This window comes from Coloeus monedula (assembly GCF_965178545.1).
Source record: "Coloeus monedula genome assembly, chromosome: 3".
NCBI lineage: Eukaryota > Metazoa > Chordata > Aves > Passeriformes > Corvidae > Coloeus > Coloeus monedula.
Window position 1 is genome coordinate 749,679 of NC_138783.1, and position 60,178 is coordinate 809,856.

At 53.7% G+C, this 60,178-nt stretch overlaps 1 protein-coding gene across 2 annotated transcripts; it reads left to right on the forward strand.

The window, feature by feature from the left end:
• The first annotated feature begins 709 nt into the window (after positions 1–709).
• SLCO2B1 (solute carrier organic anion transporter family member 2B1) lies at positions 710–35,527 on the forward strand. Of its 2 annotated transcripts, XM_082278768.1 has the most exons (15): positions 710–866; positions 9,331–9,420; positions 13,528–13,665; positions 13,755–13,917; positions 15,391–15,618; positions 16,639–16,737; positions 17,110–17,240; positions 23,875–23,983; positions 27,941–28,105; positions 29,269–29,461; positions 30,331–30,487; positions 32,433–32,593; positions 33,688–33,752; positions 34,261–34,381; positions 34,995–35,527. In XM_082278768.1, the coding sequence occupies exons 1-15, from the start codon at positions 789–791 to the stop codon at positions 35,161–35,163; spliced, it is 2,067 nt and encodes a 688-aa protein (XP_082134894.1). In that variant the 5' UTR covers positions 710–788; the 3' UTR covers positions 35,164–35,527. The 2 variants fall into 2 exon arrangements, with proteins under 2 accessions (XP_082134894.1, XP_082134895.1); XM_082278769.1 differs by lacking the exon at positions 9,331–9,420.
• The last annotated feature ends 24,651 nt before the right edge of the window (positions 35,528–60,178 follow it).

Below are 60,178 nucleotides of genomic sequence, written 5' to 3' on the forward strand. Positions count from 1 at the left end.
TCCAAGCTGCAGCTTTACGAAATCCAAACGTGCATTTGCCCTGGCAAAGCTCGCCTGTGTTTGTGCACCTGTCTGCTGGCACAGCTGGGAGTGCTCACCTGGAGAGGAGAAGGCTCCAGGGAGAGCTCAGAGCCCCTTGCAGGGCCTAAAGGGGCTCCAGGAGAGCTGCAGAGGGACTGGGGACAAGGCATGGAGGGACAGGACACAGGGAATGGCTTCCCAGTGCCAGAGGGCAGGGCTGGATGAGGCTGCCTGTTTGTTAACTTCTCCAGTTCTCCTCCGGAAAAGCCTCAGTGCTCAGAGCAAGAGAGTACTGGGGAGGCATTGAAAATAAATAGTCTGGGGTTAGACAAACAAAGTTTCCCTGTCCCAAATACCAGGATTACACTACAGCTTCAAAACTTACACACACAAAAAAAAAAAAAAAAAAAAAAAAAGCAGATAAAGCAAATTAAACAGGAAAATGAACGGAAGGAAACTGCCCTGGAGGAATGGGACCCTTGCAGGGAGGGGAGAGGAGGCTGGATCCGGGGGATGGAGGGAAAGCCAAGCCCAGTTTGGAGTGGGACAGGGACTGGAGAAGCAGCTCGCAAAGCCCTGGCTCAGCAAACCGCACGGGCAGCTCTGTCATTCTGGGATTGCAGCCTCAGGAGAAAGCAAAAACAAAAATAAAACAAATCCTATTGAAAGTGATTGCAAAAGTTTGGATTGAAACGTGCTCTGGGTTTTAGAAGTGCCGAAGCCCCACCTCCACACACCCACACCCATCCTGGGCAGGGAAAGAGCGAATGGCCCCAGCTCTGCGGACAGAGGAAAACTTTCGCTCCCAGCGCCAGTGGGATGAGGATCGGGAGAGCCCTGGAACTGTGAGTATGGCAGCACCTGCTCGCTGCCAGGGGATGCGGAGGATGGCTGTGGGGCCGGGCTCGGGGCCGGGACAGGTGACCTTTCTCACGCTGCTTTTCCCCGCTAGTTTTGCTCCTTGACCCGCTGAGGCTCAGGAGCAGCTTCAAAGGGGAAAAAATGAGGAGTGATTCCACGCCTGTCCCCTGTCAGCCTTCTGCACGTGTGTTCTGTCGCTTCCTCTCTGCTTGTGCTTATTTATTTGAGGAGGGGTTTTTTTTCCCCCGGTGAGGCAGCTCCCCTTAGTTCTCCCGTCACAGGGAATTTTCCCAGTTTTCCCAATGCCTGAGGCTGCCACGGTGGGTTTCTCTTATGCTTTCACTTCTCCTCTACTGGCAATGCCTCTTTGCAGCCCGGATCCTGGGAAGATGCCGAGCAGCCGTGGCTCTGACCTGTGCCTGCTGCCACAGGGAGAGCCTGACTGAGCCCAGCCTCCCCAGCAGGGCACTGCTTGGGAGGAGAACTGATCCGTACGGTCCTAGAGACATGCAAGGGTCTGGGGTCAGGGCTGAGCTGCTGCCTCTGCCAGCGCCCTGCTGAGCTTGCCCTTGGCTGCAGGGTCTGGGAGCAGCAGGCTGCTTGATTTCTGCCGGGTCCTGCAAATGGGGGAGCTGCTGTGTCCCTTAAAGCCTTTGGCGTGAGCATATCCCCCGGGAGTCAGCCCCGGGAACAGCCTGTCCTCCCTGGAACACAGATTTTAAGTTTGGGGTGAGATTGGCCACACTTGCTGCTGCTGTCAGGTGGCAGCTGTGGTGTCCCTGCTGGGCATGGGGACAGTGGGACCGGTCTGCAGGGATGGGGTGGGCACACGTCCGTCCCATCCTGTGTGCGGGCTGCTGCAGCCCTCTGATTCCAGCCCCTCTGGAGATGGGAATCCAGGGGCAAGGATAACCCTGGATGGGAATGACACTTCCCAGAAGGGAATGGCACTGCATGTCCTAAAAAGTGGTGGCTGCCCCTGGATCCCTGGCAGTGTCCCAGGCCGGGCTGGACGGGGCTTGGAGCAGCCTGGGCTAGTGGAAGGTGTCCCTGCCCACGGCAGGGGGTGGCACTGGATGGGCTTTAAGGTCCCTTTCAACCCAAACCCTTCCTTGGCTGTTCAGCCGTGCAGCCTGAGCGAGGTTCTCCCACCACCTTGGAAGCACAGACACATCCAAAGCTCCTCCCTGCTTTGGCCAATTCCCTCAGAAAGCTTCTGAAGGCTCCTGAGGAACCCCTGGCTGTGAGAGCCCCCCTGTCTGCCAGCCTCCTGCTCCTTATTGTTCTGCGCTTGTTTCACAGCCCGCTCTCGTTTCTCTGCGTCCCCTCCTACTTTCCCAGTTCCCCCTGTTTTCCAGCCGTCCTGCTGGGCACAGGTGGCATTTCCAGGCTCCGCAATGCCCCGTCCTGGCTCACCTGAGCGCCCGAGCCCTGCAGGGCTGCTTGGCCTCTTCCCTGCAGCAGCCCGGGGCTCTCTGGGGACCTTGCTCTGGTCACAATTAGATCGCAGCCTCCCTTCCTCTGTGGTTCCTGGCTCCCAGTCTTTTCCCAGTGGATCACTGGGGGTGCTGGTCTGCACTGTGCTCTACCCTGGACCTGCCACACGTGCCCTGGCTGCAGGTGGGTAAAATGTTCCGTGGCTTGAGCCACGATGTGGCTGAATGTGGATTTGAGGGATGGCTCGGGAGCTTCATTTCCCATCTCAGCACCTGTCACTGCCCCCCAGCTTTGGAAAAGGTGATTTTCTAAGGAAATGGAGGCAGTGTGGGAGGCTCAGCACGCGGTGAGGGGAATTCCTGGCTTGAAACATGATTTGAACACCGCAAGGCTCTGAGGTGTCATCCAGGGAAAATCAGGAGTGCATGGCTGGAGACACCCCCGGACAAGATCACGCCCAGGGACGCAGGAAAGGGCTTGTTGCTGTCAGGCAGCTTGGCTGGGGCCAGCTGTGGCTCCAGCTGTGGGTCGGGGCACTTCCAGAAAATAATCTCCACTTTCGGTGGACTTTGTGTTCCCTCTGAGTGTACAGATGCCAGTGCAGTCCAGTAACGTTAAATAATGGAAGGACATTGAGTAATTCCTCCTGCTGCCCAGAATACCAGCGTTTCCTCCTTTTCCCGTGCCAGCTCCAGCCCCCAGCAGCTGCTCTGGGCTGGGGCTTCACTCCAGCACTTGCTCCTTGTCCATCATCACCCAGAGATGTCACCAGGTCTCTCCCACCCACAGTGTTTCCTCTGCTGTTCACAGCCAGCTCCCCTCTTGCTGGCTAAGGAATTTTCTCACTTCTCCTAAGCTCTACTCAGTTCCCTTTCCTGGCAGCAGCATTTCCCTGCTCCTGCTCTTCCGTCCATCCCTTTTGCTTGCAGGTGGCTGGTGTTATTCACAGCTCCTGGTGAAGCAATTTTTAGTGGTCACCCCCAAAATTTGGGGATGCTCTGGTTGTTAATGCCTGGGTTAGTATGGAGGGAGAAAAGAGCTGCCCTTGAATGTCCCTTGGAAATAAATGTTTAGGATTAGGGTGTGGCTGCTCCTCATGGAATACTCAGCGTGGGGAGCCGGTCTGTGGTCCTGGGCAGGCCATGAGTGCAGATGGAGTTTGTTGGGACTGTTTTTTTAGAAGTTATAGATGATAAATAGCAAACAGCTCTGGATTGCTCCAGGAGGGCTCAGCTCCAGGGAACTGCTGAGGTTTCCACTCAAGATGTGTGTTCAAGGCATGGGGCTGTTGCAGGGGCTCCTGTTCCTTGTTTTGCCACAGCTTCCCCTTCAAAAAGTTCTCACCAGAGGTGTCTGTGTCCCTGGAGCCACTCTGGCTCTGCCTGTTTCCTCCAGCTGCTCCTTGCACTGCAAACTCTCACAGCTTTCAGGAGGACTCGGCACAAAACACGTGTTTTTCTCAGTCTTCGCTCCTGTCCAAGCAGCAGTGAAGTGCAGAGGGAAAAAAACATCAGGAAGGTATTTATGGTGTATGAAACCCCAAATCAGGAAAAGTGTGGTTTGGGATCACTTCCCTTCAGGCTTCTCTTGGCAGGTGTTTGTCCACAGAGCCAAGCACTGCCTGCAGCCTGTGGAGAGGCAGATCCCTGCTGGAATCGGGCTCTTCATCCTTCATTCAGCACTTTAACTCCTCTCCAGGGGTTGGAGCTGCCTGAAAAAGGTAGAGTTTCCCTGCCAAACACAGAGGAGGTGGTGCTAAAATAGAAAATCCCCACCGAGGACACAAGATGAGGCTTTTCTGCAGCACAGCCACATCTGCCCATCCCAGGGCAGGGGGGTGCATGTTCAGCATCTGGCTTGATCCTGAAGACAGGGGTGACTTTTGTACTCAAAATACCACATACAACCTTAGCAGGAAGGAGTAAAACTGGCAGAGCTGGGAGATCCTGGTTTGGCAAATGTCTTAGAAACCCCTGAGCCACTGCACAAACCCACAGGCCACGGGGCAGGAACGAGGGCAGGAGCAGTTAATGGGTGTTGCTGGTGCACGGAGGGGGAGGCACCCCAGAAGAGCCTGGGAAGCAGCAGGAGCAGAGGGTGAGGAGGGGTCTCAGGGTGGCTGCAGACCCCGACAGCTCCACAGCCCTGGGCAGCCTCTGAAAGCAAAGCCAAGTGAGTGATTCATGGAATTATGCAATGCCAGCCTCCCTGCTTATGTAACTGCAGAGCCATCTCCCACAGCCAGAGGCTCCGGGATTCCTTCCCTGCCCTCCCAGAGCCACGGCTGCTCCGGGGCGCTTTCCCCTTGGAAGGAAATGTCACCCCAGGTGCGATGGGTGCTGCTTCCTGCAGGGGTGGATGGATGGATGGATGGATGGATGGATGGATGGATGGATGGATGGATGCAGAACAGCCCTGCCAAGAAGGATTTGGGGCTGCTGGTGGCTGAGAGGCTGGACATGAACCAGCCCAGAAACCCTTAACCCTGGGCTGATCCCCCAGCGTGGGCAGCAGGGGAGGGGGGATTCTTCCCCTCTACCCCGCTCAGGTGAGACCCCACCTGCAGGGCTGCCCCAGCCCTGGGGCCAGCAGCACAAGGACCTGGAGCTGCTGGAGAGAGTCCAGAGGAGGCCCCGGAGCTGCTCCCAGGGCTGGAGCCCCTCTGCTCTGGAGCCAGCCTGGGAGAGCTGGGGGTGCTCAGCTGGAGAGGAGAAGGCTCCAGGGAGAGCTCAGAGCCCCTTGCAGGGCCTAAAGGGGCTCCAGGAGAGCTGCAGAGGGACTGGGGACAAGGGCTGGAGCAACAGGACACAGGGAATGGCAGAATTAGATGGAATATTGGGAGGGAATTGTTCCCTGTGAGGGTGGTAAGGCCCTGGCACAGGGTGCCCGGAGAAGCTGTGGCTGCCCCATGCCCAGGGGGTGGGGTGAGAGCTCCCATCTCTGGTTTGATGCTGCCAGGTGAGCTCCAATGCCTTCCCCACATCCTGCACTGCTGGAGCAGGTGAGGATCCGTCCAGGAAGGGCTCCAGCCCTGGCAGGGGGTGCCAGGGAGGGCAGGGAGCTCCGGGAAACCTCAGCACACACACAGGGAGCAGGGTTTCATCCTTCCCGAGGCAGAGGGGTACCAGGACAGGGCTGGAGCTTCTCCTTCATTGCCTGTGCTTGCAGGTCCTGTGTTTCAACACCAGTTTTCCTTTTTCATCTAATTTTTAACCTCCAGTAACATTTTCCTGTTTGTCTAACTTCGTGTAAGATTTCTGGGATGTGTCATCTGTGGCCCATTTCTCATTACACAGAGTCACTGAGCTGGGCCAATCTCATTTTTGCTTTCTTTTTGCCTCTTGGTGCAAGATAGAAACAGCTCTTGGGTACGTCTCTGCATCCCTTTTTATTCCCTCTGTCTTTCTCCAGGAGGGGATGATGTGTATCCACTGTCTTTTCCTTCTGTTGTATTATAAAGCATCTCTGCACCCAGATTTTCACGAGCCAGCTCCCCCTTTACCCCAGGCACACCCATAAATACACACCCTGACACCGTCCCAGCTTCGCTGCCAGTGAGGGAAAATTATTCAGCAGAAGGAAGGAAGACAGATTACGGAATATTTGCTGGCATTTTGAGTCCCTGCTGGGGTTTAATTTGCTGTGTTACATCGGCTGTTATTTGCTCATGCTCTGCTGAGCCCAGCGTGTGCCTCTCCGTGCTCAGCTAACGGGAGCAGCTGCTAATAAAGGTGTTGGAGGGATTCATGTCCTCGGGAAGGGGACAGGGTGCTGGCACCCAGCCCAGACCCCTGCTCTCACAGCCAGGACCATGGTGCAGGTCCCACACGGGGTTTGGGGCATTTCTGCTGCCCTGGTGTCAAAGAAAGGGTGGTGTGGGGACAAGTGGAGCATCTTAATCAGTGCTGCAAAGGTTTGTGGGGTTAGCCCGGGTATAGGCAGTGACAGGACACAGGGAATGGCTTCCCACTGCCAGAGGGCAGGGACAGGTGGGCTATGGGGAAGGAATTGTTCCCTGGGAGGGTGGTGAGGCCCTGGCACAGGGTGCCCAGAGCAGCTGTGGCTGCCCCTGGATCCCTGGCAGTGTCCAAGGTCAGGCTGGACATTGGGGCTTGGAGCAGCCTGGGACAGTGGAAGGTGTCCCTGCCCATGGCAGGAGTGGGACTGGGTGAGTTTTAAGGTCCCTCCCATCCCAAAGCAGCCAGGTTATTCCCCAGCCTGCAGCTCTCTGCAGTCTCCCGGGAGCAGGGAGGAGCTGTCAGGCAGGCGAGGCTGGATCCACAGCACTATTTTAGTGCCAGCAGTTGGTGTGGGACTGAGCTCAGCTCCCCGTGCCCACTGCACCCAGGGTTTGCCATGCCAGGCCTTGCTGAGGGATGCAGTGACCCAGGACAGCACTGGGAAGAAGACTGGGCTTTGAGGACAAATCCTGCACCTGTAGCTGAAGGAATAGCAGCAGCTGATGGATCTGCAGCACCTCTGCCCTCTGAACAGCCATCCATCCATCCATCCATCCATCCATCCATCCATCCATCCATCCATCCATCACCTTCCCTGGAGTGAAACCTGTGGCTGTGTGGGAGCTGCTGCTTGGGGTCCCCTGCAGTGCCCACATCAGAGGTGACCCTCGGGAAGCCTGGCCGCCTGTGCACCTCCCCGGACTCCCAAGCACGCCTGTGGGCACCTCTGGGGGGATGGGAGAAGCAGTTTCCCCGGAGGGCTCACTTGCAGGCGCACAAGGACGCGGCGTTCTGCTTCCTGAGGGCGCAGTGCTGCTTTCCAGGGTCCGTGTCAGGGTCCGTGACGCCGCTCCCTGTCACACCCTGCCGCCCCTGCTGGCACCCGGAGTGCCGGCCCCACCAGCCGCTCAGGTCAGGTCTCCCTAACAAAGGGATTTCACACCCCTGGAACTGGGGGGGAGAAGGCGAAGGGCATCCCTGAGAGCTCCAAGAGAGCGGCACTCTCTTGGCACCAGGAATTCCTTCTCTCCATCCGGAGTTGTCCAGGATGGAAAACCTGGCTCGTGCCAAGCCAGTGCCACTCGCAGGGGATACTGCCACGGCTGGCCTCCATCCAGCCGAAGGCAACAAGAACCAGACTGACCTTAACCTGCTGCTGTCTCCGTGTTTGGGGGTTTTTAAATCAGTTAAGCCTTATCTGTGTTTTTATTTGATGTGTTCCTTGTCCTTTGCGCTGGATCAAAGTACTTTTCTGTTTCATTTTGTTCCTGAAGGAGAGCTGTGGATGGCTGGGATCTGAGGGCAATGGGTTTATCCTCAGTTTGATCTGCTGGCAAACCCTGCCGCGTTTCAGATCTCTGCTGAGCGTTGCCTCGGGGGTCAGCCACCCTCCGCCTTCCACACATGGAAAGGAGAGCTGGAAAGGATGGGCAGGAGGACCGGAGCACTCCGGCACACCACTGGGTTTGATTGACAAAGGCATTAACACAGCTAACCAGGGCATCCAGCCTGCCGTGGCTTCCAGCTCCATGAGCATTCCCGTCCCTGGATATCTAGGCTCGGGCTCCTTTGGGTTTCCTGCCTTTGGTTTTCCACCCTTTTTCTCCTGCCTGTGAACCCCTGAGCTTCTGAGGGGCTGTCAATAATTCATCAGGGCGCCGTGGGCTGCAGCCAGGCAGGTGCCTCTGCCCCAGCACTGCCGAACCCTCCAGGGGCCAGGGGAGCTTTTGTTGCTGCTTTCATTTACGATCAAATTCACTTTATTGATCCCATCCTGGATTTGTTGTAGCAATATCTCTTGGAATGGGGCTGAGGGCAGCAACTGCTTTTTGCAGAGGCTGCAGCGGAGCTCGTAACTCGTGCTGGTCCCCTCTGGAATTCGCCTCTCCTGTGCTCCGTGCTGAAGGGTTTATAAACACCGCGGTTAAGGCAGTCTCCTCCTGCTCGAAGTTACATCAACCCCTGCATTTGTTAATTTGTTCGAGGCTGCGGGTCCTCGCTCCTTTGCTTCTCATCATGGGGGAAATAGAATTACACAAAATAATAACGGGAAGCCTTTCACCCCATTTGCTGCGGAGATGAAAACATCTATTAGAGTGTGCTGAACAACAAGTTAAAGCCTAATGGGTTTAACGTGCCTCCAAACAATGCAGCTTCCTGAGCAGGAAGCCTGGGTACTGAACCCGACAAAGGCACCAGCGGTCCCTCGGGGAGGAGAGGCTGAGCGGCCACAGAGGAGGGAAGGAGATGTGCGGGCAGGGAGCGGCGTGCTGGCTTCCCACGGGTTGGAACCGCTTTGCGTGGCTCCGGTTAGGTGGTGCCTGGGAAAGCGAGCGTGGAGGGGTTCTTCCGGGGAGATGCAGAAACGCCATGGGTGAAAATGGGATGCAGGAAAGGAGGGCTTCAATCCACCAGAGCCCAGCACATGGCAGGGATGAGCCCCCTTGTGCAGGCAGGAGCTGCTGCCTCTGAGCCTGCAGGGAATCCCTCCTGAGGGATGCAGAGGCTGGGTCCTGGTCATGGCAGGGACAGGACTTTGCACTGCGTCCACTTGAGCTTCGTGGGGTTCTGCAGCCCACTGGGATCCCTCTCAGAGCCCATTTCTGCAGCCCACTGGGATCCCCCAGTGCCCATTTCTCCGGGCAGCTGAGGTACCTCTGGATGGCAGCACAGCCATCAGCTTTGCCAGCTGCTCTCCCAGTCTCGTGTCTGCTGCCAGCTGACTGAGGGTGCCCTGTGCCCCATCACCGAGGCCATTGATAAGGACGTCACACCGACCCCAGTGATGTTTGCACAACATTGTCCTTGGCTCTGCTGAGCAGCGTTCCACCTCCCGCACCTCTGGGGTTTAACATTTTGCAGGCTGCTCTGCGGCTTTGCAGAGTTAAAGTGCTTGGAGCAAAGGAAACCCAGGAATAATTAGTGATTGCTTGGGAGACCGTGTGCCTGCTGTGGGGGTGTTGGCAGAGCACAACAGGATTTTTTGCCTGCTGAGCACAGGGAATCCGGGCCCAGCAACTGAGCATTGTGCTGAATGATTTGTTTTTGACAGGCTGACAGAATGGCAAGTACGGCTCCAAGGAGCAGCTGCCCAGACGTGGCCCGGAAAACACTCTGCAGGAGCCCCTTTCTCAGTATCAAGGTAAACACCTCCTGCTTTCTCCTCGGATCACTGGCCTGGGAAAGAGGAGTTCAGCTTCCTGCAGGAGGCATTGAGAGGATTTCTGGGTACCAAGTGTATTTGGGAAATGCTCCCTGTGTTTCTCATGGCAAAAGCACCTTTGGCGTGGAGCTGTCTCCATCCCAAAGCCAGTGGTGGGGCAAGGATGTTTCAATGCAGGTTTAACTCCCAGCTCCTGCAGGATTTAACTCCAGGGAATCACAGCATGGGATGGGTTGCAGTGACCTCAAAGCCCATCCAGTCCCACCCCCTGCAATGGGCAGGACCCCTTCCACTAGCCCAGGCTGCTACAAGCCCTGTCCAGCCTGGCCTTGGACACTTCCAGGGATCCAGGGGCAGCCACAGCTTCTCTGGGCACCCTGTGCCAGGGCCTGCCCACCCTCACAGGGAACAACTCCTTCCCAATATCCCATCCAGCCCTGGCTTTGTCAGTGGGAAGCCTTTCTTCAAAGTCTTACATCCTCCTGGATTTGGTGCAACCTCCAGCCCTCCAGGTGAGTGTTTGAGGAGCTCTGCAGAACCACAGGCTGCACCTGGAGTGGCTCCCTCTGTCTTGCAACATCTACTTCATTCCTTTCTGGCTCAATAATTCCTTTTTATTAGTAGTGGCAGCCTTAACATCAGTTTATAACTACACTCAGTGTAGTTGGAAGCCAATTACCTGGCTTGTTAGAGAATGTCACCAGGCCAGAGAGCAAAAGATGACAGTCAGTCTTAAAAGCTTAAGATTTCTCTGTCACTTTTGTGGGGAAGTTTTGGGGTTTTGAGGATTTTTCTACAAGTGCTGGTGGAGATAATCACCCTCATCCCATGTGGCAGGAGGAAAGTGAGTCACTGAGGCAGAGGCCACCAGAGCACAGAGGTTGGAGGCACAGTGGCGTGTCCTGAGGCTTCTTCCCCAATCCTCTCTTCAGCCCGTTCAGCTGTTTTTATCTGGTGCTTTTTGTTGTTTTTTCTTGACTTGCCAGCAACATTATCCATAAAGATATAAACCCATTGATTTTTCCTTCAGGAGATATTTTAAAGGGGTTCAAAGGTTAAACCACTGAGGGGGCAAAGTCGGCTCTGTGAGCAGATTCAAGTTGTATTTTGCTCTGCCTGTGAAGGTAGATCCTAAAATCTACCTCAGACTGGTTTGGGCTGGAGGGGACCTTAAAGACCCTCCTGTTGCAACCCCCAGCCCCGGGCAGATGTAGAGGAAGCTCTTGTCACCAAGACCACAATTATCCTCAGCACAGGATGTTTTCCCCTCATCTCTTGGGGATTTTTTTCAAGAAGTTAGGCCTCCCTGTCCGGTTTCTAAATGACTTCCTCAGAAAACAAAACCCTCCAGCCCAGGGTTCGGATGGTTCTTGCAGAAACACAGAGCCATTGCACAATGTGGTTGGATGTGTTCGAAGTGGCCGAAGGACCAAAAATCACAGCACTGCAGTTTTTGTGTGTATTTATATCTCCAGAGAGTGTGTCACAAAAACCACCTACCACATGGCAAAATGCAGCGAAGGGGCATAGCTAACAACTGCCCTGTTTGGCTTCAAGGAGCATTATGATTTAAATGGGATATTGGGAAAGAATTCCTCCCTGTGAGGATGGTGAGGCCCTGGCACAGGGTGCCCAGAGCAGCTGGGGCTGCCCCTGGATCCCTGGCAGTGTCCAAGGCCGGGTTGGACGGGGCTTGGAGCAGCCTGGGCTACTGGAAGGTGTCCCTGCACATGGCAGGGGGGACTGAATGAACTTTAAGCTCCTTTCCAAGTACAGGCCCAGCCAAACTGGTTTGGATTAAACTGGAAGGAGCCGATTCCTCCCAGACCCATTTGCCCAGCACAGCCCAGTGCACAGGGTTTTGTCAGGTGCTAAGGCACAACCCCCTCTCTTAAAATACCCTGCAGAGTCCCCAGACAGGTGGAAAGAGTGTGGTGGGGACTGCCTGGTGTGGGCTGGGCAGGATGCTGTGTGGGGCTCTCAGAGCCTCCCGGGGAGGCTTTGCTGCCAAGCTGCACCATCAGCGCTACAAACAATAGGAGCCTTTGGAAGAAGCTTTGTTCCAGACCACCAGGAGAGGAAATGTTGTTGTTTAATTCCCAGGTCTGTGATTTACTGGCTGTGTGGGATGCAGTGTGTTTCTCTATTCTCCTGCACGTGCGGGGTGGGAGCAGCCATACCTTGCCGGTGCTTGGATTCTCTGAGTTGCTTTAGTTCCATGGATGTAGAGGGAAGGATTAGGAGCACAGCTCAGCCCTTCAGGGAAAAGGTGCTGGGCTGTGAGCTGGGGCTCCCTTCCAGGACCACCCAGCCCTGGGGCTGCTCCTGGTTCTCCATGGTCTGTCCTGCTGTCAGTGAAAAGGTCTTGGGAAAGGCTGGTGTCTACCAGTCCGGGTCACCTGTTGGGGCAGTCCATCAGTTCCAGCAGTCCAGAAGATCCAAAGGCCAGAAAAGGTCTGCTCTTTCTTTTCCTGACAGAACACTGATGGCTGAGAGCAAAGAGCCCCTGGAGGCAGAACTGGGGTCCTTGCCCAACCCACTGCAGGTCCTGTGCAGGGCCATCTTTCCTTTCTGTGCTTTACTCTGCCCAGACAGGGCAGAATAAAATAGCAGATTCCCAACCCCTTTTGAGCTGAAGAGGATGCGGGGCAGTGCTGGGCAGCTGCTGAGCTGCTGTAAACCCATGAAGGTCCTGGATTGGATGCTGTAAGCCCATTCCAGTGGGCTGTGTGCTGTGGATGCCTGGAATAAACAGATCTGGTTCCAGCCTTTGCATCTGATGTGTTCAGGAAGCAGAGCCTGAACACAGCCAGCGACTTGTAGGAATGTAGGAGTTTTAGCAAAGCTGACTCTGGGGACGCTTTCCTCTGGCTGGGTGACATTTCCCCAGTCCAGGCACGTTGCATCCATCAGTGGTGACATGAGCCTGGGACGGGGATGGTCCTGGATGGTGGCCTGGTGTGCATTGTGCCAGCCCATCCCCTTGGGAGGTGGTGACCATATCCCAGCCCCACAGTTCTCAGGGACCCCAGGGGTTTGGCCTTCCCCTTGCCCCCTTCTGTGCTGTGGATATTCCCTGGGCTTACAGAGCAGGCCAGTTTGGCAGTGACCTCCCTTCAGGCCTGGATCAGAACGAGACAGAGCAGAAATCCAGGCCAGGCTGAGCAGCTTCTCTGTGGTGGGAGCTGGTGCAAAACACACAGAGCAGGAGTGGTGCCCTCAGGGTCTGGGCATCATCCAAGGCTGAGGGCAGCAGCTCTGGAAGGAGCCTGGGGCATGCAGCCTGTCCTGCAGGGAAATGGGTGGGCTGTGGCTGTTCAGGCTGGTTATTTGAACTCCTCTGGGGGTTGGAAGGATGCCTGGGAGAGCCACAAGGCAGCAGGGAAGGAGATGGGCTCACCTGGAGGAGGGAGGGTGGAGATGAGGCCAAATTATTTTCTGGGAGATGGTGGACTTTGAAAAGGTTTTCTTCTGGAAGTGGAAGAGAACCTTCACATTTTCCAAAGGAGGAGTCTTTTACATCTAGGGCTTTGTGGGAAGGGAAAGGAAGGGAAAGGAAAGGAAGGAAAGGAAGGGAAGGAAAGCAGTCTGAATTCTTCTCGCTGACCTTCTCCTGACTTTGCCTCAAGGAGTTGTTTGTTGCTGTGTTGGGAAGGGCTCATTCCTGTCCCAGAAGAAGCTCCCAGCACTGGGGATGGCTGCCTGCCTCTGGCTGAATGGGAGCAGGAACGTTGCGCAAGCTCTCTTCTGCTCTGCATCCTAGGGACAAGGCCAACACAAACAGGCGCCATCCCAACTGAAGGAATGTGTTTGTCCAAAGCCACTTCTCAGCTGAAGGAATTACAGCCTCCCTGAAGATGCTGACCCTGTTGTTTTTTTTTGGCAGAGGGCTATTTCATGGCTCTGACCTAATTTCAGAAGAGTTCACTGGTGGCAGAGCAGGGGTGATATTTCCAAGCCTTGTGGTCAGAGGTTTATGTTGGATAACGGTGCCTTTCTGAGGGGGATGCAGTTTTTCGTGCTGCAGCTCTCAGTGACCCTCAGCTCTCGGTGACCCTGCTGGGGGCTCTCTTTTTGTGTTGGCAGTTCTTTGTGTTCTGCCACGGGCTGCTGCAGCTCTCCCAGCTCCTGGTCTCTGGCTACCTGAAGAGCTCCATCTCCACCATCGAGAGACGCTACGGCCTCTCCAGCCAGACCTCAGGGCTGCTCGCTTCCTTCAACGAGGTGAGTGCTGCCAGCCCCCTGTCCCTGCTGAGCGCTGTCCCGTGCTCTTCCCGTTCCCTGGGAGACATTCCCGCTCTCTGTCCCTGCAGGTTGGGAACACGCTGCTGATTGTCTTCATCAGCTACTTCGGCAGCCGCGTGCACCGGCCGCGCCTCATCGGCTGCGGGGCCATCCTCGTGTCCCTGGCCGGCTTCCTCATGTCCCTGCCCCACTTCATTACAGGGCCCTACGAGTACGACCAGTCTGTGGCCAGTAAGTGCTCCAGAAACTTGGTTTAGGCCTTTTGGGGCAGAAGGAGGAAATAATAGGATGACACGATGGTTTGGGTTGAAAAGGACCTTAAAAACCATCGTGTTCCACCTCTGCCATGGGCAGGGACACCTTCCACTGTCCCAGGTTGCTCCAACGTGGCCTTGGACACTGCCAGGGATCCAGGGGCGCCACAGCTGCTCTGGGCACCCTGTGCCAGGGCCTGCCCACCCTCCCAGGGAACAATTCCTTCCCAATATCGCATCTACCCCTGCCCCCTGGCAGTGGGGAGCCATTGTGAAATGACCTTCCCTCCAGGCACTGTGAGCTGCGAGCTGCAAGCTGTTGGCTTCTCCTCAAGAAATCTTATTTTTCTAAGAATGAAATCATCTCAGCCTTGAGAGACAACAGCTACTTGGTGGAAAGCAGAGCCAGGGGACATGAGAATCATGAAGCCACGGCAAAGGGCAGGAAAACAATCAAAATACAGGCTGTGCCTCTGATTCCCCTTGTTTGCTGCACATCCAACCTCACCTGCCTTCCCTGGTCTAGCTGGGCTGCCTTTGAGGTTTTAGACCCCACCAGATAATCAGCCTCCCTTGAGAAACATGCAGGTCTAAATCACTTGTGGAGGGAATGAGACACGGTGGGTTTGGGATTTTCTTTCTGAAGGAAAGTGAAGGGATGAGAAAAGAAAGAAAGGAGAAAACCAGTTTTTTGCCACCTTCCCAATTCCTGCCACAGAGCTCCAGCAAGTCTTTAGAGGCCTCCACTGAGGAGCTTTTGTTTGGCTCATCAGAAGAAGTGCAGCTGTTTCAGGCAACTGCAGACACCAAAGGAAGGCTGAAAAGGTGAATAACTGCTGGCTGCACATAGGGGCCAGCTGCAAACCCCAGTTTGGAAACAATGAGTTGGTGTTTCAGCAGTGCTGGTGCAGGATTTGGGGCACAATCATGGAAATCCTGCTATGAGCACCCCCACCCCCTTGCCCGGGGTTCCAAGGAAGATGAGGGTGCTAGAATCAGCACTTTCACTTAGGCAGTAAAATGTGAAATTAGTTCTCATTTCCTGGGTAGCCACTCACAAAATCTGCAGGTTTGCTCATTTACCTGTATTAGAAGGTCAGTCAAAGGTCCTGGGAGTGACCTCAGCTCCCCTTCCTTGATGAAGGTGGCTTTTCATGGCACGTGAACCCATCTCTGTGAACATCAGTGGAGTGCTCTTTGCACCTTCTTTGTATTTTCTTTCACCTAAGGATAAGATAAGGACATGGAGTTGCTGGAGCAAATCCAGAGGCGGCCCTGGAGCTGCTCCAGGGCTGGAGCCCCTCTGCTCTGGAGCCAGGCTGGGAGAGCTGGGGGTGCTCACCTGGAGAGGAGAAGGCTCCAGGGAGAGCTCAGAGCCCCTTGCAGGGCCTAAAGGAAGAAGTTCTTTCTCCAGACCGAGCTCCTCAGACCTTTCCCCTTGCCACTGCAGGCACCTTCAGCAACACCACGGACCTGTGCCAGCCCGGGGCCCCGGGGGCCTGGGCCAACCTGAGTGCTGCCAGCTGCACCCCCCACGCCTCCAGGGAGAACCACGAGGTTCTCCTGGTCATGTTCATGGCCCAGGCACTGCTGGGCATCGGTGGCGTGCCCATCCAGCCCTTCGGCATCTCCTACATCGACGACTTCGCCAGTGAGAGGAACTCCCCCCTCTACCTGGGTAAGGCTGGGCTGCTTGGGAGGGGGAGAAGCCAGGGTGGAGGTGACAGCAAGGCCAGCCAGGACTAATTTGCATGAATGAGAGCAGGGCTCGTTACAGCCCTTGTGCTCTGCCCAGAGCCAGGAAAGTTTCTGCAAAAAGAGTTTACCTGCTTCAGGCTTGGAGACCAGGAGAGCTGGGAAGCACCACTTGGGGCAGATGCTGGGGTTTTTGGCCTGAGAGATAACTTGGAGATGGAGTTAGTAACCATATCCTCCTCCAAAAAGGCTTCAGGAAGGACAAGAGGGACAATCTGATCTCTGTGGCAGCTGTGGGCTTAAGGGGCAGCAACGAGGACTCTGTTTAGATGTTAGGAAAGTGATACAACCCAAAGGAAAGCAGGTTCAACCACCCAGGAGATGGGAGAGTATCCTTCAGAACAGCTTGGGCACAGGCCCAAAAGGGGTGTCCCAGAGTGGTGGGATGGACAAGGTGGTCCTTGCAGGTCCTTCTAGTCCTCTCCCAGCTGTTGCCTGTGACAGCCTTTTGAACTGAATGGAACAGCAAAGGTAGATCAGAAACAGGTCATTACTGTTAAAAAACAGAAGCACAGCATCAAATTTTGCTCTGGTATATGATCCAAACCAGGTAGGAGTTGAATCTTACATGTGGGGATTTCTTTTATCAGTAATTCATGGAGGAGAGTTCACTGATAACTTTTATCTCCTTAACCTTGTAACAAACCTTGGTGTTTCCTGGATTACTGATGCCAAGGGGCACATCTTGTTCCTGGGAGTATTGCAGTCCTTCTAGGAGGCTGCAGACAAGCGTCAGGAAAGGTCTGAGCCGTGCCAAAGGGAATTCCGTGTGTGAAGGGAGTATAGGGAGCATGGGGCTGTGCCTCTTGGGGATTAGAAAGCTGCTGGGGAAGTGGGCTGTGCTGGAGGCAGGCACAGCAGAGCCTCGTCCCACCCTGAGCCCCCTCTGTCCCCGTGGTCCCTTCCCCCAGGCTGAGCCCCTCCCCGCTCTCGTACCTCGCAGGAATCCTGTTCTCCGTGACGGTCATCGGCCCGGGGGTGGCCTTCATGCTGGGCTCTGCCATGCTGAGGTTCTACGTGGACATCGACAAAGTCGGCGCAGGTGAGGGAGCAGGTCCTGGGAGAGCTCCTAAAGCAGAGGGGCTCCCAGCCTCCTGTGGGTTCTGCACCCTGTGCTGGTGGGGCAGAGGGCCATCCAGGACATCCCTGTCCCAGCTGTCTCCATCCAAAGGGCTGAGTGGCTCTTTGGACGTCCTGGGGACAGCAGTGAAATAGGAAAGAGACAATGAAATGTGATTTAGTGCTGGGATGATCACCGGCAAACACTGCTCAGACCCCAGATGGTCCCTGGGTTGGGAGCCACCACCTTGGGGCTGATTGATGTCGGGGGTGACTGGGGCCACCCTTCGGTGCTCTGGGCTCCCTCCCTTGTCCCAGCATTGGTCTGATGCCCCTCTCCCCACTTGTGTTGCAGCTGAGGTGCAGCTCACCAACAAGGACCCGCGCTGGGTCGGGGCCTGGTGGCTCGGGTTCCTGGTGGCCGCCAGCCTGGTGGCCGTGTCTGCCCTGCCCTACTTCTTCTTCCCACGGGAAATGCCGAAGGAGGTAGGAGAGGTTCTGCACACACACACACACACCTCGGTGGAGCCAGAATGTCAGCCACAGGGACTGGAACCAGGATCTGTTCCTTAGGAAGGGAAGGGTGCAGTCTCAGATTTTCATGTTTCCATGAGAGGGTTGCAGGGGAGGTAAAGGGCAGCCAGCTTTGTCTGTGCTGGCAGCTGAGAATTCCTGAATTTTGGAGGTAGAATTGAAATTCCATCACTGGGCTCCTGGAAGACAAGGACACCCTTTTCCATAGGAGAAAAGGACTTAGCCCCGTGTTTCAGGTGCCAATGAGAGGCTGCTTGGGCAGGTAAAGGCAGCCAGACCTGTCTATCCTGGCAGGATTTTTCAGGAGCAGTCCTTGGACGTTTTAAATTACTGTGACATTTCTGAAATTCGAGCAGTGGGCTCCTGGAAGATGCTGGGAGCTCTTCTTCAGCAGCCGCTGGGGAGCAGGGCCAGGGAGTGGCCGTGCATGCCTGGAGTGCACAACTTGGGAGCTTCCCCAGCGCTTCCCTGGCTGCGCGTCCCGGCGTGTTGGCAGCAGCGAAGAGAACAGGCTGTGCTTGCAGAGGAGGCACTTTCTGTGGGTTGGGATGCTGCTGAAACTGCTGGGACATGCTCAGGAGGTGAAGCTGTGCTCATCTCGGTGTCTCGGCCACGCTCTGAGTGGTATCATTGCCTTGCACTTGTGCTTTGAGGCAGCATCAAAACCTTCCTGCCCAAACAAGTCTGTGCACCGCTGCAGAGTAATTCTTCACTTCTCCTGACACTGCCTGAATTTCCACAGGAGTGAGTGGAGATTTGGGGTTCCCCGACCTGTTTTACCAGTTCAGCTTGGGGATGCAGTGATTTACTCCTGGCTAACACGAGCTGTGAGGTGATGGGCTGGGAACTGCTCCGCGCCTGGCAGAGTAAAGGTGATCCCAAATGCACTGTGCCTGACTGATCCTCCTGCAGCCTGGGTTGCTCTGAAGCCTTGGGGATGGTCTGTGTTGGCAGGGCCTGCTCAGTATGCCAGGGTGCAACGCTCCATCGTAGGGAAAAGTTCTTCATTAGGGCTGATGGGAATATTAATTTCATAAGCAGCTCTTGAGAGAAAATAATGCACTTCCAACTAAAACAGCTGCACTTTCTGGCAAGTGCTGCACTCTGAGCAGTTTGGAAGAGTTGAATGGGTGGATATTGGTTTAAGAAAGAGCAGGAGAATTTCACCCTGCTCTGCTGGCTGGGATCTGTGGGAACGCTCCCACATGGCCGAGCACCCACGTATCCATCTGCAGCACGTGAGTTTCTTGAATTCTTGGATTTCTCCCCATTTTGCCATCCCCCTCAGAAAGCTCTTGGAATCTGCTGAAAGTTAAAAATAAGAATAGGAAAATACACTAAATGATTGCCAAATTCTGCCCTCCTTGCAGAATGGGAGGCACCGGGGCCAGCCACACCTGTCCCATGGGGGTATCAGCACCAGCAGCAGCAGCAAGGGGCCCTGCTTTAAAAATTCAGATAAAAGCCTGTGTAGAAAGTTTGCCAGGTGCTGTTGTGGGTAACACATGTGGGCTGCAGGAGCACTCCAAGATTTGTTGGAAATCCGCGGTGTCGTGGATGTTTTTCTGTATGTGTATATATAAATTGATATACATGTATGTATGTATGTATATCTAAAGATGTACATATGCATATATATGTATATAAGACCCTTTCTCTGGCTTGCCCTTGGAGTAAATCAGTGTTTGGCTAAGGACACAAAAGTGATGGGTTTTCCATCACAAAGGGCTGTGGATTCAGGCTGGGGTTGCTGGTGGTGTTAGTCTGGAGAATGGAGATCTTCCTGTGCCTAAAGGGGCTCCAGGAGAGCTGGACAGGGACTGGGGACAAGGGATGGAGGGACAGGACACAGGGAATGGCTTCCCACTGCCAGAGGGCAGGGATGGATGGGATACTGGGAAGGAATTGTTCCCTGTGAGGGTGGGCAGGCTCTGGCACAGGGTGCCCAGCGAGGCTGTGGCTGCCCCTGGATCCCTGGAAGTGTTCCAGGATTTCTGACTGTCCAAAGCAGGAGCAAATCTACCAGCAGAGCAACCACAAGCTGCAAGTACTTGAAGAAATCAACTGAGCTTTTCCACGCAGCTTGTAGAGCCCCAAAAATTTGTCTTACCCACAGCAGATGCCTTCAGGCTCGGCATGGGAACAGCCCATGCAAAAAGCTCTGCTCCGCTCTGCCCAGAGGCAGCTGAGGTGTTCCTGCACCAGCAGCTTGGATTCCATTTCTGGCCACCCTCCTCAGTGGGCATCACGCAGCGAACACCAGGTATCATCCAGCCCTCTGTGTCTTCGGAGACTTATCTGCCTCCTCCCACCAGCCAGGACACATCTACATCTTTCATTCCACAGCCACATTTCAGCTTCACCTTTTCTTGATGAATTCTTCCTTTGAAGTTCCTGCAAGGGCTCGTGTTAACATTAATGATAATGTAGGGCTGCTCTTCTGATCTTTTTTTTGTAAATTAGTCACTCCAAGCCCAGAACATCTTTATTTCTCTACTTTGCTGCCTGTCGGTAGGTTTCTAGCACCAGAGTATCCTGAATAATCCTGTTTGGGGGCTGATCACAGCAAAGCCATGGAGTTGTCATGAACTCAAGAAGGGGATGAGGGGATGAGGCTTTTATACTGGAAAAACTATTTTCAGTCAAGAACAGCTTTTTTTCCCAGTAATTCCAGTTTAATCCTGCCTCCATGAGCCTGGACCATTTCTTGCAGTTGTGTCCTGGATTGTGAGGAGCTTGAAGCACTTTCCAGTTGCTGTGTAGCCAAAGTTTAGCTCATGCTTTGCCATCTGCTGGTGTTGCTGCATCCCAAGCCAGGCAGCTGTATTGTCACAATATTCCAGTATTCCTGGGCCTGTGTCTGTCCTGCAGCTCTGAGGGTGACACGGAGAGGGACTGAAAGGGGGAAAGCTGCTCTCAGCAACGCCTCAGACAGAAACAGGAGCGCTGTCCTTGCTCAGCATTTCTCGTGTGCAGGACCTGTCTTGGCCACCCAGATCCCTCCTGCTGCAGGTTTGCTTTGGGACACTCCAAACACAGAACCCAATGTCTCCCAAATGCCAGAGGGGCTGAGTGACACTGAGTGACACTGAGGGACTCTTCCTCCTGGCTGGGACAAACCTCCCTGCCGTGTCAGCACTCGGCATCCACTGACAGATGCCTCAAGACAAAGCCCCCATGGATTTCATGGGAAGCAGGTCTGCGTGTCCCGCTCGTATCCAAGCTCCCATGGATTTCATGGGAAGCAGGTCTGCGTGTCCCGCTCCTGTCCAAGCCCTGGTGGCTCCAGTTCGCTGTCACACAACCCCTCTGGACACCAAGTCACTCCTCAGTGCTCTCCTCCTGAGCCTCACTGGCAGGAGGTTTCAAAAACTTATTTGCCTCCGTGTTGCAGGGACACCTTTCACTATCCCAGGTTACTCCAGCCTGGCCTTGCACACTGCCAGGGATCCAGGGGCAGCCACAGCTGCTCTGGGCACCCTGTGCCAGGGCCTCCCCACCCTCCCAGGGAACAATTCCTTCCCAATATCCCATCTGTCCCTGCCCTCCTTCTTCTTAAAGGCATTCCCCCCCCTGTCCTGTCCCTCCCTGCCCTTGCAGAAGTCCCTGTCCAGCTGTCCTGTGGGCCCCCACTGGGTGCTGGAGATGGAGCTCTTTCTCTGGGAAAAGGTGCTGTGATGCTCTGGGTGCCTCATTAAAGCTCCTAAAGCACCACCAAAGGCAGCCTAGGAGTACAGGGCATGATCTGAGGAGCAAAGAGGGCAAAGTGGAAGGACAGGCTTCAGGAGTGGGCTGGGCTCTACATGTGGATTTTCCCCAGGGAGCTTTAAAGTCAGGCACAAACAGCAGCTAAAAATAATCCTCCCATTCAGTGGGAGCAAGGTGCCCCTCCGCTGGTGATGTTAACACTCCTGGAAATAGGGTCCCTGGAGGGACCCGCACGTGCTGCAAGAGGCAGAATGAAGTGTTTGTGGGGAGCGTGACCTTGTCAAAAGGAAAGTAATCCTTTTGCAAGCTGTGAGGTTTTACACTTTGTTTGTCTAATATGAAAATAACTTCTCTGACTTTACTGAGCTGGGAGTGCCAGGTCCTGTTCACAGCCAGAGGGAAACTCTGCAGACACCTCAAAATAAGCAAAGAAAACCTCTCTGTCACAGAGCAGGTCATTTATCCCTGTTTCCAGGGGTGTATTTGGATAAGCCCAGGCTGCTGGCACCTCTGGCTGCCCTTCTCACAGGTGCAGTAGCAGGTGGGGAGAGCAGGAGCTGGCAGCAAAAGCTGCTTTCATTTTCCTTTCCTGCAGAGCCCTGCTCAGCCATCCCTGGATTTATTCGTGTCTGTGCAGGGAAACTGGGGATTTCCCCAGGCCAAGGTCAGGCTGGGGATGCTCTTCCTGGTGCAAAGTGTGTGGGAGCTTCATTCTCCTTCCTCAGAAGCCTGTCTGCCTCCTCCATCCCTGGAAGACTGGAAGTGATGCTAGTGGACTCAGGGAATCACGGCATGAGTTAGGTTGCAGGGACCTTAAAGCCCATCCAGTTCCACCCCTGCCATGGGCAGGGACACCTTCCACTGTCCCAGGCTGCTCCAAGCCCCATCCAACCTGGCCTTGGACACTGCCAGGGATCCAGGGGCAGCCACAGCTTCTGTGGGCAAAATCTTCCACACAGATAAAATCTCATTGCAAAAATGTGAGATGCAACGAGTGGCACCAAGAAACGGAGTCCTTTAAGGAATCATCCAAGAAAACCCAAGTATAGGGGCATTTTGCAAGCTTGGTTTGTTTCTCCTTGGCACGATGCTGGGGCAGGGCTGAGCAGCCAGCCCATGCTACTGCACCTTCCAGCTCCAGCTTCACAAATCCCTGCTGTAAGAGTGCCAAAATCCCCCGTGGCAGGAGCACAGCATCCTCCTCAGGGCTTGGGCATCGCTGATGGTGCAGCCAGCAGCATTCCAGCACCATTCCAGTATCATCTGCAGCAAGCAGGCAGGATTCCTGCTTTTCCTTTTGCCCCTGCTTTCCTTCATCCCAGAGGAATGTATTTCCTGATCCTTTCAGGCAGCAAAAAAATATACCAGGGCCAAGGCAGCACGGGGAGAGGAGCTTTCCTCCTCTGTGAGGGCTTTGCTCCCTGTGCAGGCAGCTGCTGCTCCTGAGCCAGCACGGAAATGTCCCTCGCAAGGGTCACCGGCAGGGACAACTCAGACTGGGGAATTTGGGGGGAGTTGCGTTTTGTCTGGACGTGCCGGCTGTTGACTCTCAGAAGTACAAACAGCTGGAAGCTGAGGAAGCCACAGTCAGGAACAGCTTGAATGTATTTTTGGAAAGTGCTGCAGTTTCAGAGCAGAGAGAAGAGCCCCTGTAACGCAGTTGAAAAGTGAAAGGGAGCCGGATTTTATCTTTGCATTTGAAAAACGTATGAAAGCCTGAGCTCCAGCCATAAAAAACAGGAAAGGAGTTTCATTGCTTTTGCCCTTAAAAAAGGGCACGTGGCACCCGCAGCACAGACACTGTGACCTCGCTGTGGTTTAATGACCACTCTCAGTTTCAGAGCACAGGAGGTGATTTTCGCCCAAGAGCTGCCTGTTTCTCTGTGTCCATTACAAGTCTCTAATTGCTGTTGAATGAACTCGTTTGTCCAGCCCAGACTGGTGCCAGGAGCTGCAGCAGAGCTGCTGAGCTGAGGGGGGTGGCAGAGCCGGGCTGTTGGCTCTGGCTGTAAGCACTCCGTGGTTTCCCCTGAGCCCTGCCCTGCCACCCCACAGGCACAGCCCCACAGCTCCTCTAATTAATGCCCTTTGCTCCTGTGATTCCCCTAAAAGCAGAGCAGGGGACCCGAAGCACATCCCAGAAATCCTCTGCTCCTTTGGCTTCCCAGTGCCGTGGGGTGTTGGACACTCGGCCAAGTGGGGCTGCAATGGACCTTCCACACTCTGAGCCCTCCAGGGCTGGGGGCTCCACCACTGCCCTGGGCAGCCTCTTGGCTCAGGAGGTGACAAATGTTTTGCCTCCATCCCAGACCTCCTGCTTGCCTGGATACACTTTCCTCTTAAAATTGCTGCCTCTTTCCTGCCCAGCAGCTTTTAGGGAACACAGAGACACAGGGAACTGCTCATCCTCCATCCAAACCGGTGCCCAAAGCTGTGCTGGTGGGGATCCAGCTGTATCCCTCTTGGGTGCCTGTGCCTGTCCCCACACACAGAGGTACAAGAACTTCTGGGGCAGAAAACTATCCCTCTAAGGGTATCCAGCTTTCCCTGCAAAGGTTTGCACCTCCTGAATTTGTGTGAGCTGAGCACACGGTGTGCTGTGCCTGGGGAACGGCACAGCTTGATATTGATGAAGTGTGATCCACTGCTGTCAGGAAAGGTGGGAAAACTTCCCTGCAGCATGGATATATGTCTGGATGCTCTCAGCCCCATTGGAAACCCGGTGGTGTGGGCAGGGAGCAGCAGCTGGACACGGACAGGGATGGCCAAGGCCAAAAACATCATGGGCTGCTGTGTGTCATGGTTTGGGAGAGAAAAGGCGAGAACAGGGGAAGCTCTGTCATGATGTGTGCAGTGACAGCCTCTGGTGTGTCCCCAGGTGGTGAGAGGGAAGGACAGTGGCAGCAAGAAGAGGGAGGACATGCTGAGCCAGCTCAGGTCGAGATCCAAGCACATGGAGAACCTCTCCCTACCGGAGTTCATCAGACGTAAGTGTGGAATGTCCCGATCCCACGCGGATGGCGACTCCCTGCTGGCACAGACAGCTGAGCTGGGGCCGTGCCGGGGCTGCAGTGCTGCCAAGGAACAGGGATGTTCCCACCTACGCTCAGCCCAGCTCATGGATGGGCCCTCGAGATGCACCTTAGGCTCAGTGTTGGGTTTAACCCCTCTGCTCCTAGCAGATGTGGTTCACCTCACCCAGACTGCCCTGCTGCACCTCATGCCAGCCAAAGCACCTGGGCTTGGTCACTCTGAGTGTCACATGTCTTCCCTGGAAGTGCCCAAGGCCAGGTTGGACAGGGCTTGGAGCAACCTAGGCTAGTGGGAGGTGTCCCTGCCCATGGCAGGGGTGGGACTGGGTGGGCTTTAAGGTTCCTTCCAGCCCAAATCCTTCTGTGACTCTGTGATTTATGGCTCAGGTGGGCAGTAGGAAACAGGCCAAGATCTCGCCAGAGCCCAAATCCAGGCAGGGAAGAGGGGTGCAAGCTGTGAGCCTGGAGCAGGGCCATGGCAAGGGAGAGACCCCCTTCAGTCAGAGGGGCTAGGGTGCATCCAGCTGCTCTTGCTCAGTCCTCAGGCCATGGCAGGAATCAGACCCACAGCAGCACTGGCAACTTTCATCCCCAAAAACCCTCTTCAGACCCGCTCCTCCAAGGCTGGAGACAATATCCAAGCCAGGCTGACCTCCTGTCCCACTGAGGATGGCCGGCACTGCCTGGGGCCAGGGTCTGAGCAGCTAAAATCAGAGACTGGGATTTGAATCCAGTGCAATTAAGTTGTTTGGAAATGAGTGGGCTCTTTGTGCTGAAGGGGATCAGCTGGGCTTTAGTCTGTGGAGGCATCTGCTAATGGTTGGGATGTTTGGGGTTTTTAAATACGCTGCACTTTGGCAACTACTTATGAAAAGTGGCCCTCTGAAGTCACTCCGTGTCAGCTTCCACCATATTTCCCAGCTATTATCCCGTTAACTTATTGGAAATCCTCTGTGTTCTGAAGGTCAGTGCAGGGCAGGCACAGCCAGGGAGGCGTGGGCAGGTTTTCCTCCCGCTGGTGGCAGCGTTTGCTCGTCAGCCTAATGCTCAATTAGAGGAGGCGGTCGGGGGTTTCTTCCCCCCCCGACCTTGTTGCACTGTCATTTAGAATCCTGTGTGATGGCAGCGGCTGCGTGGGAACAGATTGATAGTGCTCAGATGGGATTTTCACACCAACACTCTGCTCTGTGCCTCTGAAACACGAATGAAAATGAGCTCCCCGCTCCCGGGAGGAGAGAGGAGGAAATATCTTACCCTGCTCCAGCTGCAGCTTTGGTTCGGGGCTTGCATCAGTGTTGCTGTGTCAGGGCTGTGGTATTAAATTCATTATTTCAGAGAATTTATCCCCCAAAGCCCAGTTCTGAAATAAATGAAGCATCTGGTTTTTGTCAGGAGAGCAATCTTGCTGAAATCACCAGGATCTCCAGTACAAAACCCTGTTTAGAGCCAGGAGCAGGGTGACAGGTAGTGTGTGATGGTTAGATGGGACAGTTTGGGTGAAGCCTAAAGACTGCAGGGCTGGCTCATCCACGAGTCACTGGAAAGAGAATTTTCTTCCCATTCCATCACTCTCCTGCTTGTTTTGTTTCCTCTCTCAGTTTCTATTTTTACTATTATTTTCTACACGATAATTTATGAAAGCAGCATTTGGAGATTGTCCAGCCTGAATCACCTTGGAAGTGTCCAAGGCCAGGTTGGATGGGGCTGGGAACAACCTGGGATAGTGGAAGGTGTCGCTGCCCATGGCATGGGACTGGATGGGCTTTGAGGTCCCTTCCAACCCAAACCTTTCCACGATTATGGAGAAGGAAACGCCTTTTGCCACATGTGTTCTGTTGCTTTGGGGATAACCAGAGAGCAAAATCAGGCTTGTGGGAAGTTTTGCCATGTCCTGCAAGCAGAACAAGGCTGGGCTGGAGCCCATGCCATGAGGTGCTCCTGGGGGCTCTGGGCCTCTCTGGGGCAGGGTGTGAGGGCAGCACGCTGAGCCCTGGAGGCTCTCCCTTGGGCAGGAAGGGCCTTTCCAGCCCCGTCAGCGATAACAGGATGGAGCTGTGTGCAGGATAAGGGCCTCTGGGGACGTTCCAAGCACTGAGGTCAGTCACCCCAGGAGGGAGCAGCTCTGCTGGCTGAGTCCCTCAGCGCCGGGGACATCAGGCCTCCATGGGGAATGATCTTGGCTCTCGCACAGATGCTCTCTCCGTGGGACACTGGCTTGCACCCCCCCCACCACCAATTCCTCCTTCTGCAGGCATAGGATCTTCCTGCAGAAATAAAAATTGTAGGATTTAGCTTGCCTGAAGTAATTTCCATTGCTAATTTCCAGGCTTCTGTTGAAAACAGCTGGGAGGATGTGCCGATTCTGCTGCACATACTGGGAATTAGCCCATTAAAGGTGATCTTCAAAGCAATTGGAACGCTGCACTCGTGACTCGTTTGTTTCCCTTATGGTCCCTAGAGGCAGTTTCAAGGATATTTTTTGTTTATTATTTTGAAGTTTCCACTTGTTTTTCCTGTCTGCCCAGCTTCCTCTCTGGAGCTGTGAGGAAGATCCAATTAGTGCTGAGGTGGGGATTGCAAAGGATGGAAGTCTTGCTGCTCCCACCATGAAGTGGGGACCTGCTCAGCTTTCTACCTCTGAGTGGTAAAAAGAGTTGCAGCTTTTTACCTCTGATCTGGTGAGGCAGAGGGGGTGTGGTTTGACTGAAAAGACCAAAGGCCTACAAGGAAAAGAACTTTTTGGTGGAAGATTCCCACAAAAATCAGATTTTTCAGCAAGCAATCTGAGGTTTCCTATCTGTAATATGGCTCAGAAATTCCAGGAATATGCTTTGAAGATCAGGACCTGTAGTGGTACTTGAAAGCAAAACCATCTCCCCTCTTGGGTTCACATTGGTGTAATGCAGCTCCTTCCCTCTCCACTGACTGCCAGCCTCCACAAGGTCAAAATTCCAGGGTCCCTGACCATACCCAGTATGCTTGGACCTGCTTTTGCAACTCCCTAAAATTTTGGACTGCTTGCCTGACCTGAGGGCAGAGTGCTGAGCAGGAGAGGCAATGCTGCCATGAGTTTGGGGAGTTTTGCCTTTGCACATGGAGGACCCTACTGCACCCACAGAGGATCCTTTTGCCCTCCACAGAACATTTAGGACAGCCAAAATCCGTCCCCATCTGGGGACAGCTCCCAGACTAGCCCCAGGGAGGCCTCCCCACCGCAGTGCCCTGGTGCCGCTGGGCTGGAGCCGATAGAAAGATTGTCCCAGTTGTTTGTCAGCTGCCGAGAATTAACACCATTAATTTATGGCAGTCCTTTGCATTAATCCTCCCTGTTAATTCCTTATCTCTGCTCCAGCATATTGGCTGCCCGAGCCCTCATCTGGGAAACTCACCAGCAGTTCGTTCGGAAGTTGCCCTTTGTGTGCCAGCCAGAGCAGGGGAAGGCAGCGGGAGAGCAGCAGCAGGAGCAGAAAGTGGGGTTGGGATGTGCAGGAAGGGGAGATCACTCCAGGATGGACAGCTGCAGCTCCCAGCTGGCAGCACCGGGCACCCCGTTCCCTGGCAGCTGGGGCTGCCTGTGCTGAGCTCCGTGGAGACCTCTCCTGCTCAAGGGTTCAGCCCTAGAGCAGCTTGCTGGAGCGTTTCTTGCCTGTAATCAAAAAATGCATTTTTCATTATTGAAACAAAAAGGACACTGAAATTGCAAGGGCAGCAAACAAATAAATTAACTTTCAGTGACTTCCCATGTACTTTTGTGTTTGTTTTAGCAGAAGCCCTGCCAGAAAGCTTCAAGGAAAGGGATGGAATGAGATGAGCTTTGCAGTCCCTTCCAACCCAAACCCTTCTGTGATTCCCTGATTAATATTTTGGTGTACCCCTGCTCTCCATGGTACAGGTGCCCCCTTGTCCTTTCAGGTTTCCCTGTGGTGCTGCTGAGGAACCTGCGGCATCCCGTGTACCTGCTGGTGGTGCTGGCTCAGGTCAACATCTCTGCCATGGTTGCTGGGTTAGCAACGTTCATGGGCAAGTTCCTGGAGAGACAATTCTCCCTCACAGCATCCTTGGCCAACATGATCATTGGTAAGTGTTGCTGAGCTTTTGACTCTTTAAAAAATAATCTAGAAATTAGGAAGAGCTCCTCTGGAATAAAGCCCCCCTCTCAGAATCAGTCGGAGAGTTCAGAGATCCTGCCCACAGTTCCTCAGGGAAAGAGGCCTCTGAGGTCTGCAAGAGATAAATCAGAATAAAGTGAGCAGAGCAGACTGGCAAAGCCCAGGGCTGAATGCAGGCGGGAAGGTTAAATGCTGAAGCAGTGCTCTCCTGCCCCGATGTGAGCTGAGCTGCTCCCAGCTCAGATTTACCCTCTGCATTCAAGTCAGCCCTGTGCTCAGTGGATGAATTTCTCTAGCCTTTGTTCTCACCACTGAGTCTTGCTTTGCCTTTTTCCCTCAGATCAAAAAGCTTTCTGTAGCTGGAAATTCCTTCCTTGCGTGGGTATTTATGGGCTGAAAGCAACCTCCCTGTTGATCCTCAGCTGAATTAATCAGTTTGCACGTCTGTAGCTGAACTTTGGTCTCCCCCAAAAATGGGGGGTTTTAGATAAATGGGGTTTTACAAGGGTGACCACAGAAATGGGCACAGTCCTGTGCTGCACAGAAATTAAACATCCTCCCCAGGTTTACTTGGTGCTTCCTCCTGTCCACACTGAAAAATCACATTTCGCTGGGTGAAGCATGGCTTTCCACTGCTCCTGGCATCTTCCATCCATGGATACATAAGGCAGCCGGTTTGCCCTGGCTTTGAAAAGCAGCTTTTTCGTAGCATTATTCCACCAGTTCCTGCAAAAACCTTGGTCCCTTCTGAATCCCCTGTGCTGAAAAACAGGAACCCAACAGCAAATCCCCTGGGCCTTTGCTGTGAGAAGGGACTGATGCAGCTCAGAGGATGGAAAGCAAGGTACAGTGATAGGACAAGGGGGAATGGCTTTAGGTAGGGTTTTAGGAGGGAATCCTTCCCTGTGAGGGAGCTGAGGCTCAGGGTGCCCAGAGCAGCTGTGGCTGCCCCTGGATCCCTGGAGGACATGGAGGACCCTACTGCACCCACAGAGGGTGGAAGTGTCCAAGGCCAGGCTGGATGGGACTTGGAGCAGCATGGGACAGTGGAAGGGCTGGAACTGGGTGATGTTTAGGATCCCTCCCAACCCACTCTCTGATTCCCTGATTCCATGCCCTGCCTTTCCCCAGGTGCCGTGAACATCCCCGGGGCCATGGTGGGGATTGTGGTGGGCGGTGCCATCCTGAAGCGGTTCCAGATGTCTCTGAGGCAGTGCAGTGCCCTGTGTGTGCTGGGCATGCTGCTCTGCCTGCTCGGGGCCTTTCCCCTGCTCTTCCTGGGCTGCCCCACGCAGAAGGTGGCCGGTGTCACCTACTGGGACAGGTACCACTGCTCCGCGGGCTGGGCACGGGGCGGGGGGGCATTCCCAGGGTGGGCACACCCCAGCCACGGGCACATTCCTCGGGGTGGGGGTGGGAGCCAAGCAGAATCCCCAGAAATTGATTCATTTCCTCAGGAGAAGCAGCTGATGGAGATAAAGTAAGAAATTCTTGTGGATAAGCACCGAGTCTGCCGTGTCCTCAGGTTTAGGGCAGAAAAGATACAGATACCCTTCGTGATTTATCCCACACACAGTGGAGTCAGTTCAGCTTTATCTCCTTTGGGTTAAAACCTTTTTAACATGAGATTTTTAGGAGCAGGGTTATACGAGTTCCACCAGTGAGATTTCCCACTGAGGAGCAGGTGTGGAACCCGAAGTAAACATGTTTTTGGCACAAACAGCACAAGACTTACATTTCATCTTGGAAAGTTTTGGGCCAGCCCTGAGATCACACCTTCCAAGCTATGGCAGCTAAACGTGGGCAGGATTTTCTTGTGTGCCCTCAAGGCTTGATCCAGGTCTCTGTGAATTGCCTGGTCAGTGTCCTGTGGTCCCGGCCCTCAGGGGAATCTCCCTCCCTCCCTCCTTCCCTCCCACAGTGGGGTGTTGCAAGAACCCCAAAGCCCGGGCTTGGGACCAAGTATGAAGGAAGTGGGAGGCTCCTGGGACCATTTGTGGCTGGGATGCTTTGCCCAGGCAGAGCCGAGGCCCGGGGTGATGGTGGAATTCCCGTGGCTCCTCACTCACACGTGGGGAAGGGTTTGTTGAGCAGTCAAGTGGGTTTTTACTGATCTCAGCACACAGGCAGTTTGTTTTCTCTGTAAGATGCACATTGATCAGTACCTGGCACTAACACTTTCCTCGTGCTCAGCTCTGGGTTTGGGCACCACGACATGGAGTGCAACGCGCATTGTCACTGCCCCGAGAAGGGCTTCAACCCCGTCTGTGGCTCCAACGGCGTGGAATACACCTCCCCCTGCTCTGCTGGCTGCAGGAATGTGAACATCGACACAAACAACTCAGTCCTGGTGAGTCAGGCCTGGGGCATGGCTGCTGAGGGGTGACCACTGTCCTGCTCCAGACTGGCAGATGGATTTTCTGATGTTCATTGGTGTTGGGCAAGCGCTGCGTGATCTGTGTGGGATGAGCAGGGGGAGGCTGGGAACATCCCTTGGCCAAGGCAACAGGCAGGAACCTCTTAGGATCCAGTGTTTTAGGATGTACAGGTGTCCCTCCCCATCCCCTGACCCCCAGGTCAGGCTGTGCTCCCCAAACCGTGGCTTCTCCAGATTCATTGCTACCCAGCAGCTTGAGGGGCCGCCCCAGGACCACAGAATGGTTCGGATTGGAAGGAACTTCCAAGCTCTCCCAGGCCACCCCCTGGATGGGCAGGGACACCTCCCAGGTGCCCAGGTTGCTCCCAGCACTGGCATTTGGCAGAGCTGTGGTAAGTGCTCTGGGAGAGCCTCGTCAGAGGGGTGTTACTCCACCTTTCAGCTCCCAGGTTTGCAGGGTGGAAATTCCCATCTGGTTGCAGAGTGCACACCCTCTCCATGGGCACAGGCTGCCCAGCCAAGTGTCTGCATGAGAGGGGGACTGAGTGGAGAGTCCAGTGCAGGGGCTGGAACAGTGGGGTTTGCTCCTGGCTTTCCTTTGGTGGGGTCTTTCTGCTGCCCTGTGCTTGTCTCTGCTGTGCTGCTCCCGGCCTGCCACCGACACCCCGACAGCTCTGAGCTCTCCCAGCTGCTCTGTGGGTCTGCAGACAGCGCAGTTCAACAGATAACCCGCACGGAAATCTTTGCCATTCCAACCTCTCTGCAGTCTGTGTAGGATGAGTGGCTTTCCGCTTGGCACAGGCTGTAATGGCAGCGTGGGACTGTCTGGGCAGTTTTCAGCAGCGTTTTGTTAATTAACAGCACTTCATTTTAATAACAATTATGCTTTCTGCCAGAGCTTAGTCCCAAATGTGCTTTCCTGCACCCCCACGCCTGCCTTTTGTATGGCAGATCCTTTCCAACTGCTTTCTTCCTCCTCGAAGTTGCCTCCCTCTTCCAGCCCTTGCTTTCTCGGAAATTTTACACTTTTCTTACAATTTTCAGCATCTCTGCCAGTACAGGGACCTGTGGCACTCATTGCCTACTGCCTTCCCTGTCCCGGGGTTTCCAAAAACCTCCCAGCCTGCAGAAAGCCCTGCAGCTGTGTGCCCAGCTCTGCTGCAGCCTTTCCAGAGGGCACCGTGCAAACTTGGATGTAGGAATGAGGTTTTGGGAGACCCTGAGCTGCTCCTACCTCTGGGATCACCCTTCTGCGAACTGCCACCCCCTCTGGCAACCAAAAGATGATGCTCATTATTAATTTAAAGGTCTCTTCAAAAAAACACCCAGAGGTTTCTTGTTTAAAAAAAAAAAAAAAAAAAAAAAAGAAAGAAAATTGTGGCTAAAAAATAGAGAAAAGGAAAAATTCCTCATCCATCACCCCAGGGCATCTTTTCTTTGCTATAATTCTCTGCCAGTTATTTATGAGCCTCTCTCAAAGGTGAGGTTTTACGTTTTTGATTTAACGCTGCCCTGAGGTTGGGCTCTGGCTGCAGCTGGGCCCTGCACACAGCCCTGGATGAAGAGGCTCACAGCAGGACAGCGCCTGGGCACGGATGGCAGAGCCCAGGCACCCTGTGCCAGGGCCTCAGCACCCTCACAGCCAGGAATTCCTTCCCAATATCCCATCCATCCCTGCCCTCTGGCAGTGGGAAGCCATTCCCTGTGTCCTGTCCCTCCAGCCCTTGTTCCCAGTCACTCTCCAGCTCTCCTGGAGCCCTGAACCGGGCTCTGACGTCTCCCCGAAGTACTGAGTGCTAATTACTGCTAATTATTTCCAGACAAATCCTACTGCCCTCCTTCACTCTGGCAGCGTTCCCTTCCATCTGCGCATCCCTGGGCACGTGAGCAGCCCCTGGACGTTCTCCTCTCTTTGCAGAACTACACCGAGTGCAGCTGCATCCCGGGACCGGGGCTCGCCAGGCCGGGCACCTGCGGCACCGGCTGCTCCCACCTCTTCGTGCCCTTCGTGGTCCTGTCCTGCCTGGCAGGGATCCTCGCCAGCACATCCCACACGCCGTCCTTCATGCTCATCCTCAGGTGGGGACGCCTTGGGCACGGTCCTGGGCAGCCACAAAGGGCTTCCAGAGGGGATGTTTGGTTCCGGAGGAAGGATTTCTGCAGCTGGGGGTTAAACCAGCCCTGTAGGGGTTAAACCAGCCCTGTTTTGCACCTCCTGCCTGTTCCTGCCGGGATTTTTACCTCAGCACAAGATGCACCATTAACTCAGCAGTAATTCAGCACACGGCACTTGGGCTCTTTTTAAGGCAGCTCTGTGTGAAGTTAAGAAGTTTAATTACCTTCCTTTGCTTGCAAGCGGCCTCCCTCCCAGTGCAGAGAGGCAATTAGGGCTGCACCTTCCCACATCCTTGGAAAGGTGCCTGTGGGGCAGAGAAGGATGGAGCCGCCTAGACGTGAGCCCAGGCTGGTGGGGCTGGACCCCAGCATGGGCAAAGCTGAGGGAGAGAGGAAAGCCATGGGGAAGTCTCTGTCTTAGTCTATAAATGGTACTTCCGAGCACATTTCCATGGCCAAAATACTCTAAAGAGTTGCTTTTTAGGGAAAAATCTGTTGTTAAAAACCCCTTTTTACCTCCCAGAGCTCCGTGCACTCCAGGCAGTCAGAGAGGAGAGGGAAGCTGAGTCCCCTGAGGGTGCTGGCCTGGGGGTCCTCTGCCAACCAGTCCTTTTCCACGTGTGAGCCCAGCAGGAACCACAGCCAGAAATACAGATTCCAGAAAACTGGGCTGCCACCAGAATGGACACTGGGGCTTCTCACCTCAGGAAAGCCGCTGCCTCCACGTGCAAAGCACTTGCTCAGTTACAAAAAGCATCCCTTTCATTGCCTCTGTTTCACTCACCCAGATTCTTTGACTCAAAAGCAAAAGTGCTCCTTAGCCAAGCCCTCTCCATGTCTTCCTGGGTCTGGCAGGATTTTCAGGCCAAGGGAAGGCCGTGGTCAGTGTTCAGCCCTAATGAATGAACCCTCATCAGCTTTGCTGATGTAAATGGGAACTCCCTGGGTGCTTGGTGGCTGGGTTGAAGGACCATGTGTGGGTGAGGTGCTGTGCCAGGGAGGGAAGCATCCATCCTGGTGGGATTGCCAGAGGACATGTTTTCCACTTTGTTTTTCAGGAGCATCCAGCCTGAAGACAAATCATTTGCTGTTGGGATACAGTTCATGCTGCTGAGAGTTTTAGGTAAATTGTGTTAAAATATCATCCTGGAAAATAATGGCAGCTCTTGGAGAGGGCTTTCCCAAGGCAGGGAAAGATGCTGCCTTGTGGGGTCTGGGGGTGCTCGCGGTGGGGATAAGACAGGGCAGCTCCAAGGGCTCCATCTCCATGTGCAAAGGAGGGACGGGAATACTTCAGGTCCAGGAGCTCAGGCTGTGTGCAGACACTGCTCTGCTCGCCTCCAGTGCATCAGGGGGGCTCCAAACCCTATCCTGGGACCCCACCAGTTACTTCTCCAAAGGGGAAAGTTCATGTGACCCTGGAGGCCCCCAGGCTGTGCCACAGCAGCCGTGGGAAGGAGCAGTAAGTGCTCAGTGTATAGAGGAGGGGAGCTGGAATGGGCTGCCCAGGGGCTGGTGGGGTCACCGTCACTGAAGCGTTCCGGAGGCACCTGGCTGGGACACGTGGGGACGTGGATTTGGGGTGACTTTGGTGGGGGGGATGGCTGGGCCCGGCTGACCCTGTGTTGCAGCTTGGATGCCGGGCCCGGTGCTGTACGGCAGCGCCATCGACACCACCTGCATCCTGTGGGAGAGCAGGTGTGACCGGAGGGCAGCCTGCAGGTACTACGACAACACCCTCTTCAGGCAGAGGTAGGGATGGAGACCGGGATCAGGGACTGCAGGGGCACGTGGCATCGGGATAATGGGGGTCAGGGACTGCGGGGACACGTGGCATCGGGATAATGGGGGTCAGGGACTGCGGGGACACGTGGCATCGGGATAATGGGGGTCAGGGACTGCGGGGACACGTGGCATCGGGATAATGGGGGTCAGGGACTGCGGGGACACGTGGCATCGGGATAATGGGGGTCAGGGACTGCGGGGACACGTGGCATCGAGATAATGGGGGTCAGGGACTGCGGGGACACGTGGCATCGAGATAATGGGGGTCAGGGACTGCGGGGACACGTGGCATCGGGATAATGGGGGTCAGGGACTGCAGGGGGATGTGGCATCAGGATAATGGGGGTCAGGGACTGCAGGGGGATGTGGCATCAGGATAATGGGGGTCAGGGACTCCAGGGGGACACGGCAAATCATTGTGCAAAGCACTGTGAACACACAGGGACACTCACCCCCCAGGCCCTGCCAGCTCTCTGCACTGTGGCAGAGGCAGTCCCTGGAAGAACCTCCCCAGAGTCTCAGGTGCTTGGAGCACTCAGGAATATCCCCACTCCCCTGATCCTCCGTTTGCACCCCACAGGTATCTGGGGCTGCAGTTTTTCTTCGAGGTGGGTGCTTTCCTGTGCTTCGGGGCTGTGTATCTGATCCTCAGCAAGCAGGAGGCCAGCCAGGCACAGGAGACAAAGGCGGAGCCAGAAAAGGAGAAACTGTCAGGAGACTCCATAAAGACCCCGGAATCCAAAGTGTGACACACCGCAAAGGTGAATTGTGATCATGTCTGGGGAGGTGGAGCCACGTGAATCAGCCCACACCCGAGCTGTGGAGGGTGGATGCCCGGAGTGATGCACCCTGGGGCTGCCTCCTGATCTCCCAGGCGGGATGAACTCTTCCTGCAGTGCTGGGGATCCATCCATGCGTTGTTCTCCACCTCAGGGGTGCAGCTTCTTCCTTCCCATGGATTAGTCCGCACACTTCAACCCTTGGACTCTGCAGCCTCCAGGATTTGTGTCCTTCAAAGCATTTTTTCCTGCTGAGCGTCTCGGTGATGCCAGCACTGAGCATTAACCATAAACCTGAAGGGTTTTGTGGGTTGTATTTTTTTAAATAAATCATTTTTAAGAAATGGTTTTGTACTGAACCCATAGATCTCTGTGACTGATGGTCTGTCCTTGCCTCCAGAATGTCAGCTGTGCTTGTTCCCTTTCCTCTCCTGGTGTCAGATGCCCTCTCCTCCTGGGACATTTCATCCAGCTCCAGCTGACACTGCTGGGATTTTTGTCACCACTTTTGTCAGAAGGACCAACCTGCACATCTGCAGGGATGAGGATCCTGGGGAGGGGAGGACACCAAAAGGACCTGGAGGTCCAGCCCAGGGGAGAAACTCCCATTCCTGCTTTGGCAGCAGGGACACAAAATAATAATAATAGTAGTAGTAATAATAATAGTAATAATAATAACAATAACAATAATAACAATAATAATAATAATAATTCCTATTTTTTGTGTTATCAGCACTTACTTTCTGATGGTCAGTGCTTATCACAGGAGCTCACTGAAGCACGTGGGAGTTCAGGTGCATTCCTGGTTTGCAGCTTGAGAAGGGAAGAACTTTTCCCAGGGACGCAGGATCAGAGGGGGAGGTTGGAGTCCTCTCCAGACTGGGCAGAGATTGTGGCTGAACCATCTGAGCCCAGAGCCAGCCAGCCCTGGGCTCCCTGAAGGGGGTTCTGTCTGTAATTACGGGGTGGAAGTGCAGCCTGGTTTTATTTTGGTTCAGCTGCCTCTATTTCCTGCACTCTGCCCGTGCTGGGGCTCCTTCCCACCCAGGAGTGAATTGTGCTTCTCCCACCACCAGCAAGCAGCCACAGCCGCGGGGTGGCTTTGTCATTTTTGGCGCCAGGATGGAATTTAGTAGAGAAAACAAAACTGGTAAGTTCAACCCAAAAATGCAGAAAAGAACTACACAGAGGGGAGAATTCATTCCCTCCTCCCCCCCGGCAAATATCCTCTGGAAAGGGCTGGGTGTGCAGAGAAGTGGAGGGGGGAAGGCCTGTGGGGAAGTGACTGAATTTAGCTATTTCCCCACACTGTTTGCCCAGCCATTCTGAAGGACCCAGTTACCTCAGAGCAGCCTGAGAGGTCAACTGGAATTTTCAGGGGTTTGGGTTGGGTTCTTTTCCTATTTTTGTGCAGTGCCTTGTGTTCACTGGGTTCGGAGTTTACAGCCGTGTTCAGGGTACCAAGAAGTGACGTCTGTCTTCAGAGAAGGTTCTGGAAGGCAGAGGTGTGCATGGATGCTGAAGGGATGTAGGAGGACCCATCCGAGGAAGGACAAGTAGCATTTGCTGACCAGGAGCTTTGGAAAGCCGAAGCTGGGAGAGTTTTGCACTGTCCTCTTTTTCCGAGCCTTGGCCAGGCAGCATCTGTTGCTAAAGCAGCAGGAGAGGAGTGGGAATGGGGTTCTCCGGGCAGCAGTAGGGCAGAGACAGCTCACAATGCCCACAGTGGTCGTTCCAGCTCCCGGCAGCCCAGGAATTTGCTGCATCCACAGAGAAGAAGGTTCTTTCCTGGCTGAGCACAAGCCTTGGCTCACAGGCAGTTCCTGCCATGCTCAGCTCAATCCCAAGTCGCTCCAAGGTACTTTCCACACCACAACAAACAAACAACAGCACAATTTGCTCCATATGGCGTGAAAAGTGGGGAGCTGCAGTGTGCTGTGCCAGGAATCTGCCAGGGATTCGATTCTTTGCCCAGGGAAGTGTCCAAGGCCAGGTTGGCCAGGGCTTGGAGCAACCTGGCGTAGTGGAAGGTGTCCCTGCCCATGGCAGGGGGTGGAATCGGATGAGCTTTAAGGCCCTTCCAACCAAAACCATTCTGTGATTCCATGGTTCTCTCCCCCATCCCACTGGAGCCCCTCCAGAGCCTTTCTGAGAGCCCCTCAAGCCACTGGAAGCGGTGGTTCCACTTGCAGAAAGGAGGGGAGAATGGGAAAATGAAACCCTTTCCCAAAATAAACAGTGAGTTTAATTGCCTGTGCTGCTGCTGCAGGTGGCAGACAGGCTGCACATCCCTCTCCTGCCTGGCTGGGATCCTGATGGATGCACCAGGGACCTGCAGGATGGCCTGGCCAGCTCACTCCCAGCCCATTCCCACTGCTGGGCTCGGGGATCCACATTCATTTTCCACTTGGAAAACTCCTATCACATCGTGGAAAGGCTTGGCTGAGACAATGCACAAGCTGGTACAGCCTGAATTCTTCCTTCCCTTGTTACCCCTCCAGCAGAGGACAGATCCCTGTGGATAAGCACCCAAGGCACTTGCAAATAGTGGCTCTTAGCTCTAGGCCTGTTATTCTGCTTTTGCTCTGGTAATTTCCATCAATTTGGGCTGGAGCTTCTACAAAGAGCAATAAACCCCCATTTCCCCGTCCCTTCCTCTGGGCTCTTTCAGAACGCAGTTGAAAGGGACTGCCTTGCCAGGGAAGATTAAAGAGAGGCAGCTTGGAAAGGCTGCTCCCAGCTCCCGTCAGCAGAGAGGAGATAAAACCAGGGAATATGAAAGGGTTGGCAGCAGCGAGGGAGCAGCAGAAGGAGTGTTTGATGCAGAGCAAGGGGCAGGCAGGTGCGAGGGCTGCAAAGAAAGGAAGCAAAGGAAGGGGTAGCAGCAGCAAAATGCACCCTGTGCCGGCTGCCAGGTTCTCCCCAGAGCAGGCATTCCCTGGAGACAGCCTGAAACAGAGTTTACAGAGCACCGAGGGGTGCAGCTGGGCCACCAGCCATGGACTGCGTTGGGGAGGTTAACAGGAGTGAATCCAGCTGGGCCAGAAGCCCATGGACCTCCTGGAACCGGAGCACTGGGTGTCTTCATGCAGCACTTTGTGGGACCAGGGGTCACAGACCCGGAGGCAGAACGGTGCCTTTAGGGCTGGAGGGAATTGCACGGGGTCAAGAGAAGGAGTTACAACTGGAGGGAAGGACCCAAAGCATTTACGGAGCCGAGAGCTGCTTTAGAGCCGAGCACAATTCCCGTTCCTCAGGAAAAAGAGCAAAGCTGAAGCTTTTAAATCACCCTCGGTGTGTTTAGCTCAGCCAGATCTCTCCCTGGAGTGCTCCTGGCTCCGCTGCAGTCACATCCAAAGGGTTTCTCCCAGTTTCCTGCTGCTGTTACAGAGCAGGTTTTCCAGCACAGGGGATAGGGATGGTCCTGAGTGGATTCTGTGGCTGTTTGCAGAGGGCCAACAAAACGTGAATCAAAACCCAGCGAATGTTTCTATTAAAATGCACTCGAGCTGCCTCTGGCAACCTGAAGTCTGTTCCCAGAAAATGCTCACTGAAGAGACACAGTTTGTGGCCAAAAGAAAAGAATTGCTGTGCCTGGGACTGAGGCAGAGCTGTGGATGGAATCCAGTTCCCAGGCTGGGGAAGAGGAAGGCAAATAACTCATACATGTTACACTGAAGTTCAAGAAAATCCGGGAAGCTCCCACTGGGATACTGAAAATATGAGACAAGGAATCACCGAATTGCTACCAATTAACACAACAATTCCCAGAAACTGGAGGTTTCCAGGGATTTCCAAAGGGGAAAACAGAAACCAGGCAGATCCAGACCCAGCTCTGATCCCTGGAAAGATGCTGAAGAAGCGACTCATCCATGGGCAATGACTTGGATAAGGATGTCATGGATTGTCTCACAGAGATGACACCAAACATTTCATTTCTCCTTCAGGCAGGCACCTGTCCCACCCGGGGAAGCTGTGCTCCCTCCTGACCGAAGGAAGGGTTTTGACCCCGTCCCACCTCACCCTCATAAACCAGTTATCAGCCAGATGCAAACACGCAGAGAGGAGAAAAGGAGAAGGAGAGAAAACAAGCATAATTGGAAAGCTTCAGTTGCAGGAGCTGCAGGTAGTTTACTGCCTACCCAAAACTATTTATCTCCAAGAATCTCACCAGGGTCTGTCCTGTCTCTAGGGCTAATCAATATTTTAATTAATCACTTGGACGATGAGAAAAGCAGGAGCTAATAAAATTTCTGCCTACGGTCGTGAATGCTGTGGACAGCAGGATTGGAATCCAAATCATTCACAGCAGATTGGAGAAATGGCCTGAAATGGAGAATACTGGGATCTAACATCAAAAGCAAAACAGTGGTGCAGGGGAAGGGGCTGGGGGGCAAAGTTTGCCCTGTGAGGAAGGGGATGTGGCACCAGCTCGTGCAGAGCAGAAGAGTTTTAAGCTCATATCGTCCCTCTAAATTAAATTGGCATTCAGCAGAATCCACTGGCGTCCTGTGAGGGGAAGATACGACCCCTTGCACTTGGAGGCATAAAATTATCTCCCCGTGCTGCTGAATTGAGTAAGTTTCCCTGCTTATTGCCAAGTGCATCTCCTCCAGTTGTGCTCTCTCGAAGGTCCAAGCAAACGGAGCAGAGTAAATCAGGAACTATCTCCTGTGTTTAGAGACAGGTTGAGTAATGATTACTCCTGAAATATGGAATTCATCTTCAGGGCTTAATGGGCTTGCAATGGAGCTGTGCAGGAGCTCGTTGCTGAAGGTTCTGAAATGATTGTGCCGAGGGAAGAGCATCCTTTATCCTGCAGATGTGATAAGGGCTGACGCTGCTCCCCGAGCGTATTCCCAGCCTCGCCTCATCTGGTGCTTCCAGGGTGCTGAAGGACAGAAGTGCTTTCACACGGTGCTGATAAAGGCTGACGGAACATTTTAATCCCTCTCCTCTCACTTCTCAAGTTAGAATGTCATTTGCTAAAGAGACCAGAACCTGAGATGTTCCAAGCTGTGCACACTGGTACAACTTTCTGAGCAAACCCAGGGAAAAAACAACCTTCCCTGGATAAACTTGCTATTGAACTCTTCTTGCTCTTACACCTGCTGTTAAAAAAGGCTTCCCTTTCCACCCTCCCCATGGCCTTTTCCTCCCAGTGCCATGACCTAATTACACACTGGGCACTGACTGTGTCCCAATTGCACTCAAGGAGCCTTGGGGACTCTGTGCTCATCTTTCTTTTCCCCCCCAGTTTCTGATTTCTCGTGACTGCAGGAGTGCTCTGGAGCATGGGCTGGGCACAAATAAAGAGATATTCCAAAACCTGTGGTCTGGGAGATGGGAAAGCATCTGCAGGAACAATAAATCCAGGTGGATGGGGATGGCATGCTGAGAAATGGAGACACTGTTGATGGTAATCAAACTGGGAACACAGGGGAAAGCTCAATTCCCAGCCTGCCTGATGGGGTACGGCCCCCACAACCCCAAGGCAGGACAGATCTATGCCCAGCCCCAGAGGAAGGAGATGCAGCAGCTTTGCCTGAATCACAAAAGCCAAAATAAGCACGATTTTAAGGCAAAAGACACCAGCAACAGACCTCTTTCTAAAAAATACTTGTTACTGCAAACGAAGAGGAGTCCAAGAAAGAGGGAAAGGCCCAGACATTTTGCAGGCCTTGCATCATTCCTGGGATGATCCTGAGCAGACTGAGGCACACAGGCCTGGACAGTGGCAGACATGTGGGCGGCAGAGGGGGAGTGGGGGAAATTCAGGAGTGAGGGACTGGGATGCAGCTGGACTAAAAGTGTCACCTTCCTATCCCAAAGGCCTCACATTCAGTCTTGCTGCACTGGTCTCCTACACCTGGAGCAGAAGGGGCACAGCCCTGCCTGTCCCCTCCAGCAGGGAGGTGACACCTCCAGCTCTCCCAGGGCTGAGCTGGGGCTCTCCTGGCCTGAGGATGTTGAAGCACACAAGGGTTTCTCTGGACCCTGGTGATAAGACAGGCAAGCCCAAAGCAAATCACAGCTTTCCAGTTTCCAGAGAACTGTAAAAAAAAGCTGTGGCTAACAGCTGGAATGTCGTTCCCCAAAGTCCCAGCTGCGAATTTTCCTGCATTCCTCATTCCTCGAGGGAGCCATTGCAGAAGATGTTCTGGGAACAGAAGATGCAGGAGTGAGCAGTGCCTAAAAAAAGCTGGGAGTCTGTGGCTGGGTGTCTCTGCAGGGAACAACATCCCAACTGGCTGACCCTGATCCTCCTGGGCAGCCTCCGCCATCCCAGTGCCACCCCTGCTGTCACCCCCCCTTTTCCTGAGCCAGGAGACATTCCAGGTGCAAGCTGTGCTCAGAGCAGAGAAATGAGCCAGCCACAAGCACCTTCCCTGCCATCCCTCTGGAGGTGCCAGGATGTGATTCTGCTGGCTCACTGAATCCCCCCAAAGCAGCCATCCACCTGCCTCCACGTGCACCGAGTGTTTCGGCTCCCAGAAACACAGCTGGGCCCCAAAGAGATGAAATGTGTGCCTACACACCCATCCAGCTGGCCAAGGCTGAAAGGACACGGCTCTGTCAAGCACAGCAGGCCCTGAGCGCCCTCAGATCCCCCTGGGCTGGGAATCCCAGGAAGCAGCACGTGCCGGCGCTGAGCCGAGTTCCGGAGGGTGACGGAGGCTCTCACAGACGCCTCGCATCTCCTCTGGCCACCACAAACCTGCAGCTTTAATTTAAGAGGCAGCTTTTGAGCCAGAGGACACCACTCGTAGTCGGGGTATGGTTAAATAATGGAAAAGGAGGGAGACATTAGGCAGCAAATGTGCATATTAATAATAAATATGGCAGGAGAAATAATTGAACGCAAGCAAAGGAGGGAGTGAAACAAACAGAGAGAACGTGGAGTGGGAGCATCCACCTCCATGAGCCCCAAACACCGGGAACAGCCAAGGGCTGCTGGAACAGCCCCTGCAGACACGGGGCAGAGCAGCTCCCCCAGGCCACGGGCTCAGCCCTCTCTGCATTTAAACAAAATAAAAATACAGTGGGTTGGTGGGGGAGCACAGCGATAATCCCCATCACAGGACAATCCATGGGGGAAAAAAGCCTGGACCCCTGCCAGGGGGCAGGGATAGGTGGGATAGTGGGAAAGAATCCTTCCCTGTGAGGATGGGGGTGCCCAGAGCAGCTGTGGCTGCCCCTGGATCCCTGGAAGCATCCCAGGCCTTGGCAGGGGGTGGAACAAGGTGATATTTACAGCCCCTTCCAACCCAAGGCCGTCTGTGATTCTATTCTATGATTCTAAAAGGCAGGGCCCCCGGAGTGGATGGAGAATCACAGGATCACAGAATCAGAGGATCCCACCTCTCCAGACAACCTGTTCCAGGGTTCCCCCACCCTCATGACAGAAATTCTGCCCTGTTTCTTGAGGGAATCTCCCCTCCCTTTAGCCCCTATCCCTTGTCCTGGCACTCCTAAACCACTCTGTCTCCACTTCCCTTTTTAACTGACTGCAGGAATGACAGCCCCTCACCAGGGTGCTGCTTATGATCCCATGCTGTCCCAGGATGTTCCCTGCTCCCTGCAGAGTGATCGGGGCTCTGCCCCTGTGCTGCTGATCCCAGCGCCCTCCAGCAGAGGCTGGCGAGGTCGGTGGGGACAGGAGCGAGCGCTGCAGGTCGCGTGGCTGTCACAGCAAGGATGGATGGGGCAAGCACCACTGATCCTCTGCAGGGGTATCAATCAAGCCAAGGAGAAATGGGAACCTTCAAGGGGATGCCAGGCAAAGCAGGGGAGAGTGGGAAATAGTACCAATGGCACCGAGGCGGGTGGGGGAGCAGCAGGGGTGCCAGGGGAGAGAGGGCAGTTCATGCCCAAAGAGAGCACTGTGACAGGAGAATGCTCTGTCCCCTCTGCTGGCATTTCTTGGTGGCCTCTTGATTCTTTCTTGTACAGAGGCACAAAATGCAAATAAAAGCATGCTGGGCGCAGCCCCTGAGAAGGGGCAGATTTGTAAGGGATGGTCTAAATGTGTGCATGTCCCCTATGAAGGGGAAAATGACCTTTTCCCTCACATAACACAGCCAGAAGTCCAGTGGTCTCCCTTTCCCCTTCCTTCCCCAAATTTCTCCTGTGAGCAGCCCTCACCCTGGGTTCAGGGAATGACCAAAGTGCTGTGGCTGCTCAGAACCTCCTCGGGGCTGTGGTTTAGTGCAGACAGAGCTCTGGGGCTTTAATTCTGAGATTAAAAGATGATAATTCCACTTCCATGTTTCTCTTGTACAAAGGGAAGAAGCAAAGTGTAGGATTCCTAATTCCTGGGGGGGTAAAATAGAAAAAGAAGAAGAAATGAGCTGCTTCTGTTGTGCCCTGTGTGCCTGTTAGTGCTGGCTCCTCTGGGAACCACCTCCTTCCCAATCACACAAGAACGTCTCAGCTGCTGCGTTCAATAACGATTTGGGGCTGCTGCGGGCAGGGATGCTGCACCTGGGGGCACCTGGGATCCAGTTCCCTGCACTTCATCCCCCTCAGACTTCTCCAGACACACCAATAATAAGTGAACTCAGAGTCCTGAAGCCAGGAATAAATCATGACATGGGTGACACTTGTAATTGAGAGTTTCTTAATTGCTGTGTTTGATTAAAGAGAGCTGCCGGCTTTGTGCATGAAAGGCAGAGATTCCAGAAACCCAGGGAAGGAAGAAAAGAGGATAAGAAGATGATGGGAACAGAAAAACGCGAGATCAAGGAGAAGAAAGACTTGGGAGAAATCTTGTTGGAGTACCAGAGATAAGGGAGACAAAAATAGAATGAGTGGTTTCACTTGTGACTACATCCATGTTTATTTCTGCCCTTTTGGGGCAGAAATAGAGGGATTTGTGCTCTCCTGGTGTGAAATGCAGCAGCTATTTAGCACCACAAAGCGCCAAAGATAAAGGCAGCATATCAAAAAGAACTAAAACCGACTGGGAAATTGCTTTTTTTGTTGTTGTTGAAATAACACGCCAGGGAAATAGGAAAACCTTTCGTTAGAACTTTGGCGGCTGCACTGCCAGGAAGGCCGTGCTCCAAAAAGCCACGAGCTGTACCCTCTGAGTCCCAGGGGTGCCTCCTGCCTCTGCAGCTCCTGCCAAGGTCAGGGAGACATCCCTGTGCACCTCAGGCCCCTCTGGGATGGGGGTGGTTGTCCCTCTCCAAGCTATCTTCCAGGGGTATTCCTGACTTCTGCAAGGGGAAATCCAAAATGTTCATCTCAGGGAGATGACAAGCAGAGAGAAAAGAACAAGAGGAATGGGGAAAGATTCCCTTCTTGGAGGGGCATTTCCTTCCTGGGATGTTATTCCCTCCCATGACGCCTTTTGCCAGCCCAGGTGTGCAAAGCAAGGGGAGCAGAGTGGTTGAAGAGCCCAGAGAGGGTCCAGCTGTAGGAAGAGTACAGTCAACACAGGATATGTGCACTCTTCTCAGACTTTGCTGTCCTCTTGGCCATAATTTCCTTCATTTCCAAAGGAACTGCACAGAACAGGAGCCTGGCTCTGTCCTGCTTGGATGGGTGTGGATAGGAATGGATAGGATGCTTAAAGGCTGCAAGGGTGAGCCTGGTTTAGGTAAATCCTCCATCCTGTGCAGAGTTTTTCCAGCTCAGGTGACTTTTTTGTCTTTGTATGAACTCCTTAGCCCTGACCTCACTGCTCCCAGGTGGAAGTTGGAGGTTTGGTGACACTGCAGGAATAAAACTGCTCCATTTCCTCCTGCTTTGATTGCTGTCCTGGCTGCTGTCTCCAGCCAGCTCTGGGCAAGTCCCATCTGAATGAAAATAGTATCTCTGCTATGGGTTAGTGGAAAGAGAGCAGAAGGAGAAATCCTGGTGCAGCAGAGGTTTGCAGGGAGTTGGTGTTTGGGCACTGGGCCGTGGTGGGGCAGGTCAGCTCTTGCACTGGGGATTTCCACAAGTAAATGCACAGTTTCAGCTGGAGCCAAAATCCTCAGGAGACTCCTAGGAGGCTGCCTCCCACTGACTGATACAGGGGCTTTCAATATATTGTTAGTGCACCACAAAAGCTTCACCTGGGTGGAAATTTGACCCTGAGAAATCTTCGCCTTGAGCAAGAAACAGCCTGAAGAGTGTAAAATTTGGGGCACTTTGTAAACAGCTTTTTTTTTTTTTTCTTCCCTTTAAGAAACCTTCAAATACATGGTATGGTTTTCATGTCAAACAGCTCCCCAGTAACCTGCAGCACAGGCTCATAAAACTTCCAGACTCATTCATTTAGAGAATCATCACCAGAAAAACTGGGGTCTGGTGATTTCTAGAGATTTCTTTTGTGAACAGAGAGTCAAATTGAGCTGCTTCGTTCCTACAACTCCCAACTGCTTCCCACTGATGGGTTTTTTCCCCGTCTCACTTATGTCTGTCTCTCTTTAAGCTTTGACAAATGTGAGGGCTTCTGGCACAGACAAATGGTGCATCACACTTTTGGAAAGCTCGAGAGCATCTTCATTTTCTTCCTCTTGTCACACGTCCTCAGCCTTACCTTCTGTGACAGCAGTGTCCCCAGGAATTTCTGGGCTGCCACCACGGCTCCCTGAGCAAGGCTGGCTTTGGAGATCCACTCCTCTGTGATCCTTCTGGGAAACAGCACAACTCCAGAAGCAGCATCCTCCTGGCCTTTCAATATCTAAAGGGGTTTAAGAGAAATGGACATTTCAGTAGGTCCTGCAGCGAGAGGACAAGGGGGGAGGGCTGTAAACTAAAAGAGGGAAGATTCACACCCAATATAAGGGGTTTTTACGCTGAGGGTGGGGAGGCCCTGGCACAGGTTGCCCAGAGAGGGAATCCAGCTTTATTTGCCCTCTCCAGATGTGCCCAGACCTCTGGGTGATCTCTGCAGGGCTGACACAGAGGAGGGGACAGCAACAGAGGCACTGTGCCTCTTCTCCCCTTACAGCCCAAGGCTGCACGGCTGGGTCCAGTTTCAGCATCTCACTCCAAGGACAGCCCAAAGGGCGCTCATGTGACAGCAGTGAGGATAATGAGAGGCCAGGAAAACATGAGCTACTGGGAAGCAATCGGTGTCATTTCATCTGGAGGGAGGACGGGGAGAGGAGACAATAACAGTGATCAATTATGCAAAAGGTCATTGCAAAGGGGGAGCTTCCAGGGGCAGCAGCAGAAGTCATGGCCTGAAATTACAGCAGGGGACAGCCAGGCTGGGACAGCATTTACAGCTACCGGCAGGGCACAGCCTGGGGCTGAGTGGGGAGGGAGGGAGGGGTTTCACTGCACCGACCCTTTGTGGGCACAGTCTGTCGTGAATGAGCAGCTCAGGGTCCCTGAAAGGATCCCCATCAAAGGTATTGGCAAAAGTGATTTTAATATAAGCTTAAGAAAAATGCAGCTGAACAAAGCTCAGTGGCAAGGTCCGCTATCACTGCCCACAGGGGTGGAACACACAGAGGAAAATCAAGTTAGAATCGATTTAGAAGGATTTTCCCAGAGGCTGAAGGCACAAAAGGGTAAGACAGACCCCCCTGCTGAGTGGAGCCCCTCACTGCCCGGACTCCTGATGGAGCTGAGCTGTGGCCAGCTCCAGTCTTGGTCTCAGGCTTGGACAGGGATTTCTGTCTGAATGAATTAACTACAGGGAGATAATTAGTGTTAATTCAGAGCCTCAGCAAGGATCTGTTGAGCGCAGAGGGTCTCTCCCCTCTGGGCAAGGAAGGATCTCTTAGTCCTGTGTAAGGAATCTCAAGCCCTGAGAGATGGCCCTGCTCCAGGGGCGATCCCACCACGCAGCCACACTGCAGAGCAGGGAGAGCTCCAGGAAGGCTCCCCAGGCCATCACAGTTTTGGGATAAAGCAGTTGGATTGTGGACAAGCTGCATTCAGTGTAGCATGAGACTCCTGGTACTGACACCTGCCTTTATTCCTTGGCGAACGAGTCCTGGAAAAGCCACTGGATCCATGTGTTATTCACATGCTCCGTGTTCCAAGCTCACGCACCTCGATGCCTGTGGGGCCACTCCTGCTTCGGGGGCTTCCTGGAGGAATTCTTGGCTCACACATAGCTGAAGCCTTCACATCTTTTAGAGCCAAAGTGGTGCTGGTTTGAGGGGTGCAGTGCACCCATCCCGGTGTGAAACTGAGCTCTCCCGGTCGTTCCCAGCCTTGCTTTTGGCTAATCTGGCCTCGCGCCCCCCAGCCACCCAAACTGGCCTGTCCCTGTTTGCTGTGAGCAGGCAGGGGCTGAACACCCCGCACTTTGGGGGGACCCCGCTCTGGGGGAGGTGCTCAGGGGAAGAAGCTGCCTTGGAGCCGGGAGGTTCTGCCAGCTGGAAAGTAATTCTGAAATGATTGATCTGCTCCTGCACCCAGGCTGTAAAAGAACAGAGAGATAAATGGGAGAGGCTGCGGGGAAGAGTTATGGGAATGATTCAGGAGCTGGAGAAGCACATGTGAGCGTGAGAGATGAAAGCAGCCCTGGCTGTGGAGATTATGGCAGCAAAGGTTAAGAGGCTGCTGAGCTGCTCCCCGTGCTTCTCAGTGAGGACAGAGAATGCCTGATAGGGGATCTCAAATGATCCTTGAGCTGGAGTTCAGGAGTTCACAAAGGGTTTGGACAACGCTCCCAGGCCCGGGGCGGGACTGTTGGGGTGTCCTGTGCAGGGCCAGGAGCGGCACTCGCTGCTCCCTGTGGGTCTGTTCCAACCCCAAATATCCTAGGGTTATTTGGAGAAGACCTGGCTGGCACAGGCTGAGGAGAGCCAGCAATTAAGCTAATTGCAGGTTGCACTCCTGGAAAGCCTGTGAGCACTCAGCAACCCCAAAGGAATTCCAGCACTGAGACCTCCCTGTGTCCCTCTTGCTGCTCCAGGGATCCCTCTCAGGGTGCTTTAGGAAAGGACAGCAGCTGGAAGCTACAAGCAATGGAAATGCTCCCTGGAGGAGGGATTTCCTTGAGGAAATCCAAGGGGCTGAAGGGCAGGGAATGGGGCAGACAGCAGCGTGTTTTGGGACAGGGCCTCATGCCTGCTTCACCCGTGAGACACCTCTGGCCCCAGCCATGGCCACGGGGCAGGGCGAGGGAGGAGCCTGGGGGGTCCTGGCATGGAGCAGGAGCTTGGACAGAGGACGGAGCTGTGGGAAATGAGGGGTGGGGAAGGCTTTGGGGAATCTGAGCTCCGGGGCAGGACAGAGCTGTGAGGGCTCAGGCAGGAGAGGTGCAAGGTGTCAGCAGCTGCCTTCTGACCCAGCAGAGATCACCAGCTGCTGAGGGACATGCCCCAGGCTCCTGCTTGGCTCTTTCCCCGCTGCCTGCACCACCTCCCTCTTCCTCCTGTTGGAAATTTGGAAATTCCCCAGGCTTGCTCCAACACCACGGATTAAAGAGCCCCACAGCAAAGTCCTGCTTCGAGTTGGATGGAGAGGGGTCACCTGCCCAGCTGGCATCTTTTTGCCAGCGTTCATCGCTCTGCTTCCTTTTTGTTTTTGCAGCTAACATCTCAGTTTGGAGTCGTCCCAGCCACTCTTTTTCTCCACATCCGAAGCTAAACCAGATGGCCCTGATGCAAAAGGCACTGCACAACTTTGCTCACAACTTCCTAAGCAGGTTTTGCCTGTGTCTACCACCAATAAAAATCGAGATAAAACTAAAAAAGTCATTAGTAGAGGGTCAGCAAACAGGTTATTGACTTGCTTTATCGCAGCTCCAAAATGCTCCTAAGAATAGAGCACTTTAGATTAATTGGGGGGAAAATGGATTGGCAAGTTGCAATTAAGTTGATGTCATAATTTTGGAAAAAAAAAAAAACAAGTGTTCTGCTACAGCTGTAGCTCTCTCCCTGACTTTAATTGGTGTCCCACTCCCAGCTGTCTATATTGATAAAATGCTGCCTCTTAAAAAAAAAAAAGTATAATTAGCTTGGTTTAAAAGGTACAAATGCTTTAAAGAAAAAAAAAAAGATTAAAACTAAAAACTTCAACACTTTTTTTTAACCTTTTGGAAGTTTGGGGGAATTGTCTCGGCTGTGCGCAAGAGTGATGGAGAAGAGCAGGATGCTTAATTGCACAGCCACTGGAGGAGTCTGACAGTGACCTCAGCCACACCCACTGACACCGAGGATCTCATTAGCAGTGCTGTCATTGAACGTTCTGCAGCCCACTGAGGCACAGGGGGAACTGGGCGAGGCAGGGCAGCCACTGCTGCTGGGAATGAGCATTTCTGCCAGGCAGGAAACCAGGATCCCTGGCGGAAAGAAGCACAGCCCATCGATAACTCCTTCGCATGGATCTTTCTGATCTTTCTGTGAACAGCCCTGCTGGAGAGGCTTTTTCAGAGAATCACAGGTGGGGGTTTGGGAGGGACCCTAAAGGCCACCTCTGCCGTGGGCAGGGACACCTTCCACTATCCCAGGGTGCCCCATCTAATCTGGCCTTAAACACCTCCAGGGATGGGGCAGCCACAGTTTCTCTCTGAGAACCCTTTCTCAGTGCCTCAGCACCCTCACAGGGAGGAGTTTTTTCCAGCCTGGATAACTTATGGCTTTCCTGCACCGCTCTGCAGAGGCAGCACCTGGCCAGCACAAACCAATTGAAGGCTCTGATCAAGCAAGTTTCTGACAGCACAATCTCCGTGCCTGTGCCTGGCATTCGCAATCCGTGCTGGCACCAGGACAAGTCTCGGAGGTCCTGAGGGGTCCCTGGGGCTCAGGGGGATGCAGCAATGCTGAGCACAGAGAAACTCGAGGCACTGAGGGCAAAAGGAAGGAGAAATTGAGTTTCTGCCCTTCTAATAATGTCTCTGCTTTATTACAGCCAATAATCCTTCACTGCCTTTAAATTAGAGGAGTGAATTTGGAAGTGTGGACCCTGGTAACTTCAGGCTGGCAAAGTGCAATTCCCTTTGCTTGCCCTGAGCTTTCCCGAGGGCTTTTGCTGAAATTCCCCATCTCACCAATGCCACCACTTCTTTTTGGGTGTTCATACCCTTCAAACCACTCTGCACAGGCTTCAGGTTCTCCTTTGCCATCATTCACTTGAGCTTTTCATATTTAACTCCTTTAATCTTCCACCAATAAATCACTGCCTCCCAAGCCTTCATCATTTTCAATGCTGTTCCAGAACCCCTTCAGGATGCTGACACCCGTCAGGTACTGAGTTAATTAATGGATGGCAGATCTGCACTCCTGGAAAAGAAGCTGGGAAGTGCAAAGGAAGGGGAAGGTCAGGTCTGAGTGTGGGATGGGGCAGCCACTCCTGTCTGCAGAGCAGAAGCTGAGGAGCAAGTGGAAGAGAAGGAGCCCGTGTTCCTCTGGGAAGGGCATGATCCAAGGGAGTACAGGCTCACCCTGTGCACACCTGGATATGGGCTCTCTGGACCCCGTAATCACACTCAGACCTGCGATGCTGAGGGAGCACTGAGATCTTTTTGTGGCAGCAACTAAAATACCACTCAGACTGGAAGCCTGACCAAATTTCCCCTTCAATAACTCATCCGAGGAGTGATTCCCGTTCTCCCATGACACACCCACCTCTTCCTCCTCCAGAAGGAGAGGAGGGAACTCAAAGCAGGGCTGTGCAATGTGGCTGAGGAATGAGTGGTTGCCACCTCTCTTTGCAGGGCCAGGAAAGGGGTGAGGACACTAGAATGGACGCTGCTGAGAGGAAGATTTACTAACCTCCTGTTCCCTTTTTTCTAGCACTCTCAAAGTCACCAATGTGCTTCTGCACCACTTCCAAAAAAGAAGAGTTGCAGGTGCTGATAGCATCTGACTCCTCTGATTTACTGAAAAACTGCTGGGGAAAGGAAGCAGAGATAAAGGAAGCCCATTCATGCTGCTGTCCCATGGGGAGAGGTCCTGTGGAGACACCACCGGACACAGAGCATTCCCACAGAATGTTTCCCAGAGAAGCTGTGGCTGCCCCATTCCTGGAAGAGTTCCAGGCCAGGCTGGATGTGGCTTGGAGCAAGCTGGGACAGTGGGAGGCGTCCCTGCCCATGGCAGGGGTGGCAGTGGATGGACTTTAACGTCACCTCCAACCCACACCCTTCTAGCGCGTTCATTAAGGAAAGTTGCCTGTACTTTGGTGGAGAGCAGCAGGCTGCTGGTGGTTTCATGACTAACAAAATCACATGTAATTGTATAAACCTGTCAGTGCCTCCACATGTCCCTGCAAGATTCCTACTGCCATCCCTAACTGTTTGCCCTCTGAGGAGCCTGAGAGGAGAAATGTGTCCATGCAGGTGTTACTGGTATGAATGAAGCTGGTGACCTTGCACCTGACAGCTCTGCAGGCATGGACCCCATCTGCTTTGTGGACTCAAGCTAGTACAGACAATAAACTTGAGAGACAGGGCATGAAGCAGTTATGCTGCTTTCTGATAAAAGGGAGGGGGAAGAAATGTCCTCCAATAACAGCAGCCAAGAGAAAACTCCACAGAGAGGTCAAGGACAGGGCTTTGCAGCAACTGAAGGCATCCACAGAGGCTGAGGAGGTGTGAGCAAGAGTGCAAGACCAAGGACAGCCAAAAAACCACTTACAGCACAGTGGAGAGGGCTGTGGGAGAGCTCTGGGGATTTTTGTTACTCATGAACACTGTGCAAGGACTTTGCCTCCAATGTTTAAGCAGAAAGCAAAGGATATTTAGGAGGACCTCTTGTGCTTGGCTCTGCTTGCTCACCCGTTTTTGCAGCTCACTCTCAGGGCACCAAGTCCAGTGAAATAAAAGGCTCCTGGCTAAGAGAAATCCAGCCTCAGTTATCTGATTTTCAGCAGGAAAATAACCCTAAGGGGATGTGACACCCTCAAATGTTGGCTGGGTCAGCAGTGGTGGGATCAGGGCGAGGAGGGTTCTGCTGTAACCAGCCCCTGGTTACACACAAACCGTGTGTCCTCACACCCACGCTGAGCAAAGAGCTGGGCTTTGCAAGGCAAGGGTGGCACGTCAGCAGCATGCCTGCTCTCCCATCCATCTTCCCTGCCCTCAGGAAACAAACACCAGAGCAAATATTGCCTCCCTGTCAGACGGGCTGCTGGGCGCTGTGCTCCTGTTTGCCTTGTGCTGTTCAAGGAGCCATGTCCCATGACATCAGGGAGAGTCTGACACAGAACAAGACAGGCCTGGGGCAACGGGAGGGGGTGTGCTGGGAGGGGATAAGCAGGGGATAAGCTGGAGGGAAGCAAGGAAGGGACAACTATCCATCCTGCAGAGGGCAAGTGCTGCAGCATGGACGTGGCCCGAGGCAGCTGTTCCCGGAGATTCCCACTTCCACTCGTGCCTCCAGATGTATGAGCCTGCTCTGTCTGCTCATCAGGAGCCTCTGCTCTGAGGGGAATATGGAGGCAGGAGATGCAGCCTCACCTCTGGGCCTGGTGAGGTCAAGCCTGAGAAGATGTCATTTAGCTGTTTCTTCTCCCCTCTTTCCCGCAGTTTCTCTGCACTGTAAGATCCTCGTGGCAGCTGGTGGCTTCTTCTTTCACTGCAGACTGAACATTGTGGAAAAATCCAAAGGGAAAGCCTGTTGGCAGCTTTGGGGATGGAAGCTGCCAGCGTGGAGGAGGAGTCTGCATGAGCCCTTGCAGGAGTGGGTGGGCACCCACCCATGCCAGCGCATGCTGTTCCGAGGCTGCACAGCACCTCCACCCCACAGGCGACGCACGCTTGCTGCTTTAACACCACAGACTTTAACGCTTGGCTCCCAAGACCCCTCCCGGTCTCTTGATTTCACAAGGGATCACCCTTTTCCACGAAAAGTGCTTTCTTTTGCTATTGTTTCCCGACTCTGACCCTAGTTTCTCCTTTCTCTGTGAGGAGAGCTCTCTTGGTAGTACGATCTGCCATGGAAATGCTCCTGCCCTTGCAGGGTCTGAGTGTCCAGGGGGAACTCTTGAGGGCTGACAACTGTGCTGTTCTTGAGCCCATTTTTGGACACCACGCCCCCCAAAAATGTGTCCAAGCCAGACACACACTCCTTCCCCCTCTCCCGACAGTGTTTGACCAGGACAAACCCTCCCAGGCTCCTGTCACCGAGGAGAGCAGCAGGTCCTCCAGCGCTCTGCTCTTTGTGTTTGACCAGGACTTGCAAGTGGCTGTGTGGCACCTCAGCTCCTTAACCCCTGAGCTGCTGCAGCCAGAGCTGTGTCTCGTGCTGCTTCAGGGGCAGGCTTGGCTCCTGTCCCACGCAGAGCCATGGATTTGTAGGGATGCCTGTTCTCCCCAGGGAAAAGCCAAAAGGCAAGATGAAGACAGAGATGGGGATTGCTCCTGTGCCGGTATCTCGGGTTGTGATATCTGAGTAAATCTCCTCCCTCCTACCCACAGGGTTTGGAGAGAAAGCAGTCAGCTAAACATCTCCTGTGCTCCCCACGTCCTGGGGAAGCCTCTCTGCTCCTGGAGTGTCTGCTGGGTGGGGGTGTGGATTCTCCAGAGCCCCTCAGCCAGCACCAGGTACTGGTGTTGAGAGGAGGAACTCGCAAGGGGAGGTTTGCCAGCCCGCAGCCCACCCCTCACCTTGTGTACAACAATCCCCTCACTTCTGCCAAACCTCTCCCAGCTGGATGCCCAGCCTTGGCTGCACTTCCTCCCCAGGGGATGATGCTGCACCTTGCAGGGCACACCTCGGGAAAGCAGCATACTCACCCCGGTTTATTAGCACAGGGCTCTTCGGTGCTGTGCTTTGGAGAAGGTGGCTTAATCCTTATCAGCTGAGGAGAATTTCATCAAACAAGCGGCAGTGGGGAAATGGAAATGCAGAGATACATAATTCATGGCGGAGAGGACACATTTAATAGGTGTGCTCAGCGGCAGCCCGGCTCAACACCTTGTTCTCCATGCTGGGGATGATGTCAGGTCACTCGGGATTAGCTCTTTGTTCTCCAAAACTCCATCTGCGCATTCTGAGTTCGGTGCAGGATGAGCTCTGTGCCCGGAGACACTCGCAGCCCCTGCCTGGTGTCAGAGAGAAAAGGGCTTATTTACACATAAATGAGGAAGGCAAATATCCACAACTGATCCCAAGGTGCAAGGTCTTACTGGCAATTTCCTTCCCTACTTTGCAAAGGCCGAGATAACTCTCGGCTTCTCCCTCCCTCCCTCCCTCGCCCCGCCAGGGCAGGGGTTTGGGCGCAGGAAATGGCAGGAGCCCGAACCTACGTGCTCCCATCACATGGAACAGCTTTATCTCGGGACTGGGATGTGCACGGAGAACACGGCAGAGCCTTGGGGCTGCCCGTGCCGTGGGTTAAAGGGGCAGGAAGGCATTCCCGAGCACTGGAATGTGCCTAATTCCCACCTGGGCTCCTCAGTTCCCTTTCTGGGGTTCCTAATTAACCGCTGCCATTCGGGAAATGCAGAGGTCTCCTTGTCCTCATCACACAGGCGGGACACAGAGGGGGGATCTGGAGATGCGACCTTCACCCGGGAGAGGTGAGGATCACGGGAGAAGTGGATGAGCCCAAGGAAATGGAGCTCCCAGGGAAGGGCTCCCTCCCAATCCCTGCACAGGAAACCCAGCACTGCTTCTTTGGGGCATCTATCCTGCATGAGAAGGCAAACGCTTTTTTATTCCAATGGGGAATACGGGAAGGATGAAAAACCCAGTCTGGCATGCTCCTTCAACTCCCACTCGAAACACCAAAATAACCTTCCGGGTTCTTCCCAACCCGTCCGACGGAGGGGTTTTTCTCCTTCCCCTGCGCAGATTCGAGGCAAAGGCAGATCGATGACAATCCCTGGGGTGGGAAGGGAAGGACCCAGCAGTCCATCACCACAGCACTGCTCCCTGCAGACAGGTTCTCTGCACGGGAAAACAGAGCTTTCTCTTTTCTTCCTTTTCTTTTTCCTTTTCTTTTTCTTCTTTTTTTATCCTTTCCTATTTTTTCTTCATATTTTTCTTTTTCTCGTCTTCTTTTTTTCTTTTCTTTTCCTTCTTTTTTCTTTATTCTTTTCCTTCTCTTCACATTTTTTTCTTCCTTTCCTTTTTATCTCTTTTCTTTTTCTTTTCCTTTTCCTTTCCCTTTTTTCTTTTTCTTTTCTTTCCTTTTCTCTTTCCTCTTCTCTTTCCTTTTCTCATTTCTTTCTCTTTTCTCTTTTCTTTTCTTTTCTTTTCTTTTCTTTTCTTTTCTTTTCTTTTCTTTTCTTTTCTTTTCTTTTCTTTTCTTTTCTTTTCTCTTTTCTCTTCTCTTCTCTTTTCTCTTTTCTCTTTTCTCTTTTCTTTTCTTTTCTTTTCTTTTCTTTTCTTTTCCTTTCTTTTCTTTTCTTTTCTTTTCTTTTCTTTTCTTTTCTTTTCTTTTCTTTTCTTTTCTTTTCTTTTCTTTTCTTTTCTTTTCTTTTCTTTTCTTTTCTTTTCTTTTCTTTTCTTTTCTTTTCTTTTCTTTTTTCTTTTTTTTTTTCTCTTTCTTTTGCCCTTTCTACTTTTCAACTTTCTTTTTCTCTTTCTTCCCCTCTTTATCTCCAAATGATGTTTAATTCCTCGGGGAGTTTCTGAGACAAGTGGGCAGGACTCCGAGCATCCCCCCGGCGGGCCCTGCTCCTGCTGAGGGCTCGAGAGCCCTCTGCTGTCCACCCATGCCTCCCCTGGACACGGCTCTGGGCCCTGCTGCTCCTCACGGGCTCAGTCCTCCTGTCCACAGGGTCCGGGATGGACGCGGCCAGTGGGATCCTTGTGCCGGGAGAGGCTCACCGGCTCCAGGCAGTGCCCATTAAAAATGGCTTCACGTGGCCCCAGGACAGTCACCAAGTCCGGGGAGGACACTGGTGGCTTTTCTCCCGTCCCCCAAAGCCACCGGGCCCTGGCAGTTGCTGCCATGCACGCGGTGTTCCGTGTACCTGGTCAGGGCCCACCACACCTGCAGCAGCTCCCTGGGCAGGACCCTCCAAAATCAACACAGGGCTGAGCACAGAGCCACGAAATCATCGCAGGCTGGGCTGGCTGGGGAGCGACCTGGAAGCTCATCCCATTCCGCCCTGCTGTGGGCAGGGACACCTCCACCAGGGCAGGTTCCAAGCCCTGCCCAATCTGTCCCTGGCTGAGTCACTCCCAGCCACCCTGAGGAGCCTCTCTGGGCCACCAGAATCTTCCCGGGCTTGGCAGACATTCTCCTTTGGATGTGGGGACAGCTCCCTCTGGGAGGGAACAATGCCTCTGTACTCCTCACCTTGCTCCATCCCCCAGCTCTTCCTTGGCTCAGATTCTGCCTCGAATGTCAACACTCGACTCAGGACTCTCCATTTTTCCCTCTGAGAGACAACCTTAGAAATTATAAATTAAAAATTAATGCAGTGTTTATCTACAGCATAATAAATGTGTAAAAAATGCTCCTATTACATGGAGAGGTGCTAAATCGGATCATCTACACAATCCCCAGCGCAAAGGTGGTAATACCATTCCAGTGGTCATACAGATCATTTTAGCTCAGGTAAAACACACAAACCCCCACAAGAGCATTCCTGCTGGGGCCCTACCAGTGCTACCACAAGGCCTCAGCCACAGAGGCCATGGCTAGCAGGAGTGCAGGGAAGATTTGGCTGGATTCAATAATTCATACCTGTAGAAAACTGACCTGGATGGGGAAAGGGAGGATTAAACACAAAGTGGTCCCCAGAGCCAAGATTACTCGCTCAGGCTGGCAGCGTTACCTCAGACAGAACAAGGCTTTTCCTGTTTGCTTTATTAGGTGTCTATAAAAGCCTCGTTAGCCCATTCCACTGGTCATCCATTATTTATGTTCGACATCCTATTTGGAGTGATTGGCTCCCTTTTCTGGCCTCTTTTGGGTGTGGGGGGTTTCTGGCCCTCCTTGGGGTGAGAGGGTGTCCTGAGAAACACAGGACAGGACAGAAACCCCCCAGCCCCATGGCCAGGGCTCTTCCAGGCCCACACACCCCCAGCAGCAGCAGAAGGGTGGCAGGAAGGATGCAGGGACAACCCCGTGAGACTCCCTGGCATCTCCTTCCCCCACACCAGCTCCAGGCAGGCTGCAGCAAGTGGATTCCAACAAAGACGCTCTAGGTAAAGGAAATATGCACTTTCTGGTGCGAATAGCAGGGCTTCCTGTTCTGTCCAACTAGATATGAAGCAATTTGTCATTTTTATTAGGTATTTGTTGAAGTGGGAACAAGCCAGAGCCCATGGCTGGGGTGACTCACCCAGACCAATGGTCAGCCTGTAGGTAGAGTGTTTCCAGAGGCAAAATCCTCCTTGGCTCAGCCCGCAAGCCCAGGTATGGGGAAAATGGCTGTTCTCCATCTCAGCATCACTGACTCCTGGGGGCAGTGATGGGGGCAGGAAGGGGATCCCCCACGGGAGCAGGGACAGCTCTGATCCCTGGGGATCCACCTGCCCCACACCACTGCCCAGTGAGGCTGTGTCCCTGCTGGAAATCCCAGAGGGAACATGGAGCTATGTGGAGGGAAGGAGAGGCAGGGGTTTCCTGCACATGCCCTGGCTGCTCGTGCAGCTGGGATCCAGCACCTGCTTTTGGGGGAATCCCATTTCAGTAATCCAGTGGTGCTGAGCTCTTTAAAAGCTGGGCCCTGGATGTGGGCTCAGGCTGGAGCAGACATCTCCACTCCAGCAACAGCTCTAAATATCCATGAGCCTCTGAACTTCACACTTGCTCAAAAATCCGGCTCTGCTCGCAGTTTTCCTGCCAAACCGATCTTTTCCTAAGGATGAGGACACCCGCCCACTCAGCTCGGGCCACGGAATCATCACGGAAGCATGGAATGATTCAGGTTGGAAGGCCCCTGTGTTGGGCCACCATTTCTGAGTCTCCAGAGCCAGACAAACTGGGCTGAAGGGAGGGAATTTCATGCCTCCTGCCTCCTGCCCCGGCACGGATCACATCCTGAGTGTTAGCCAGGGACATCCCACTGACCCCAGTTACAGTCACTTCTCCAGCCTCACACCAAATCCAGGCTCTTGCAGGTGCTGCCTGGTGCATGACGTGCAATTTGCCTTCCCAAATGCTGCTGGAGGTCAGTTCCCACCCTTCCTCCACCTCCTCCTCCTCACCCTGGCCCTGCTCTCCATCACCCTCCATTTGGAGAGAGCACCCACCCCGTTGCACAGGGACTCTCACTCTGTTTGCACATGGTAACCTCGAGGATTTGTGCCTTTCCCTTTGCCCACCCCCAAGATGCATTTCATGTTGGTGGTAAGTCTTGGAATTGGAGTAGTGAGGGATATTCCTCCTCCCCTGGGAGGTCCCGAGTACTTTTCCTCAAGCGAAATGGAGCATTTTGAGATATTTGGGCCTCTGCCCTGGTTTGGATGCCCCCAGGCCAGAAGCAGGTGCCCAGTGCTGGAGCCAGGCTGTGGAGAGCAGAGGAGGGAGAGGAGAACGGGTGAGTACCCATGTTTTGCCTCCTCTGAATCCTGCTGATTAGCATTCCAAATCTAATGAAGCTGGAGCGAGGACGCTCCTGTTTGTCCGCTGTAATGGATCATGATGCCGAGGTGGCTGGACTCTGGATGTGGAAATGGAGGGCTGTGGTAATGTGACAAGAATTAATGAAACATAACCAGACTTTCATATAATTAAAACCAGTAATTGCTGGAAAGATGGCTCATGCAAAACGATGGGCTGGGGGTGGGCAGGCTTGATTAAAACTGGTGACTGGCTACAAATGATTAGATTAAAATCAATTAACTGTAGAATTGCTGTCTGGCATATGGAAGGATAATTCAGTTACGTAACCGACAGCGGGATTTGCACTTTGCAAATGTTGTTTCAGTACATCAGACCAAGCTTAGGCAACCTGGTTATTTAACAGGACGCACTTGTGATTCCTGGTGCCGAGGGTGGGATTTGGTAACAGGATACAAGGCAGAGCCCACAGCCTGGGGCTGTTCTCTCTCTGGGTGAAGAGCAAGAAAGCCCAGAGATGGCCACGATCCCCTGCTCTGCCCTGGTTATTTGTAAACAGGAGCTCTTTTCATTACTCTTTTAAAGACTGGTTGGATTAAGGAAGCATTAGTGGAATTCAACGCTCGGCATGCTCCCTCCTCCCGAGAGCCTGCTGGTGGCGGTGCCCATTAGCGCTAATGCAGCCGCATTAGCACTCTGACAGGATTCCTGTGTTACAGCATCCCTGATGGCTCCAGTTCCTCTTCCTCGCTTCCCTAAGCCCCGGGGAGAGCAGGGCGATGAAACCCTGCAGAGGGACAGCGAGGAGCTGCCCGCTGCAAAGCAGGTGAGGCTGAGCCAGGGCTCCTCAGCTCCTGCCACGAGCACTGCAGGTGAGCCTGCAACACCCCCTGCTCTGGGGGTTGGGGACCGGTGGTTCAAACAAACCCTACAGATCTGCACCTCTGATCCTGCCCCATCTCTACGGCTCCTCCTGGCACTGTGGATGAGCAACCAGTGCTGGAAAAAAAAGCGCTGGAAGTACCAGGGCAGTGCTGGCAGACCAGAGGCATTATATTTTAATAGGCTTCAGGGTCCTGCTGAGATCCTGGATTGCCTCATCTCGGATACAGCCGCACTGAAGATTCACCCTCTTCTTACACATCTCGGTTTTCAGCAGACATTTTGTCAGGTGCTGTTCCGAGCTCCTCCGTAGCCAGAGCAGAGGCACTCTCCCATCGTGACACACCTGTCACCTACATCGTGACACACAGGGGCAAGGCAGCTTCGCTTCAGGAATTGTCCCAGGCCAGGTTGGACAGGGCTTGGAGCACCCTGGGACAGTGGAAGGTGTCCCTGCCCGTGGCAGGGGGTGGCACTGGATGGGCTTTAAGGTCCCTTCTACCCCAAACAATTCCATGATTCTCCTTCTGATGAGCCGCATTCCAAGCCCACGTTGCTCCCACAGCCTTGAGCTGCAAGCTAGGAATGGCTCCCAAAACTTCAGGGTGGTGCAGACAGAGGTCCCAGTGGTGCAATGGATTTGGCCCAGCTGCATTCATATCCTCAAGAGGGCAGAGCTGTTGGTTCTAACTGCAGAGAACCTGGCATGGTCTCTGGGATGGGTCGCTGTCCTACC

Bases quoted from the DNA above. Each gene is read 5' to 3' on its own strand.
- SLCO2B1 (XM_082278768.1), top strand. From the start codon at position 789: ATGGCCCCAGCTCTGCGGACAGAGGAAAACTTTCGCTCCCAGCGCCAG. The intron at 16,738-17,109 runs GTGAGGGAGCAG...CTTGTGTTGCAG, and splicing joins CATCGACAAAGTCGGCGCAG to CTGAGGTGCAGCTCACCAAC. The intron at 23,984-27,940 runs GTAAGTGTGGAA...TTGTCCTTTCAG, and splicing joins CCTACCGGAGTTCATCAGAC to GTTTCCCTGTGGTGCTGCTG.